A 72,089-nucleotide genomic window follows, 5' to 3' on the forward strand; every position below is an offset into this window, starting at 1 on the left:
TACAAAGTTGTATTCTGGTATCTTTATTGGTGCCTTATTTATATATTTTAAATAGAACGAAGCACGACGTGGTTGTGACCAGATTTTTAACTTTCGAGCAGTAGGATCAGAATGCAAAGAAAATAATATGGACAAAATTTGCGTAATTAGGTAGGAGACGGATATATCTTTAGACCATAGATGGTCATCGTTATTGTGATAGTCTGTGTAAATTCTAAAGAGCTCAATTTATGGATTAGTTATAGCATTTCATAGTTTTTCACTTAACGTAATTTTGTGAGCTGTCAATATCAAAATATCGTTTGCACTGACTGAAGGGTAGACGGATTTAAGCTCTACTCGTTATCCCTCTGCCTTTGCTTTACTATATGACATTTTATCAAACTACTCGTTTTGTTTAAGATGTTTAGGGGAGCAAGAAGTGTTGCGATAAGATGAATCTTCTACTTCCACATAGCTATAAATCGTTGACTGTGTCTGTTTATGTAAATCACTCAAAGATTGCGGAGTGAGTGCGAGCACCAAAGCGATTTTCAGGGACGTCAAGAGGGCAAAGCAACTAAGCAGGTTGTGCAGTGATTTCTCGCTTCAACTATCTTCGCTATTGTTAGTATCTTTTGTTTTCTTAGATCCTTTTTTGTATTTTTTGTAAATTTTTTTGTATTGATAGTTTGATTTCAAGAATGTCCTTGTTGAAATTTTATTATCTAGTTCCATTGATAATCACATACTTTTTTTGAGAATGTATTATCAAAATTTATAAGAATTCAAGTTTAAAAGGTGACTAGTTCGTAAACCTTAAAAGTGATTAGTATCTGTTCATAGATTTTCAGATATATAGGGTATAGGGTCTTCGTAGAAAATGCTCGAACAAAATATAACAGTTCAACTAATCAGGATACCTCCACATTATGGCCCACGCCTTTACTAACCCTAAGGATGTAGCATTTATAGAAAAGGATGCGGTGTTCACGAGGGCATATATTCATTGGAAAGAGATTTAAAATATTTTTTTTTTGTTTATAATAACTGCAATATTTAATGCAATAAATGCTTCTCTATGTGAGTATTTTTATACTCTCGCAACAAATGTTGCTAAAGAGAGTATTATAGTTCTGTTCACATAACGGTTGTTTGTAACACCCAAAACTACACAAATTAGATATAGGGTTATATATACCAAAGTGATTAGGGTGAAGAGTGGAGTTCAAATCCGAATGTCTGTCTGTCCGTCCGTCCGTCCGTCCGTCTGTGCAAGCTGTAACTTGAGTAAAAATTAAGATATCTTGATGAAACTTGGCATACTTATTTCTTGACACCATAGGAAGATTGCTTTCGAAAATGAGCAAAATCGGACCACTGCCACGCCCACAAAATGGCGAAAACCGAAAACACATAAAGTACCATAACTAAGCCATAAATAAAGCTATGGAAATAAAATTTAGTATGAAGGATCGTACTATGAAGGGGCATATTTGGATGTAATTTTTTTGGGGAAGTGGGCGTGGCCCCGCCCCTACTAAGTTTTTGGTACATATCTCGCAAACCAATGGAGCTATATAAACCAAGCTTTCTGCAGTCGTTTTTTTTAGCCACTTCCTAATACAGTCCAAAAATGAAAGAAATCGGATAATAACCACGCCCACCTCCCATACAAAAGTTAGGTTGAAAATTACTAAAAGTGGGTTAACTCATTAACGAAAAACGTCAGAAACACTAAATTTCACATAAGAAATGGCAGATAAAAGCTGCACTCAGATTTTTTTACAAAATGGAAAATGGGCGTGGCGTCGCCCACTTATGGGTCAAAAACCATATCTCAGGAACTACTCGACCGATTTCAATGAAACTTGGTTAGTAATAGTTTCCTTACATCTTAATCATATGTTGTGAAAAAAGGCCAAATCGGTTCACAACCACGCCTACTTCCAATATACCAGAACTTTGAAGTCGATCTGAATCGTTTATTTTACAATATATAAAGTAAGTATTAGTGAAGATATCGGTGCAGAACTTTGCACAAATGCTATGTTAATAGTGTGGCAGACCCATTCTAAAAATCGCCGAAATCGGACCATAGGTTTTTAAGGCCCCATATATCGAACACGAGGACCTCGGTGCTTCTAACCTAATATTATGGTTTCCAACTTTCAATGGACTTTATACAATATATATGGCGAATATGTGGATCAAACTGTGTATTATATAATATTTATAAAGTTAAATAAATAAATTGCGAGAGTATAAAATGTTCGGTTACACCCGAACTTAGCTCTTCCTTACTTGTTATATATGTTTTATCTTCCATATTCGTCCCTTACTGCTATGTACACTTCACTGTTGCTCGCCACTATACCTTAGAGAGCAAAGTATCCTTATGAATATTATTAAAATATTTCATATATTTAATATATGCACTAATATTCTTGTTTACATATTAAGACAAGCTGCAGTGTGTGATACATATTTGTGAAAAGTAGGCTATTTAATTCTAAAGAATCACCATAATTTTTTCCAGCTGTCAATTAGTTAAAAGGCACTTCGTAATGAAAGCGCCCTCACTGCTGGACTTACACTTCAGCACACTCTGAAGATCAAAAAGCTGACTATGTATTGTTTTTGTGCAGCCCTCTGACCTTCCTCTTATGAGGCTCACACCATTCGCGTAAATACTCTAAGAAATTCTATCATAAGACGCAGCAAACATTATTTGATTAGCTTAAGCAATTTCGTCGACTCAACACCAATCCCACCCCAAAATCAGTTTTAATCAAAATATATGCAGTAATATGAAAAGCAGAGCTAAAAAAATGCAAGCAACCCGTTTTCAGCATTTCGTTTTGCTGCCTGTTTGCACAGAATTTCATTTTTTTTCCTCCGCCTCGACCTCACACTTCAGCTTGCACTTGTCACATTGCTATGTACGCTGTGCCAAACTTGCCATTTCTCACTTTTCGACTTGAAAACTTTGGTGAGCAGTCGTCAAGTCATTCGCTCTCCGCCACCTCTGCCAGTGTTGCCGTATTTGCTGTCGAAAAATGATGGCTCGACTTGATTCGGCTGGGCCGGCGCGCTAGAGGGACAGCCACTAATGGATTCATGCAAAATTAAACACCACACCAAATGGCCGCGTCTTAAAGTGCCTCATCGTGCTGCGGCCGAGCATTATGGCGCGCTGTACGGTAAATTAATTATGTAATCCTTTCGCCAAGATGTAAGGCTGCCCTTTGATGAGTGAAAAAGTGTGCTTAGCATAATTAATTGTACATATTCGGTTAATTAAATAAATTAATGTTGGGCATATTCTGCCCTCTTTGGCATTTCATAAGACTTGTAATCTTTTTTATTATTATTTGCCTTTTCGGTTATGTTCAGACAGCTCCGTGGAGGACGCTATTTCTAGCTGGTATGTATTGTTTTAATATTTCCATCTCTGTGGGGTACATCGCTGACGTCTACGAAGTTTACACGTGCATCGCATTAGTAATTAGTACATGATCTGACATAGCTTATGAAGAAACGCCAAACGATTTGGTGAAAGGGTGCATTTTGAAGTTAGTGCAACTAGGTATTTCATTATTGTCTTATTTATATGAGCGTAAATCAACTTATAAATGTTGTACCTCTCGCGAGCTGGGAACTTAGGTTAATTTTATTTATGAATGTTTTTTTCGAATTTAATTTAAGGTAACAACAATAGAAGATACTGCGGATGGGCTTATGTACCGAAATATTAGTGATCGGTGATAGATCCTTCGGACACAGCTCGGTGGTTAATGGCAGGCAACGCCTATCTGATCCCTTTCTCCAAATGGGAAGAAATATGCACTGAATCAACACCAAAATGAAGGATGGAGTTGATGCAGGGATATACTGTTCGGAGTTAGGAATACAACAACTTTTCGAACTGCCTGCAGTAGATTTTAGGCAGAGTTGTTTACTATGAGTAAAGCCGCTGAGCTCCTCCAAAGCACTAACCGGATACTCTAAAGTTAACACCTACGTAGACATCCAAGCAGCGATCAATGCAATTACCTCGTTTCGCATATCGGCTAGAAGTGTTTTGAGTAGCAGGGTAGTAGGAATACGCGACTACACCTCTACTAGGTGCCAGATCATACAAGCACCGAGGGCAACGCCAGAATCACCACGATCGATGTAGAGCTGTCACCTGAAAATGTGATCGACATTGGTAAACCAATCCATTACACATACGATAAGTTGGATCAGATATCGTTAGTGAGGCCTCATAATCTCTTCTAATTCGCGTCAAGCGCTGGTATCCTAAACGAAGACTCCTACTTAGAGACTACGTGGCGATACTCTAACTGATATCACTAAAGACCATAACTGGTCTATGCGTGGCCTGCTGGCCTACCAGACTAACCTAATCTAAAGTAGGCTGCTTATTCAGCAGAAAAGCATCCAAGAAGCCCAAAAACACTTTAAGATCATGAGTTGAAGGTTTACACTTGAAATATTCAGTCCATTATTAGGAAAGTAATTGTTGGTGTACTCGATATTGCAAAGGCTAACATCATTTCTACACAAGAAGGGAGAATTTCCGGAAAAGGAAATAATATTAATGGTTTTGAGACGTTTATTATATTGGCTATAATAAGAACATAAATTTAGAGAATTTTTGAAAATATAGATACTATTATGACGATTTATGTCTATTAACCCATATACTAAATTAAAAAGTCCAGGTCTAATTGTTGACAGTACAGTTCTGAATTAACAGCGTAGCCGTGCGGGAGCAGCTCATAGTAGATGATTCTTTGCCAATACCACCAACACAAAGCAAAACCTTCATCACCATCAATCGTGGCTAAGTCCAGAAACAAATTGGAAAAATATTGTATTTCAACTTGTCTTTCGAACGTTTTAATACAAAAGTCCGTCGAATTAGATATTTGACCTCAGCTAACATAACACTAATGGTACCATGAGAGACCCTTCTCAGAAGTTTTTAAGCAAATGTAAGAATATAAAAATTAGATCTTGAGATCTTGTGATCTAGAACATAAAAATAATAATTACAGAGGTAAGACTATTCAAATTTTCTGACTTCAAATCATATGGCAACTTCTTGACAAAGTTATGAACTTGAAAGACAAATCACAGATACAAAATTTTCGATCCATTATGATACCACAGCTTAAGTGAGTCGTAACAAATGCCCCATTATAGCTTCAAGAATATTAGCGAAGCACTTAAGTTCTGTCGGAGAATGGCTAGCAAACTGGCGTATAAATGTAAATGAGCAAAAGTGCAAGCATGTTACATTTTCCCTAAGACCAAAAATGTGCCCGGCAGTAAAAATGAAGTTAGTTAACCCACTTTTAGTAATTTTCAACCAAACCTTTGTATGGGAGGTGGGCGTGGTTATTATCCGATTTCAACTATTTTCATGGTGTGTGGTGGGGTATGTAAGAGAACCGACTGCAGAAAGTTTGGTTTATATAGCTTTATTGGTTTGCGAGATATATACAAATAACCGATTTGTGGTCGGGGCCACGCCCACTTCCCCAAAAAAATTACATTCAAATATGCCCCCTCCTAGTGCGATCCTTTATTCCAAATTTACTTTTATATCTTCATGTATGGCTTGGTTATGACACTTTATGTGTTTTTGGTTTTCGCCATTTTGTGGGCGTGGCAATGGTCCGATTTTGCCCATGGTGCCAAGGAATATTTGTGCCTAGTTTCGTCAAGATATCTTAATTCTTACTCAAGTTACAGCTGGCACAGACGGACAGACGTCCGGATTTCAAATCTACTCGTCACCCTGATCACTTTGGTATATATGACTCTATATCTAACTCTTTTAGTTTTAGGTGTTACAAACAACCGTTATGTGAACAAAACTATAATACTCTCTTTAGCAACTTTTGTTGCGAGAGTATAAAAATTATGATACCAAGAGTAACTTTTAGTGTCAATTTAAAAGCGTTGTTGCTGAACATTGCTATAGGAAAGATTGCTGTAAATTTGAGGACATATCCAATATATAATTCCCAATGCGCCTAAGACTAGGAGGAAAGGGATTACCTCGTAAAATCGATTTACTGACTTTAATGTTGTTTTCGACTCTTTACTGGGTAATTTATTGACGTATTGTTGTATAATATAATTCGAGATGTTGAACTTAATTAAAATACAGGTACAATATCTTAACATACAACTTTCTCTTTCTAGCTTACGCGCTTTTCGTACCATGAGGGCAAGGACAACATCAGTATCTGAACTTGACTCTATCGTTATTGTTAACAATTAAAACATATGAATATTGAAAAACAAAGTTTACTATCGCAGAATATAGAATGATAACGATTGACGAAGTCATCAGATATGCCGAAACCACCTGGCGGTAACAGCGATAGAGAGAAACCTTTGCATTGGAGACATGAAGTCGGAAGAGTTTTAATACAAAATTGCGAACAATGGATAGATAATTTTGGAATAGTTATGTGGTGTAATTTTGTTTATGAGACTATTACTCCATGATCTACATATATTTCTCTCACAATATACTTGTAATCCGATTCATTTATTAATATTGAGGAACCAGCACATAGTTTTTTCAGACACATATTTACAATTTCCAAACCTAGTACAAATAAAACTTACTTGAATACCTTATTTGTTAATAATAAAAAGGCAAATATTTATTTTCAGTTTTTCGTTTATTTTCATTAATTAATATATTACATTCGGAAAAAATAATAACAAAATTAAAACTGAATACTCATTCAAAGAAAATAACATTTAACAATAATCTAGTATCTATAATTTGTTTTTTCTTTATTTGCTTAATAATATATGTCCGCATGTCTTTTTGGAGACAGACCGACAACCCTCCGCAGCTTTTATATATTTGTTGCCGACTTTGCCTTTCCTACCTTTTCATTAGTTCACTCGGTATGTCAGTGGCTCCAAACAGTGTGGATTTTTGTCTTATTTAATACATTTGGTTTGAATTTAATTCATTTTCACTTTATATACTTAGTTTTATTAGCCTAAAGATTATTTTACAGAATTTGTTTTTTCAGTTTCATACATTTTTAGTGTCTTAATTTTAGTTAGTAATCATTATATTTAATTCCTTATATTTTCTTTGCTATTTTTAAATATATATAATTGCACCAACTTATAATTTTTTTGCTTCTTTCAGTTTTAAGTTGCCTAAAATTCATTTTCACATTTCATCGCCATAAGTTAACATTGGTAGAGTGTGTCTTCGTTTTGTTAATTTTAACCATTTACTTATCAATTAATATATTTATAACTTTATCTTTTAAAATTTTGTATTTACAATAGTTCTTTGGTGAACTGCAAGTTTTAAATTTCTTAGTTAACTTTACATATATATTTCTTATTTTTTATAATTTTTGGGTTCGATTAGATAGAATACTGGGTGCTGTGAGAAACAAAATAAATAAAGGCAATACGATTTGTACAATTCAGCCAATAAACTGTAGATTGTATATGATTCTAATTGGAGTTAGAATTAAACTGATCGCCCCTGAAAGCATGCTATTTTTAAAGATTTTGAATTTCTGTGCATATATTCAGGAGCAATGCGGTTATAATAAACTATATATATTAATAAATTAATTTTATTATAATAAATAGCTCCAACAATTCATAGAATTTCTAAGACTTATCAGGAATTATCAGCGCCACAGTTTTCTATCTATCCGGCCTTTTTTATTTCACAAACTATTGAATTTTTGAATTTCTGGTGCAAAATGATTTTGTATATTTTTTGCTTATAAAATTTACATTAATACGGTGAATTTGTGTATGTGTGAGTGGGTACACATTTTTATTTAAGTATTATTTAATTTATTCGTTAGAAATTTATTTTGTGAATTTTTCGGTGCAGAATGAAACACGAATATAAAATTTAGTTGTAAGTATTAATATTTGGGTAACATTTTGTTAACATTTGGAAAAATGCATTATATGCTTTGATTTAAAATATTCAGTAAATTTTCTTCCCATACAAAATACAACAGAATGAGTGTGTGTATATACATATGCCAATGAAGTGATAACACAAATATAGAAATCTTATTTAAGATTAATTAACAAAAAGCTAAAACAATATTCAAAATAATTTTAAATAGCATAAGCAAACTTGGGATCAACCTTAATGAATAGAGAAGCTAACGTCAGGTAACCACAAACTGTTATATTTCATAAGATGTGAAATGAATGAATAAAAAATATACTAAACACAAATTAATTATTTGTAAGTTAATTAATCTCAGTAAGTTTTTTTTACATATATTTAGTTACTAACAATAATTATTGCTTTTAGAAAAATATATATGCATGTATGTATGTACGTATGTGTTCATTAATTTTCGTAAGTGAGTAATTACATCTAAAGGTATATCAGATGACTTAGTTCAATAGTCAATACATTAGTAGTGCTGCCTTACCTGAATGCATTCATGTTTCCAAAAGTGGGTGAAATTAGAATAAACCTAAAGCAACATTAAAGCATTGGCATTGCGCAGGCGCACTTTGAGTGCACACCCGCGTTGGGTAACTCAATGTACGAAACAGTTTACTCTTTCAACCTTTGAGAACATATACTTAAGTACTAGCATTAATTATGTTGTTCATTAAAACAATTATCAAATTTAGGTTGTAATTAAATGCACATCACATTCCCTCATCATTTCAGTTACATAGATAATCTATTACTTAGTTATATATGTATATTTCCGAGCGTCACTCCTTATTTGGTGATGTTTAATTTAAATTTATTTTATGTTTAGTAGTGTTTGTATTTTTTTAAGTTACCTTTCTTTTGTGATTTTTTTGTTGTATTTACATCATAATTGGTTACATCTAACTAACTAATGTGATATAGTGGACGCAGTCATGGCTACCCTCGTCGATGCTTGGCTCTGTTGCCACATTGCCGCAGTTGTTGTTTGCTTCGCCAATTCCATTTGCCGTCTCTTGGTGATTTTCTGTGGTTTGTTGCTTGGAAACATATCGCAGGCAGATCATAAAGTGGGCAACATGCTGCTGAACAGTAAACATATCACAAAGAAAATGGACAAATTTTTGCTGACCGAAATGTGTTGATGAATGACTGGAAAGAGTATAGTAAAAATTCAAATTTAATAGATTTAATTAAACTGGAGTTGATTGTGAAAAAATATTTGCAATTTATTTAATTTTGCTTAATGTCACAAGAGTAAATCATTTAATAGGAAACTATAGGAACAATACTTCAACACTTCAAGCGTGAAGTTGTATTTGGACATTGTCTATCTTTAGATAAGTTCAATCACTCTTTCTTGCTATCTACCAATGAAGCTCTTAGAGGCGTTTTTATGTATGTGGGGTACAAGAAATGGAACCATATGCTTTACGTGTACAACTTCATATCTATCGGACAATTGATACAAATTTTTTTGGGTCATACTAATACTTTTATTTTAAAAAAGAAAATTGATAAATAGGAATCTCAATAATTCCAACCCACCAATTCGCGGAAAACATTGCGCTGTAGAGCAAGTAAACAGAATTGCTAACGAACTTAGTACTGTTAAGCTATTTTTCTAGATTTGGCTCAGGCGTTCGATAAGGTCTGAGGTGAAGGCCTTTTATGGAAAATCAAAAACGTTTTATCTCACGTATTGCATAAAACTTTGGAGTCGGAGAAACAGGAAATTTAAAGTTAAAGTAGCAGATTTCATATCAGAACTCAGGGTAGTGTGCTAGGCCCAACTCTACATATACATAATATATACAGCAGACTTTTTAACAGCTAATAATACACTGGCATCCAGTTTTGCGGATGACACAGTTCTAGTAGGCATAACATATGCACCATCAGAGCATTATGAGTATTAAAGGAGCAGTTAACCTCGTCACGTTAAGAAACCTTAATAACGTTCCAGGACTTATGGATACGATACTATCTCTTTGGGGGTACAGAAACCCAATTATCTGATTCCTTTTCTTCGCCTGAGTAAGCGCTCAGGTGTCTCCGAAGATGCGACGAGTAGATTTCCAGTTTGTGCAGATGACACTAGGGTGTAGTGGTCAAAGTAGTTGTGTTAGCTTGTTTCTAGAAAGTGCAATTAATTGTTTGAATCTTTTCAGATTGTATCCTCCTTGAAAAAGATTGGAGTGACGAAGTCACTGTCTGTTGCACCCAGCAGCGGTTCCTATTTTCCCATTCCTCTTCTTGTAGACGGCTTCTAAGAATATACGGACCACCTGCTTATGAAGGACTCCGGCCCTACCGGCCTGATAGCCGTGGCGTTTTTTGCCAGTTGGTCCGCAAGTTCATTACCTTGTACCCAGATCATGTTCATGTTATACTGTTGTTGTTAGTAATCCTGTTAAGTTTACCAATGCAGTCCATAACCAGCCCCGAATCAGTTTCATAGGATGATATTGCCTGGAGAGCCGCTTGACTATCACTGAACTTGGAGTACTAGTTCCCCAAGTGAATGAAGTAACTTATCTTGGGATTCACCTGTAATATCCATAAAGATCTTGGTATCCGTATGATAAAGAAGGAGATAGAGGACAGTAGAATAAATATATATCTTAACTTCGTGAAAATTTGAACCTATTGGCTAAAATCTTGGCACACAAACACGCACTTTAGCTTATTTAGTCTTAAATAGATTTTAATTTATTTATTACGACCAGACGCAATTAATAAAGAAACATTTAAGAAAAAAATATTTGCTTGATATACCTTATATAATATCAATTCCAAAGTTCTTTGAAACAATGATACTCTGATATTGGGTAGATATTGGTATAGATTTTCTAAGCAGAGGGAAAACTTGAACCTGTGATTTCAAATTCTAATATTCATTTATCGTTGACTCTGTCATTATTTTGTTCAATATCTACATGTGAGTCCTAAAATTAAAGTTTTCTAAAATCACAAAAATAGCAGTTAACCTCTCCTCAATACTCATATACGTTAAGTGCATATATTCATTGTTCATTTATATACTCCACAATCAAATCATATCATTAAATCATGTCATATTTTTATATTGTCGCTTTCACAATTTATTTTCCTTCCGTTATAGCACTTTCACAATAGTCACTTTTATTTAAGATACTTACCGGGCGCAGCACCACTCCCCCCACTGCCGGCATGTATCAGCATCTGATTGTTCAAATTGTCGTAGTGTGTGATTGCAGCAGTCAATGAAGTTTCACGCTTCAGTTCCGGGAAATTTTCAATTTCCGCCACGCACTTCAGTTCCAGATTTTTTCCAGTATGATAGAAGCGTGGTCCGCTCAAATAAAAGCGCACCTGAAGCTTTTGGCGGCGCAGCACATAATCGTGTGCCGGAATGCTGGTGTCAATGCTGGGTTGTAGTTCGCCCAGCGACGCCTGTGTGGTGTGAAAGGGAGCGAGAACAAAGAGAAATAATAGAGAAACATCAATTTGTGACACCGCAATGATACAATTGGTTAATATGATGTGGAAATAGTACAATAATAGGGAAGTATTTCATAGCGTGCGGAATAAGAAAGAAAGCAAAAATCAAATCACCAATATACTTATAGTTCCGTTAAGTGTTAACATTTTACCAAGGAGACCTTTAAGTGCCCACTCACCTGTTCGCCATTGATGTACCATGTCAGTCGCGTCGGCAAACTCGAATAGTCCGAGGTGCAGGTGGCGCTGAGCAGTTCCTCCATGCGATACATTGAATTGAAGCTGTCGATCAGCGGGTCACTCTGAGGCAGCGCTGCGAATGCGTGCGAAAGAAATAAGCGAGAAGGTTACGAAAATTGAAAGTGGCATCGCATTGAATTGCAGTTCGTGCACAAGTGGAAATCGCACTAGTGCAACTGAAATTAAAAAAATAGAAAACGGTATCGCTAACAACGCGATGTTGCGTGATTTTTCGTGTTGATTTCGCTACTTATTTTCAATCGTTAGTTGTCGATACGATTTCTGTTTACTTTGGTGTGCGTTCCGTTTGTTACGATAGGTGCAAGGTATGGGTGTGGATTCTTACCTGCTACGGTCATATTGTCCCCCCTTGCCGCCAGCTTGAAGTGTGGCGCATCGCCGGATACCTCGCATTTGTATGTGCCCGTTGATTTGGCGCCGACTAAACTTAAATCCACCCGACACGTCGATTCGTTGCAGAAGTATTTTCCATCTTGCACCTGGATGCCAGCGACGGGGAATTTCATGTACACCGGATGCATCATTGGCGAGTATCTGCAAGTGCAAATGAAGAATTTTGTTCAGTGGAAAGAAATTTAAAGCGAAGTATGCAATGGGTGTGCATGGATACAGGTATTCAATTAAAGTGGACAGGTTCACATTAAAGAGGAATAGACTTGACGGGAGTATGCAACATATTGGCAGTCTGTATTAAATCAACATCGATAGCAATAGCAACTCTTCGTGTTGAACCACAATAAATCCCAAGTTCATTATAGACTGATTAGATCTACAATATTTGATAATTACGAATAATTCATGAAGCTGAAATATACAGAACTGGGTAAACTTTAGCCTTATTTTTTATACTCTCTTAACTAATTACCTTATAACTTAACTTCAAGAACAAAAATTTTATTAAATTTTAGTAATTTTTAGGACCAGATCACATTATCAATAGGAAAAGTTGTCCGCTTAAGATATTCACGCAATGAATTGTCAAAGACCCTGAGTTCTTATTCATATGTTTGGATAACGTATAGTCATATTTTTACAACTTTTAGATTACGGGTTTTACATTAGAATTCTTTATTTTTATTATACAAAATCTTTTTTCGATATATTCATTGATCGAATGTTGGTGGGAAATGGTAAATCACCTACTCTCTCAGCTCTGAGTTAAAATGTAATTGTAACTATGCAGTTTTCGACAAAAATATTTCAATATGAAATTATTGAATCGATTTTGTCGAATCAAATTGTTATTGGAAAACTCGTATTTAAATACATTTTCTTAAATACTCTGTAATGTAGAAATATGTGCTGAGAGAATAACCAAGCAGAATATTTATAAAGTGCATATTTACATTTGAGAATTTGCACATTTATTTGCGATGAAGTGCAAAAATCGGCACGTAATCAAAACCCTCAAATAAGGACGAAGTAAATAAATCGAATTCCCAGTTATTACTACGCCTTTCCAGTTCATTTCTAATATTTCACGAAATTCATAACTCGTATATGATACGATATGATAGGATATGTATATAATTATGTTTGCAGTAACTATATTTCAGAAATGTATGTATGTTTGCAGATGAATTTGTATGTACTAGTTCCCGCACATTGAAATATAACCGAGATGTCTTGTATCATTCACATGAAGTTACATGTGCGATATATGTTTGTAGTATAGATGATTGTGCATTCAAATTTAGTTTCTCAAATTGCTAATGAGAAATGTCTGATCCAATGGTTACTTCGGTCTGTTTTTGATGTGGCTGTGCCAAATTGCAAATATAAAGTGCTCCAACAGCAATTTATATCGTCCTGAATCTTGTGTAATAATCACGAATTAGATCACAGGCACACCGTAATGACTAACAAAGGTCAAAAGAATCGAGTTTGACAAAAGTACGATTAAATTAGAAGAACTTAAATAGTAGAAGAACTGGAGATTACGAAAGAAGAACAGGAGAGTAAGAGTAAATTGTGTTTGACTGTTACAAAAACTATGAAAGATATTTGATAATATACTAGGCATAAAATTTCATTGTGGATAGTGAAATATATGTATATATTTCCCCATAAATCCTAGATGTAACATTTTGTCTCATATAAAAATATGTGGAGCATGAGTAATCCGTTCATTATACGTGGTTATACGTTCAAATATAGTGGCTGATATTTCTTCACCGTAGGTATATCGGAACAAAGTTGCTCGATTTTAGCCATTTTAGGTAATAAGGTAAATTAAAAGAATAACAATTTATTTGTACATATTAAGATAACACACTTTACTTTAGATTATCTTAGAGATTTACCTACATTTGCGTAAAAGATGGGTCACAAGCCCAGAGGACCTCATGTTCGGTATCTTGAGCCTTAAAAACTTCTGGCGCATTTTAGACGGGCGATGTCACACTATAAATGCAGTATTTGTGCAACGTTTTTTTCCGATATCTTCACAAAAGATTTATAGAATGTCAAGTAAACGATTCAAACTTGCGGAATATTGGAAGTAGGCGTGGTTGTGAACCGATTTTAAACTGTTCCATTGGGATGTCAAAAAATATTATGAACCACATTTTGTTGAAATTGGTCGAGTGATTCTTGGGATATGGCTTTTGACCCATAAGTGGGTGGAGCCACGCCCATATTCCTTTATTTATAACAATATGAGTCCAGCCCTTCCGTACCATCTGTACAATAAAATGTTGGATGTCTGGTGTTTTCCCTTAAATTACCCTAAGGCACTGAATTCTTCATATTCGATATCCGGGCATCGAAAAGTTATAGTCCAATTTAAATTTTTTTGTTCACAAGTTATCATCTGATACTGATCACATACACTAGTTGTGTAAAGTTTTATTACACTCTCTTCATTGGTTCATTATGTATATATTATTAAGTTGCATGAAATGGAATTCAAAATTGACGCCACGTCTATTTTCCACTATGTAAAAAAATCTGAGTACAGGCTTTCTTCCGCAATTTCTTCTGCAAAATTTAGGGTTTCTATTGTTAATCTTTGGTGAGTTAATGCACTTTTAGTAATTTTTAACATAACTTTTGTATGGGAGGTGGGCGTGGTTATTACCCGATATCGACTATTTTCGTGGTGTATGATGGGGTACGTAAGGGAAACGACTGCAGAAAGTTTGGTTTGCGAGATATATATAAAAACCTATTTGGGGGCGTGGCCCCGCCCCCTTCCCCAAAAAACATGATCCAAATATGACCCTTCCTAGTGCGATCCTTTGCACCAAATTTTAATTTTTTAACTTTATTTATAGCTGTTTTCGATTTACGCCATTTTGTGGTCGTGGCAGTGGGCCGATATCACCCATCTTCGAAAGCAATTCTCTCACGGTCCCAAGAAATATTTGTACCAAGTTTCGTCAAGATATCTTAATTTTACTCAAGTTACAGCTTGCACAGGCGGACAGACAGACATCCGGATTTGAACTTTACTCGTCACCCTGATCACTTTGGTATATATGAGTCTATATCTAACTCTTCTAGTTTTAGGTGTTACAAACAACCGTTATCTGAACAAAACTATAATACTCTCTTAGCAACTTTTGTTACGAGAGTATAAAAATGTGGTGCAAATCACGACAGAAGCTGCCTGTTGGTGTGCTCGTATATGGGCGCTAACAAAGAAGGCTCGCAATTTAACAGATTACTGTCATTTTTGGTTACGTATACGACATGGTTGGCAGCAGCAAGAATAAAAATGCAGCAGTAAATCATTATTTTTTTGCAATGTATTGTTTATGCTTTAAATATTTTTATTTAAATTTTTTGCTTGCCAATGTGAGCAGATGTGTCACTCGCTTACCTGAAAAATTCCATTTTATCCTTATACCATTTTACGGAATTCAACGTATGTCCGCTCATATCATAACTGCAGGATAACGTGACATTATCGCGAAAATCAACAATTTCCGGAACATTGATGTCAGTAACAAAGAGACAGGAAATTCGATGAAAATCTGAAAGATAATATGTAAACAAAAATCCACAATGAAATAAAATAAAGAAATTTACATTTCAAGTATGACCACGTGTGTGTGCGTACAAATATACAGAATATACAGATGTGTTTGCAATAATATTTATGTATTATAAACAAGAAAAGTATAACTCTTAATACAACTAAAGGTTTGGGTAAAATTTAATAAATCAAAATATATTTTATATTCATTTTAGGTTGTACGAAAAAGAAATTGCCATACAAGTTGAGCATCACACTGACTTCCAACCTGTTTCTCGTTGAAATTCTTAAATTGCCGTTTTTATGTATGAGCAGTTCAATGCCCAATACCGTACACAATGAATTTATTCCCTCATAAAAGCTAAAAATAATAAAATATTCAAAATTTTGCAATTTCTTTAAAATATTTTAACAATGAAGCAAAAGACAGAATTTTTATTTTCAAATCAAAAAATTAAAAAGTACACAAAAAGCACAACAGCTGGATTGGATGCTGTAGCTGCTAGCTACATTTTGCATTCAGAGTTAAAAATAATTAAATATTAGCAACTGTACCATTCATTTTGTCATGTACTGTAAAATGAGTGTGTATGCAAAGGATTATTTTAAGTATTGAAACGCTTAAATTGATGCACAAACATATATGCATATGTGGGTGTGATATTTTCTCGAAAAGTTTTCAAGTAAAATGGCAAAACATCATGCAATTGCCTACGTGCTTATGTTAATAAATACGTGTACATATGTACACTCGTAGGTCCATTGTGTATTTGCAGAAGCACTTGTAGGTGTTGTAAAGTTGTGCAAAAGCAAATAACTGTCGTAAAATCAATTTGCATTTTTTACATGGAATAAATAAAGTGCACTTTATAGGCCAACGTGTGGGCCGCTCCGAATTTACGGCATACATTTCATTTTACTTTACTGGTTTCTGGTTATCAATAAATTGCGTGAGAAAAATACTTTAAAGCTGTTAAGTTAATACAGTCATTGGAACTGGCATTTTATATGAAAAATTATTTTACAGTGGTATGCTTTTACACAACTACATTTGAAATGAATTTTAAATAAATTTAAATAAAATTCAAGAGCAAAACTATTCAAAGTTTACTACCTTTTAACTAAACCACAGAAGCATTGTGTATCAATTAACAAAGTGTGAGTTAACTTTAAGAAATGGAAACAATAGCAAGGTTCTACTTTCAAAAACTATAGAACAAACAATGCTATGTAAAGCAGAGAAAATATATAGATGCAGAGAAAATAAGAAGAAGAGAAGACTCCACATTGAATGTTATCTGCACTAAATTAAATCTTTATACACTTCCTAAAAATTTTTTTTTTTGATAGAGCTATGCAGCTACCGTGCTTAATACTACCTATTTTTGAAGAAGGCTTATCGAAAAAACATCATATAGAAAAAACTGTATCATTATTTATTTTATTTTTTTTTTTTTTTTTTTATTACATTTACATTGTACTATATTTATTTTCATCTAGATAAGGTCATAAGTTGTCATGATTCTAAAACGATACGTCAAACCCTTTTTTTCACATGAACTTTGTAACCTTGAAACGATCTTCCTTCTCCATATCATCCATTGACATAGCTTGATCTGAGGGAGTAAAGATATGGACATGTTGATTCAAAAATGCAGAAGTGCTATAGAGTATCCCATGACAATCTAATATTCATAACAGGAACTGATTGGGATTAAACTGCCAAGAACTGTCAACTCGGCATGAGTCCTTAAATTTGTGAGATATTCGAGGAGAAAAAGAAAAGATTTCCTAGTGTGATGATTAAGGTTTGTTGCGTGGTGTGTTTGATGATGTATTGTGAATACAGTTGGTGGGTGGTATGGTGAGTAGTAGTGTATGTTGCGTGCGATGCGTAGTCAGTATTGTATGGATGTCGTGCGATCACTTATCATAGGTCATACGAACAGATATACAGTTGAACTTCCCTAACCCTAATCACCATAATCCACCAAAAACCTTCGAGTTAGGAAGGCTTCCGAGTTACGGAAGTTAATTTGTATGAAATTTCACTTCTATTGCCAATTCAATCGTTCGAGTTATGGAGAACTTCGAGTTATAGAAGTGCGAGTTATTGAAGTACAACTGTATATAGATGATGCTATATTTCTAAACGACGGGAAAGTAGTAACATTATCTCCAAGTAAATACTTTATAAATATACCTCTGAAAATACCTACAGCTAATCATGCAAAGTTGTTTATACTTTTTTCATATAGTTTGAATGCTAAACAGGGATATTTCGTATTAAACTCGAAAAACATTTTTGACTATAACTACCAGTGTTTTTATAATAACTAAAGGGTGATTTTTTAAGAGCTTGATAACTTTAAAAAAAAAAAAAACGCATAAAATTCATCGGTTCTTTATTTGAAACGTTAGATTGGTTCATGACATTTACTTTTTGAAGATAATTTCATTTAAATGTTGACCGCGGTTGCGTCTTAGGTGGTCCATTCGGAAAGTCCAATTTTGGGCAACTTTTTCGAGCATTTCGGCCGGAATAGCCCGAATTTCTTCGGAAATGTTGTCTTCCAAAGCTGGAATAGTTGCTGGCTTATTTCTGTAGACTTTAGACTTGACGTAGCCCCACAAAAAATAGTCTAAAGGCGTTAAATCGCATGATCTTGGTGGCCAACTTACGGGTCCATTTCTTGAGATGAATTGTTCTCCGAAGTTTTCCCTCAAAATGGCCATAGAATCGCGAGCTGTGTGGCATGTAGCGCCATCTTGTTGAAACCACATGTCAACCAAGTTCAGTTCTTCCATTTTTGGCAACAAAAAGTTTGTTAGCATCGAACGATAGCGATCGCCATTCACCGTAACGTTGCGTCCAACAGCATCTTTGAAAAAATACGGTCCAATGATTCCACCAGCGTACAAACCACACCAAACAGTGCATTTTTCGGGATGCATGGGCAGTTCTTGAACGGCTTCTGGTTGCTCTTCACCCCAAATGCGGCAATTTTGCTTATTTACGTAGCCATTCAACCAGAAATGAGCCTCATCGCTGAACAAAATTTGTCGATAAAAAAGCGGAACACCGAACACTGATTTTGGTAATAAAATTCAATGATTTGCAAGCGTTGCTCGTTAGTAAGTCTATTCATGATGAAATGTCAAAGCATACTGAGCATCTTTCTCTTTGACACCATGTCTGAAATCCCACGTGATCTGTCAAATACTAATGCATGAAAATCCTAACCTCAAAAAAATCACCCGTTATGTAAGTGTAACTCTGTGATTTATTCATACCAAGGTTTGACAGATTTGAAAGTGGATAGGTGTGGATAGAGAGAATTAGACTCGTTATTATAAGAGTACATATATCTGACACTAAAGGGAAAGTCAGTGAATTCAAAAGTTGTTTAACACTAGAATTACGGACTGAAATCCGACATTTTGACGGGTATGTTAAAATATGATTTTTTTGTAAATTATATACATATAAATAACTATGAATTTTTATTCACTATTATTGCAATACATTTTATATATGTAAACTCCGCATCGGCTGTAGGCTAATTATTAAAAACTACTGTTTCTATGTTAAGAATTTTTAAGCGGTAAATCGCAAACCCCTCAAATTGACGGGTTCCGTAAATCTAGTGTGTGATGTATAATAATTTGTTCAATAAAGGTAACATTTTACTTAAAGTAATAAAAACTTTAAAAACTTTTCATTAAAACTATTGTACAACATTTTTTGTTATTTTGTGTCTTTACCACAAGAAGATTTTCAAATTATTTTCATTCTAACTACATGTTATACATTTAAAAGTATTAGTGTGACCCAGGAAACGTGCTTCAAGTATCAAACATACTATAAATATTTCAAAATCTAATGTAAAATGCAAATAAGAAGTGATAAAGGAGAAAAATTTTGAACATTGCAAAACAAAAAAAAAAAAATTAAATAGAAAATACAAAATCAGAACTACATGAGCAGTTGTAAATAAAATAAGGAAAAATAAAGGAAATAATTTTTTTAAATTTTAAATATCAAATAGTGTATGCGCATACATATCATTCCAAAAAAACAACAAAATAAATGAACTTTCGGAATAATGTCTCTCTGTCCTCTCGGCAACGTACGCACGTTTCCAGCAAGTAACAAAACGCTGCACAGAAACGTGAGCGTGACACGAATGTCAGCAAGTGATGAAATGCTTCGGATAAGCAAAACTTCTATAGTAGAGCACACATGCACACCAGATAATACACTATGCATGCACTAACACGCTGGCACGCTGCCTGCTAAGGCAATAAATTGTTGTTATTTCGGATAGATAGAAGTGCATATACATACATATATTTTGGGTCACCGCATATTTATTTGCATAGATAAGGAAGATAATAAAGACGAAACGAGCAAGCCCTACCGCAAGCGCAGAACAAACACGAACACAAGCAAATAAACTGCATGTGCATGGGACAGCATAACGTTGCAGGTGTTTCTCTTACTAAACGAGTTTCTGTGTATGTGTGTGTGTGTGCGAAAGTTAAACATCAGTAGTTGTGCATAAATAATGAAATATATATTTTGCTCTAGCTCTGTCACATGCAGTTAACATTGTACCAGGTTGGACATTTTCTGACTTAAATGGAAAAAATTATGAAATGCCTTCTGCAGATCTTTTGAAAGCCCCAATTTAGAAAAAAAAATCAACCAAAAGTACTTAGATTTGCCTCAGCAATTTTTTGCAGTGTGTCAAAATCCATTTGATTTCCTACCGGTTGCTTCATACAATTTTTGACTGGCATACTTTAGCAATTTAAATAAAATATACACGAGGCAGGAAAATTTTAACTTTTTATATACACAAACCAAACATATTTTCCACTGACTCTTGCATGGTTCCTGCACTAAATAATTATTCTTTTTTGGTTAAATTGGATAAGGACATGCATATATATATTAATATGTGTACAAAAAATATGTGTATGTGTTGTTACTTGTTATGATTGGGTCATCGTTGACATTGCAACATTTAGTTTTTTGACATATGCTATGCTACATATGTATGTTTTATTCTTGCCATAGTCATCGTTGTTAGATTTTCTAAATTTTCCATTGATGGAAAATTGAGATTTTAATACTTGATGGAAAAATTGTGTCACATTTACACGTATATATATTGCGTACGGTATACCGAGTGTGGCATGCATCGGTTTCTTTGATAAATATAAAATGTGGAAATTCAATTTCATTTGCATGTGAAAGTTTTATGGCTAAATTTTGTCTTCTAAAACAAATATTAAATATTTACATTTAATATCGGTAATATTGTTTTTGTTAATTGAAGACATTTTAGCATTGAGGTTATGGTTTCTTTTGCGGAAGATATGTAAGATAATCTTTCTGAAGATATACGATAAGATATATATCAGATTTTGTTCTAATTCTTTTTTCTAAATTTCTTGCCATGATATGGTGAACTTTTCGATTTTGGAAGATAATTATCATTAAGATCTAAGTGTCTATATGTAAAAATATACATACATCGTACGTGTGTAAGAACAGACTTCTTGTCACATATTAGTAACTTTCTGAGTAGATAAATAAATTAAGCTTATTTCTTAATTGCTCTGTTAACTTTAATAAAGATGCGTCACTTTGGAGCCCTTCTGAGATTTTAAATTCAGACTACGTAGACGTGTGAATCGAATGGGTTCGAAATAGATGGCAAACTGGCTTCCGGTATTTTATACGTGGCACAATCCGATAGCATAAATTATACCGCTAGATTATTGCCACGATCTTAGCAGGTAATTATCTAAAATATATTTTGGTGGAAATAGTTCTATAATCTGTGTAAAAAAAACATCCGGCCAACCAATTTTTATAAAACAATGTAGTTTCTAACAAACCTTACCGCTGGTGGGGGGCAATGATAGACTTGCATTGAGTGAGAATTTAATTCATTCTCAAATGTTAAAACTAGCTTTATCAAATATTTCTTACCGCTGGTGGGGGAAAATAAGTGATAGTCTAGCCTTATTGAGAAATTCTTTCATTCTAGTTTTATTTTGGTTTTTTACTTACTTATATACAAATTTTAGAATTATCTTAAGAACTAATTATATGTGTATGTGTGTATGTCTATATGTATATTTTATATGTTGCACGATAAGGGGTTCTTTCAAATGCACACACGCAATTGACCCAATGTATTTTTATAACCAATAGGTTATCTTGTGCATACATATAAATATGTTTATTTATTAGTAGTTGAGTGCATGCGTGTTGCATATAGATGCATGCGTGCCTCATATAAATGTATGTGTGTTGCATGTATGCGTGCAACATATAATGTATGTTTGTTGCATATTAATGCATATATGTTTATGTGTTTATTTATGTATACAAATTTATGTTTTATATGTAGCTCCTCGGATTTGCTAAGGCATAAAAGAATGCATGTTCAATGATATTTGAACAATCTGTTCAAAGGAAAATAAAATGAAATATCTTGAAATGTTAATAAACACAAATTAAATCGATGGAACTGCATATCCATAACCCGATATGTCATGTTATTTTTGTTCCGCCTGAACAACTTTACAAATTGTTCAACAGCATTACGAAAATTCACTTTCTGTAAATAATGTGTTTCACTTTTGGTCAACATAATCGACCTACTGTTACTATTCGCAATACTATCACCCATCTCGAGACCCAGCATTCATCATTGGATAATATTCGACCGCAAAGACCACGTCTAGCACGCAATAAAGAAAATATAGCAACCGTACCTGAGAGTGTACGCGAAAAACGTGGAGACGACTCTCCTTCGTCGGCACCGTTCGCAATCGGACTGACGTATGGAACGACTTGGCGCATTTTATGTCAAGATCTTAAAGCGTAGAAATCGCAAAATTCAGCTTGCGCAAGAACAGTAGGCGCTCGACCCCCCCAAGCGACATCGCATCGCTCTATGGGCTATGGTTTCAACAAGATCCGACGTTTTGGACCAAATTCTGTTCAGCGATGATACCCATTTGTGGCTCAATGGGTATGTAAACAAGCAAATTGCTACATTTATGAAGAAGAGCGACCTGAAGAGTTTGTGGTTTGTGGGCCAGTGGAATATTTCATACTCCACGTTTCTTCAAAAATGATACCGTGATTTTCGTGACATGATAGCCGACTACTTGTTGTTTGAAAGTGAAGCTCGTGATCTCAGCCACGTGTGGATTCAACAAGACGGCACCACTTCCCACACCTCGCATCAATGAATGAATTTATTAAGCGAACGCTTCGGTGAGCAGATAATTTCACGTTTTGGGCCGGTCGATTGGTCACTAAGATTGTGTATTATCACACAGTTACACTTTTTCCCATGGGGATATATAAAGTCTAAAGTCTATGCGGACATCACGCGTGTCCTTCGTCAGTTACCAGTCGAAATGTTCGAACGAGTCATCGAAAATTGGACTCAAGAGATGGACCATCGCAGAGAGTTTTTTTAGTGGATTGATCGGAGCTCAGAGGGAAAATAGTGGCTCCCCTACAGCAGACCGCCAATAATGGTCTGGAGCTCGACGGAAGTACGCTTAAGGTTAGTCAAATAATATCTGAACTCTTTATCAAGCATATTCACGGAGGAATCATTGGAAATTGCAAAGCCAATAAGCTTGCAAAAGAGGACATCCCAAGCACAATTTCATCGGATTGGAAACGATATGCAGGCCTCGTGTGAGCTGGGCTGTAAGATCTTCCTGATGCGAAGTGGAGCGTTGCCAAAGCAGTTTGGAGAAAGCAGAGGCAGAATCATTGAGGTGGCAGAATCATTCGCCAGTCTAAGATTAAAACATCTAGCCCTTTGGCGAATTATCGGGCATTAATATTAGTCGTTTTAAGTCCTCCATGGCAAGCTCTACGCGCTTTGTAGATACGTGAGTGTCTTTTTGATCCATTTTTAGGGGTTTTTATGGCATTACTTTCATAGGTGTTCTAATGGATTCTTTCAAGATCTTGGGCGCAAGAATCTAACCTAGTATACATTTTATTTTCTTTGATTACTAACACACAGTTTAATGCTGCAATACTTATGTTGTTTGGCTAAGTCAGTGGATAATTTGATCGGGCAAAGTACTCGTACAAAGTACAAAATCGTCTCCCAAACCCGATGAGAATTTGAGATTCTCAAACTAAACGCTTTTGTGCACCCTTAGTATTTATTAACACTTTTGTCGGGTATTTACCTAAAAGACTTCTACGAATATAGTTATTAATATATAGCATGAGTAATGATATAATGAAAACCCATAAGTGAAATGTGAGTGTGTACGTGAGAAGTGTACACTATAGGCGTGTAAGTGACAGGTTCAAAAACTTTCGCTATAAATTCCGACTACGAATACATGGAATACATATGTGTATATACAATCAGAAGCACAAATACACAGGCAACTAGCTACAAGGTCACGTTTCGTTGCAAAGTAATGTTTCCATCTTTCTGTTACTCGTCTCTATGTGCTACACACATGTGCCTGTCTGCTTGTACAGTTGACATTTTTCATATAATTTAAATTACGAAATTTATGCTTTTCTTTTTAGTCGTTTTCCTTTGCGATGGATGAGTTTTCATTATAGTGGCGCTTTTTTTGTAGAAAACCTTGTTTTTGTACTAGGAAATGGGAGTTTTATTTGAGACACATCTACATATCTACATTTCCGACGCTGCAGCAAAATAGTTTAAAGTTTGCATTACTGCTCTTCATCTATGAAAAACGAAATAATTTAATTCGCTGCCGCTCCGCTATAACTTGTGTGCGCCTGTGTGCTTGTCGGCGCGCATGTGCTGGCGTTGGCAAACTTTCGCCAAAGTCATTATGGCATTTTGCATAGTTTTCGCTTGTTGTTGGCTGTTGCTCGGCTGCCGTACTGCCAGACCGGCTGAATGCCGGAGTTCTTCCGTTCGCAGCGCCAGCAGTGGCCAAGATGCATTACTTCGTGTGCGGCGGGGAAAAGTGGCAGCGGTGGTTGCGTACGAGTTGGTGGGGGAGTGCAGCGTTTAAATTCATTTCCATTGCTCCAACTTTAACAACTTTTCCTGCGCTAGCGTTTCATAAGATTTTTTACGCTGTGCTCTTCGCTTTCGTGCCCCAGTTTTTCTTCGGCGCTGCTGTTTTTCACTGCCAACTGCCAGTTAGTGTCCTCAACGCCGTTGGCAGCATTCCTAATTACGATCGTTTTAAACGCAATTTAACTTTAAACTCTACTTAGACATAATATCGAACCGGCGAAGTTGTACACTGTCGTCGCGGCAGCAGCAGCTGTATGCGCAGCTAAAGAGCTGCAAGAAATCGAGTTGCATTAAAGTTATAGCAACTGTAACTATATAAGTTTGCGAACAACAATTGACGAAGTACTAAATGATATTTCCATTGATTTTTCGCCATTTTGAAGATTTATTTCTGCGAAGTTGTCGCCGCCTGCATTTTCAGCACATCGATTTAAACTTTTTATTCACACAAGTTATTCACAACTCTGGTAATTCATTATTTATTGTGGTTACAAAGTGTCATTACAATAACAATAGCAGCAAATTATCACATTAGTTAGTGAGTTAAGTCCATTTGGAATTGTAAATTGCTAAAAGCAGACCCGCAGTAAATTTACGATTATTGAAGCGTTCGATAAGTTGTCTTTTGGCAAAATTTTATTTTAATATACCACTCTAAATCAGGCAGCGTTGTTTTGTCTATATCGTCTGCAGATAGTGCGGAAATGTCACTGAGCTTTATTGTGCGTCTTTAGTCATACATCTGAGTAAAGTGGTTCATAGCACTGCACTAATAGTACTGCCATATAGTACTTCCTTTTTGGCCGATTTACTGAAGTTCTTATCTTTGTCTCAAAAATTATAAAATTTCGAGATAGAAAAAGTTAATCCAATGAGTTATCTGCCAAATGATAATGTAGTATTTCAGTCAATCAGTTTATTGATGGATTATTAAAATATAGATACTGATTTCGAGAAAGGATGATATCATTTGTGGAGCTCTTCGAGATCATTTTTTGCTCAACGAGTGAATAGAGAATTTGGGAGACACTGAAACATATAGATAGGACCCTTCAATTTTTGCCTTTGCTGGCAGATTTACAGGCTGCTCATCGCTTAACCAAACGGCCTTTTTATACTCTCGCAACAAAGTTGCTAAGAAAATATTATAGTTTTGTTCACATAACGGTTGTTTGTAACACCCAAAACTAAACGAGTTAGATATAGGGTTATATATAAAAAGTGATCAGGGTGAAGAGTGGAGTTCAAATCCGAATGTCTGTCTGTCCGTCCGTCCATCTGTGCAAGCTGTAACTTGAGTAAAAATTAAGATAACGCTATGGTTTTTTGTACATATCTTGTAAACTACTTAACTACATCAACCAAACTTTTCCATACAAAGGCTATGTTGAAAACTACTAAAAAACTATATACCAGAACAGTAAGACAAAACGCTAGAAACCTTAAATTTCATTATAAGGGCTCCACCCAAATTGGTATACAAATTATTAAGTGGGTGTGGCTCCGCCCACTTATGAGTCAAAAACCATATCTCCGAAACTATTCCACCAATATCAATGAAACTTATTTCGTAATATTTTCCTTGCATCCAATAATATGTTATGAAAATAATCTAAATCGATTCACAACCACGCCAACTTCCTATATACCAGAACTTTGAAGTCGATCTAAATACCTCGGGGCTTCGAACCTAATATTAGGGTTTTCAATTTTCAATGGATTTTATACCATATACTTATATGACGAATCTGTGGGTCAAATTGTGTATTATATAATTTCAATAAAATTATAAAATGTTCGGTCACCATCGAACTTAGCCCTTCCTTACTTGTTAGTTCTGTTATCTATCGTCCAATATGATCATATGATATTGTGATTTTGCCTAAGTTTCAAGCTATTAGTTGATTCTTTGGTTACTGGATTTCTATGAAAACCTCATTAAGTCTATTTCTCACTCAGACCCACTAAATTACTGTTGCTCTTTCGATAAAACCAGCTGGACTAGCGCTCTTCCAATATTGTGGTAAAGGTATCAATACTGTTAACGCAAATTGGTATTGATTTGAATATTTTGAGTTAAATTTGTTTCTTCGTTCAAAGGCAGATATTTTAATTTAACCACAAACAGCTCATTTGACTTAAAAGGCGATTAACTTTAAGGTTCGCTAGGAATTCTATTAATTGGTAAATGCTCAATTTTGTCGATTTTCACAAAATACTCTGGCATAATTTGTTAGAATTATTGATGTGGAGTTTACAAAAGATAAAACGCTTTCCATTATAAAGTAAAACTTTCCAATGTTACAATTGACATATCGACAAATATTTTGCTTTTATTGCATCAACTATACGTGGATATGCATGTATCACTGTGATGTTTTCGTAGATTATGTTCATTGTAAGCGCAATAAATGAATATTGTTTTCTCTTAAACGTTGACAAATGACCATGTTGGTGAAGTTTTCTTTCTAGTTATATACATCTGTAACATGAGTATAAATTCATTGAAAGTATTCCGTTGCTATTCCTTATTTTGTGCACTAGATTTCATAATAGTATTCACAGTTACTACAGGCACAATGGCGTATACGTAACATTTTACAAACCTCCTTCTAGTACTATAAGTTTTACTAAAAGTTTCTATTTTGTACTAAGCTATTCGTTATGATTTAATATATAATATGTGCTCTAATTAATTGATATTCATTGATACTGATTTTGATCAACTAAACTTTTTTGCTAATCCTTAAAAACAATAATCCACTATATTGATTTTGTGACCCTTATAATGCATACTACATTCGCTAGATACTAATTTAACATTGAAAGCCCAAAAGTTTTAACTACCCTAATTAAAAGTACATTATGTCCTTTTTGGAAAATCGTAAGCTTTAAAATAGTGAATTTAGGGCACTAAAAGTGGCATAAATGGAAGAGTTCAAATGACTTTATATATATTAATAATTTGAATAGTATTTACTACTACTCCTACTCTTTACTATGAATCTACTTTAACAATCAAAAATAAAACAACAACGTCAAATGAGTAAAATTTGTGTAAAATGCTTGAAAAGGTATTAGCTTACAAATCAACGAGATTCAAAAAATTAATGAATACTTCAGAACAGAATAGAAAACCAAATTCTCCAGTTCGCTCTCATGGCCTATGAATTTTATTTTTCGTATACACTTTACCCTTATCTTGATTGCCATTCTTTATGTACTACAAGGTACATACATATGTGTGTGTGTAGCTTTGGAATTATAAAAAACAAAGAAGCTTGCATTGTTTTACTGATTATCCTCACTTTACTGCTTTTATTTCTTTTATTTATTTATACTTTTTGTTTACGACTAAGATTACACAAAGCAACAACAAAAAATACGCTTCGTTGAAGTGCTCGCGCGCACAATCTCACTAAAACCCCATAAAATATCCTCAGTAATCCCAAGGACATTGCTACATAAATCCGAATCATAAGAATTTCAACAGCACAACAGTGAATGAAATAGCAAAAAAGCAAAAAGAATCTGTACTAAATTGGTATTGAAAGAGGCAATAAAGTAAGAATGCCAAAAATTTCAAATGTTATTGCATTACATTTGTGTTTAATTAAAAATGACAGAGGCAACAAAAAAAATGAGACGGTATCAACAAAAAATACGGAGTGTAATTGTGTACAAAAGCAGCGACTTACCCGCGATTAGCAGAATGAAGCAGTACAGGAGCTGCTCGATATTCATGCTGAGGCCGTAACACTGCCAGCCGTTGTGGGGGCCAAGCACGGGAGAGTTGAGGGAATTTTAAATTATTCAGATGAAGTTTTTACCAGTTTGGTTTGCATCCACGATTAATATACAATTTTGCTTTAGGTGGGCACTCACTGGTGAGTTACAATTTGGTTGCAATTAAGTATGTCTTTACTTATTAGTTCTCATACATATTTATTAATTTATTTTGCATTAACACTTATTTATTTTTTATTATTTGTTTAGCGTTCTTTAGAGCTAGTTATCGAATTTATTCATTTGCTGTTTTTGGCTTCAGTTCAGATATTCTATATGTAAAAAACCATCGCTTTCCAATGACAAAACTTTTAAAAAATGTTTAATAATATTTATCCATGGTTTGAAAGCCGTTGCACATAGAAATCATAATAATATGCTAGAGAATATAATAGTAAATCTATCTAAATAGTATTCTTCTCAATAGCATTTATATAAGAAAAATAATCCACTACTCTATCCATAGCACTTGTCTCGGCATTCATTATTAATACAATTATAATCTTTAAAATTTTTAAATCATTTGTCCAAGTGTCTTTTATTTATTCGATCTCTTCAATTCTTACTATGCCCCAACGCTAAAAAGGAGAATTCAAAATGCTTCTATATAAACCAAATGTCATCCTTAGCTTTTATTTCTAAATGAGAGTTATTAGGTCTACAACTTTGCTTCCGCCGTTTTTTTTTTTTTTTTGGAAATTTAAGGCTTTTTTGGTATAAAAACGGTTACAAAAATGTGGTTCAAAATATTGGCCGTAGCTAGCTACTAATTTCGATCATCTTTCTGGCAGCATGTGTATTCCGTGCCAATGTCGAGAATTCGGCTCAAAAAGTGACATTTTGACAGTTGAGAATAAGTTTGGGATGCAAACAGAGCTCTACAAATATTTTGTTGGGTTAATGTTGACACAAATGTCCAAGATCGATATAAAACGATTTAATCGACCAGTGCTTGACCCTAGAGACATCTTCTTATTATCTTAACTACAGTTGAGACTTATTTGACGTTTCTTTGTGTGTGGAGCATAGAGCCCAAAGGCAAATATACAAGGTGTCATATATATATTATCGGTCTGTAAACATTAAGTATTGTTGAAAAAAAAGCAAGATATATCCATAAAAGCAAAGCGTTTAATAAATAATGTTTAATTTAATCCAAGTGTTGACGTTAAAAATTTTAGGTCAGTAAGTGCCACCTCTATTTAGCATCAGACGTTCGAGGGTTTGTTTTCTGAAACTGAATGGTTTGTTTCAAGGTATTAACCTCTTGCTGATAGGCATAATTATACAATATCCACTACTATTTGATTTTGAACTAAAACAGAGATCGAATGATGGGTTTGGTTCAAACAGCCACAAATTGGACATGTCAAGCCTTTTTGTGTATCTCGTATGGATTTTATGTTTCTCCAATGAAAAAAAAAATCTAATTAGTCCGCAAATAATGAAATTAATTTGACGATATGAGTGCCCCGCATTTATAAGGCAATATACGATAGCTTTTGATATAAGATATGAACTCGGGGTTACCAAACCAAACATTTTGTATAAACTTTTTCGAGCATTCGAGCAATCATTGGAAGTTTTATAACTGCATTACTTGAATCAATACATAATTCGCAGTATAATCCGAAAATGTTGACTGATCTTCATGATTGTTTTGAAAAATAATAATAATATCAAGTAATGAATTCTTACTTTCAAAACATTTAAACAAATTAATCATTATTACACATTGACCTGGTTTAAGGTCTAAAACTCGTTGCTGATTGATATAACTTTCAAATAAATATTTAAAACCTAAGGCCTAATAAGTAATCAAAGTATCCCCATATACTATAAATTGGAGGACCCGAGATATTTATCTGGCAAATGTTAATGCTCTAAATATATATTTACATAAATTCAGAGTGCTGCACTGCCTCCTTGTTTTTCCTAAGGAAATTTGGTATAAATACTGATATTTTATTACTTATGAAATCAAATGCTTCATTTGATAAAAATTACTTTATTGAAGTATTGTATGTACGATAGTTTTACCATGAAAAATAAGATCTAATATACACGCGTAATCTTAGATTATGCCATTAGTCTTTGTTAGACTATTTTGTACGATGGACTTTGTCATTGTTACCGGTAGTGTTTTCAGGCAAGAATCCACTGTTATTGTCAGAAATTATAAATAATTGTTCTAGCTTAAATGCAAATTAATGTGTGCGAACAATTATTTCAACGGAAATGATTACAATATGTTTGCATTTTGCGTATCTACAGTGAGATTTTTGCCATCAAGTATGCCACCTAGTAAGCTGTGCTACTCGTTTCCGTGTCTATTTGTAATCCTGCGAAATTTTCCACTTCCTGAAACGCACATACATACATTCTAGCTAATTTTCTCTCAAGCATAGCAGCTGTCGTTAGACGGCATCCGCTCGTTCGATGGCTTCGTATGTAAATAAACAATTTACATAAGATTACATGGCCTTGAGCGCAGATTAGTTATTGTTATTTTTATCTGGATCGTGTAAGTGTAAGGGGTTGTATATATTTGCATTTCAATATACACTCTCGTGTGTCTGGCTTGTATTATCATAACCATTCTACAAATAATTTTCATTAAACATTCCACTTTCTTTGCAGCCTACCTGAATTTTTTACATTCTGAATTTATTGCTATGCTAATATGGCAATAATACTTCGGCATAAAACTCCATATCTGCAAAACAACTGTGTTTCATAATTATTTTTTTATTCCTCAAAGTGTACAACTTTTATTAAGCACGTTTTTTATTAGGTAGATATTATTATAATATTTCATTTCAATAACCTTGCCCATTTCAAAAGGGCTATTGTTGTTTCGAAGACTTTCGTGTGCTTTTCCTGGGAGCATTCTACAAGTGGTAGTTCTACGAAAACATAATTTTTGGAATCGTTCACAGTTTCTGGGAGCCGGTTGAAAATATCTAAAAGTCAAATTGCATTGAATTTCAAGCAAAACTTGAAGCCTATGTATGTTAGGTTAAGTTAGGTTCTATGGCTGGTACCCGAGATACGGAAATCATTCATTGAAAGTAAAGCACATGTCATATGTTAAAACAGATAGGTGCTGAAGAATGATATCTTGTATTTAACTTATTTCTTTACTTTATATACCTTCAAACCATGATAAATTTACACTACAGTACCTGGCCATCGAATTACGAACAATTACGAATTACAAAAAAAACTACGGTTACAATAATTGTCAGCCGATAACTATAAAGTAGGCAAGCTTATTCGAATATTATACCGTTAATTATACAGTAAAAATATAGGCACAGGATGCCACCCACGTTGTAATTTTGTAACTTTCACCATGAATTAAAAACATTGTCAAAAAAATTCGTTCGTAATTCGATGGCCAGCAGCTGTATGTATATGTAACTAGTGATATAGAGCAATTTGGTCGACCACAAATAAATTTAATTAAATTGTCAATAACCACGCCCACTTCCGAATATTTAATATTTATATTTCTAATTGGTACCCAATGATGATTTGGAAGTTTATCGACTATCAGTTTAGGGTTGGTTTGAATCTTTGCTACACATCATTTCAACAAACATAAATAAAAACAAGTAAGGAAGGGCTAAGTTCAGGTGTAACCGAACATTTTATACTCTCGCAATTTATTTATTTAACTTTATTTGTATTATATAATACACAATTTGACCCACATATTCTTCATATATATGGTATAAAGTCCATTGAAAGTTGGAAACCATAATATTAGGTTAGAAGCACCGAGGTCCTCGTGTTCGATATATGGGGCCTTAAAAACCTATGGTCCGATTTCGGCGATTTTTAGAATGGGGCTGCCACACTATTAACATAGTATTTGTGCAAAGTTCTGCACCGATATCTTCACTAGTACTTACTTTATATATTGTAAAGTAAACGATTCAGATTGTCTTCAAAGTTCTGGTATATAGGAAGTAGCCATGGTTGTGAAGCGATTTGGCCTATTTTTACAACATATCATTGGGATGTAAGGAAACTATTAAATACCAAGTTTCATTGAAATCGGTCGAGTAGTTCCTGAGATATGGTTTTTGACCCATAAGTGGGCGACGCCACGCCCATTTTCCATTTTGTTAAAAAATCTGAGTATTGCTTCCATCTGCCATTTCTCATGTGAAATTTAGTGTTTCTGACGTTTTTGGTTAGTGAGTTAACCCACTTTTAGTAATTTTCAACCTAACCTTTATATGGGAAGGGGGCATGGTTATTATCCGATTTCTGTCATTTTTGGACTGTATTAGGAAGTGGCTAAAAAAACGACTGCAGAAAGTTTGGTTTATATAGCTCTATTGGTTTGCGAGATATGTATAAAAAAAACTTAGTGGGCTACGCCCACTTCCCCAAAAAAATTACATCCACATATGCCCCTTCATAGGGCGATTCTTCATACCAAATTTTATTTCCATAGCTTTATTTATGGCTTAGTTATGGCACTTTATGTGTTTTTGGTTTTTGCCATTTTGTGGGTGTGGCAGTGGTCCGATTTTGCTCATTTTCGAAAGCAACCTTCCTATGGTGCCTAGAAATAAGTGTGCCAAGTTTCATCAAGATATCTTAATTATTACTCAAGTTACAGCTTGCACAGACGGACGGACGGACTGACAGACAGACATTCGGATTTGAACTCCACTCTTCACCCTGATCACTTTAGTATATATAACCCTATATCTAACTCGTTTAGTTTTGGGTGTTACAAACAACCATTATGTGAACAAAACTATAATACTCTCTTTAGCAAGATTTGTTGCGAGAGTATAAAAATAAAATTTAGTATTTGTATTATGTGAACATTTTAATATGGCAAAGAACCTTTTTATTCGATATGTAAATTATTGATTGCTCCAAAACATCTCTTGTAAAATTTAATATCTACATACAGCGCAAAAACTCAGGATGTCAGTATGAGATACAAGAAAATTGTATTTGAGTTATCTTTTTCTATTAGGTTCCTCCAAGGCTCTTGTGTACGAATTTCTAAATTAAGCCAACTTGAATGATCTTGCTTTCGATATTTCCTATATTTGATGAATATTTGAACGTAACCACACAAGAAAATATTGATAAGGTCAATAAAATCAATTCATTATATACTAACATTTGAACATATTTATGTTGTGTGCATTCTTTACCTTACCCCTTTCTATTATATATGTTATAATAGTTTCCCATTTTAAAGAATTTAAATTCTCAGTTTTGCCAACTATCTCCTCTAAATTAAATTTCCTTATATCTATGCACTAAAGCTCGCTACGAACTTCTTAAAACTTTTTAATGGAAAAAAATTTGAAATAATTTTGCAATTTTAGTAAATATTACTGCCAACTTTTAACTATCTTACCATTGTCTTAATTATTAATATTTATTTAAATTCGTGGTTAGAACGCATAGTGCTTTTAGAACTTGAATTTTGTTTTCACTGCTTGCCAACTGTAATGTAAGCTCTCTGCTTTTCCCTTAACGCGCACACTTAGAATGCTTTTAAACTAATTATCCCTTTTTATACTGTCTACTTTACTAACTTTGCTCCGACTACTTTCCTCCCAACTCAACCTGCAGTGGGTACGGAAGGTTTGGCAACGAATTCTAACTATTTTCCTTACTGTGAGTACAAATAGTTTTTATGCCTTAACGTCGCCGAGTCTTGTAGAGCTGTTTGTTGTTTTTGTCTACCGTAAGTGTGTGCGAGCTTGTTGTCTGCTGCTAACTGCAGCACGACAAACGCAAATAGTCATACACATTACCAACTACAAAAACAACACTAACACAAATTACTTCAGCAGCAGTGCAAGAGCAGCACTCACTGGAAGTGGTCTGTGCGCTACACATAACATAGATGATGTGCTCTATGCTGTCTCGTTAATGGGAACGCAACACGCTCACAGCAAGAAAATAACGGCTTTTACATGCCTTTGTTTATACCATCAGCGGTCATGAGCATGCATTGATGATAGTACAACAATAACACGCTTAAAAAATAATAACTGTGATTTTCATTTACGTTTATCTCCAGGAGGATTGCGTGCTTTTAGGCGTCGAAGCACTTTGATAATAGTTTACTTTGTTTTACATTCGCCCTTGATTGCCGAAACGCACAGCATACCGATAAATTTTCCACATCCAATTGACCTTTGACACTTGGTGATTTATTGTCTGTTGTGAATATTTACGCACGCACTCGAACACACGCACACATACACAGCGCTAAAGCGATACGTTTACATGTGCTTACACATTGTTCACTACACTTTAATATTTTTGAATGGCGACGGCGAATACACAGTGGCCAGCGCAGCGATAACACTGCATTTTCACATTAGTCGTGTATTTTCATGAAATTTTCGATTTTTCGTCGTCGTGTATTTTTATGAAATTTTCGATTTTTTAACTACAAGTGGTAATATTATTTTATCCTTTTGCATTTTCACTTATATCTCGCCCTTTTTTTGGCATTCACACACAGTCTCCGTCTTCGTTTACTACACTGTTTCAAGTTTATAAACTGACTGAAGTGTCAAATGTGCTGAGTAGCTGCTCCAGCTGTCCTGATTGAGCAGCCTATTTGGATATTGGCCACCGCAGTTGGCCTTCGTTTCATCTCGTCGTGTATCTTGCACGTATTCGCCAACGTTCGTCAGTCTGGTGGCTGTCAGCCTTTGGTCTCAGCTGATGCTGCGTTCGGGTTTTCGTCCGGATGCTGAGCGTTGGCGCTCGTGAGTTTGTTCTGGCATAAATGCGTATGTGTGGGTGTGAGGGCGTTCTTCGAGCGCATTTTAGTTTGAGCTCTCTCGGAATAAAATATAAACAGAGCATTTGAACTCGCTACCACAAATTCAGCAGTCAAAAGCTCTCTTGTCGCGTTGTGATGCGTGTATAACAGCCCTGTGCTTAAGGTTACATAGAACTAAAGTTTGTGTTCTTCTGCTCACATTTGTATATGTGTCGTTTCATTAAGGTCATGGAATTATGTTACTGATATGTTATACCTGAGCATGTTTCATTAACATGCTCTCGTGGCACTGTTCAATTACAATAATGTTAGACTGTTCTCATAACATACAATTGTTATTAAATCTAAATACCGTTAATATTAACGGTAATATCCAAATTCTTAAAGAGAGTTGCCTTAATTAAAGCAATTAAATTTAAAATATTTAGAAATGAGCTTAATCTTATATTACAGATGGAAATAATGTAATCAAGACAGGCAAATAATACATGTTTTGAAGACAAAATAAGTACCGAAATTGATTCCAAACTAAATATTAGATTTCAGATGTGTAAAGAAGATTTCAAAATATTTAATTCAAGGATAGTGATGCTGGATAAAGGATTGTTACAAAATTAGGAGGTATTATTTATCTACCATATAATCCAATCTACAGCATATTAGGTTTGTAATAAATAATCTCAAAATGTTGATTGCTTTTTTTATTGAAAAGTGGTTAGCATTTAGTTTGAAAAAGAAAATATAGTAAATATTTATAGAAAATAAATAGGAGGAAAGTCGCTTAAACACATTCACAACCATATACAATATTTAAAAATTGGACGAGTATTTTTCGAAATACAGTGGAACTTCCTTAACTCGAACTTCCATAAGTCGAAGATCGCCGTAACTCGAACTTTTGAATAGGCAATAGCATTTAAAAATCAAATTTCATACAAATTTCCTTCCATAACTTAAATATTATACAAAATTTAAAATTTTGCTATCGAGACAGTATTTTAAAAGAGTCTCTCTATATCGTATGGAGGCTAACAAAAAATATGATATTATACTTATGGATTGCATAAATCATCTAACCAAGGCATGGAATACAAACGTCAAGAGCCAAACAATAGCAAACTGCAACGAACAAAATTACAGAATACGTGTTTTAACGTATGCATATGAAACTTTAGGAGAAGTAAATAAATAAAACTGTGTATAAATCTATATTTTACAGTTAAAAAAATGCATGTTTTAATGAAAATTCTGTAACTCGAAGTTTTTTTGTGGATTATGGTGAATCAAGTTAGAGAAGTTCCACTGTATATATATGTCATTTTTTTCGATGATCCAACTTTAAACCTTAATAACATCTATCATATAAACTTGACACATTTTATGCAGCATTGAATTAAGTAGAAAATTTCGATTGCATCCATATTTTGGATTTTTAATAACTATATACTCATGTAGAGACCAAGGTGGTAATCTGGTAACCGATGTTCAGGCCATACTGGGATTATGGAGGGAACACTTCTCCGACCTGCTGAATGGCAGTGAAAGTACAACACTAGGAGAAGGCGAACCCGATTCCCCAATCGATTACGATGGAACAGATGTTCTATTACCCGACCATGAAGAAATTCGAATAGCAATTACCCGCCTGAAGAACAACAAAGTGGCAGGGGCCGATAGATTACCGGCTGAGCTATTCAAATACGGCAGCGAAGAACTGACAAGATGCATGCATCAGCTTCTTTGCAAAATATGGTCGGAAGAATGCATGCCTGACGATTGGAATCTCAGTGTGCTCTGCCCAATCCATGAAAAGGGAGATCCCACAAACTGTGCCAATTACAGTGGGACAAGCCTCCTAAATATCGCCTATAAGGTTCTTTCGAGCGTACTGTGTGAAAGACTTAAGCCCACCGTCAACAAACTGATTGGACCTTATCAGTGTGGCTTTAGACCTGGAAAATCAACAACCGACCAGATATTCACCATGCGTGAAAAGAGGATCGACACACACCACCTTTTTGTCGATTTTAAAGCTGCTTTCGACAGCACGAAAAGGAGCTACCTTTATGCCGCGATGTTTGAATTTGCTTTCCCCGCAAAACTAATACGGCTATGTAAGTTGACGTTGAGCAACACGAAAAGCTCCTTCATGATTGGGAACGACCTCTCCGAGCCGTTCGATACCAAACGAGGTTTCAGACAAGGTGACTCACTATCGTGCGACTTCTTTAACTTGATGTTGGAAAAAATAATACGATCTGCAGAGCTAAATAGAGAAGGTACAATCTTCTACAAGAGTGTACAGCTGCTGGCGTACGCCGTTGATATCATCGGAAGCAACAACCGCGCCGTTTGTTCTGTTTTTTCCCGCATGGATAAGGAGGCCAAGCGAGTGGGTCTGGAGGTGAATGAGGACATGACGAAATATCTCCTGTCATCAAGCAAACAGGCAGCGCATTCGCGTTTTGGCTCCCACGTCACTCTTGACAGTCATATCTTCGAAGTCGTAGATAATTTCGTATACCTGGGAACCAGCATCAACAACTCCAACAACGTCAGCCACGAAATCCAGCGCAGAATCACTCTTGACAATAGGTGCTACTTTGGACTGAGTAGGCAATTGAACAGTAAAGTCCTCTCTCGACGAACCAAAATCAAACTCTACAAGTCGCTTATCATTCCCGTCCGTCAACATCAGATGAGACGATACTAGGAGTTTTCGAGAGGAAAATTTTGCGTAAGATTTATGGTCCTCAGAACATTGGCAACGGCGAATATCGCAGACGATGGAACGATGAGCTGTACGAGTTATACGACGACATTGACATAGTTCAGCGAATAAAAAGACAGCGGCTACTCTGCCTAGGTCATGTTGTCCGAATGGACGAAAACACTCCAGCCCTGAAAGTGTTCGATGCAGTACCCGCCGGAGGAAGCCGAGGAAGTGGAAGGCCTCCACTCCGTTGGAGGGACCAGGTGGAGAGCAACCTGGTTACACTTGGAATTTCCAATTGGCGCCGAACTGCGAAGGAAAGAGAGGAGTGGCGCGCTCTCATCGATTCGGCTATAACCGGCTAAACGGTTCAACGCCAATCACATACATACATACATATCCTGTAATTATTACAATACATTTTTATACTCTCGCAACATGTTGCACAGAGTATTATAGTTTTGTTCACATAACGGTTGTTTGTATCCCAGAAATAAAAGAATTAGATATGTGGTTATATATATAATATATAAATGATCAGAATGACGAGTGAAGTTGAAATCCGGATGTCTGTCCGTCCGTTCGTTCGTCCGTCCATGCAACGGATAACTTCAGTAAAAATTGAGATATCTTAATGAAACTTGGATAACATATTCCTTGGCACTCTGACGAGGTTGCTTTCGAAGATGGGCAAAATCGGTCCACTGCTACGCCAACCAAATTGCGAAAACCAAAAACACATAAAGTGGCATAACTAAGCCATAAATAAAGTTATGAAAGTAAAATTTGGTACAAAGGATCGCACTAGGGAGGGGCTTCTTATATACCAAAGGAATCGATGAAGAGAGCGGAATAAAACTTTACACAAATACTGTATATCAACTGTGGCTTCACTTATAGAAATAATTTTCGAAATCGGACTATAACTCCCCGGATATCTACTTGAAGAACTCAGTGCCTAAAGGTAATTTTTCACCGAAAATATCGGCAAATCTTTCAGATATTTTAATTTAATTCGGAGGAAATTTTTTTCCCCTAATTGTGTACCTAATCCTTACTAATCATCAGTTAATACGTGAGATATCTTAGCAAAATTAAGTGAGCATATAGTCTTGTATATAGTGTAGCTTGGTGGGGAAAATTAGTGAAATCGGTTTAGGAATTACATCAGCCCTCATGTACCATATATGATGATTTTCCTTATTTTATTGGACTTTATGCCGAATATATGGGTCAAATTGTGTGTTATATTAATCAAATTAAACAAATAAAGTGCGAGAGTATAAAATGTTCGGTCGCACCCGAGCTTAGCCTTTCCTTACTTGTTTAATAAGACATTTTTCGAACTTCGAAGGCAAATATTTCGATTTTGAAATCGATGAACACTTGCTTTCTACGTATGACACAATCTCTCGGAAAAACTAAGTCTGGTCCAATACCCAGCCGAATGTTGTACAGTGTGACCCTCATTGCATTTTTATGTATTGTAAAATGCGTGAAGCAATTGAATTTGGTTTAACTGGAGTAGCAGAGCTCACTACTATACAAAGTTTAACTTGTTGGGCGCTATCTGTGAAACCCAATAGTCGATTCTTCTTTTTGGTTTGTACATATGTATCAGATACTTAATTATAATTAAATGATGTACCTCTGCATATCATTTTATTATGATAGTTTTAGTGGTTTAAAAATTGGAATTGAGAATCGTCCCAAAATTTTGATTATTATGATATACCTACATAATATTACTTATAATTTTATAGATTTTGATATACATATGTATACAACGCTATACCTCCGTCGATTAGTTTGAAATATTACAAACTATTGTTGTGTGAATATAAACATTTTACTATGTGACCAGAAGAGATTATTTCCTAAATCAAGGAGCACTAGTAATGGACTCTCATAGACCTTTCTGATTAAAATTGCTTCATTTCACACTTATGGCAATTATTAAGTGCAATATTTCGACCAAACTTGATAAATTAAATTAAAATATATACTAGATAGTAGTTTTTATTGTAAAGAGAAAACAAATCATTCACTGTTCGTAATCAAACTTAACTACCATTCACATGTAACTACATACGAGTACTGATATTGTGAAAAAGGAGTAATATGAATGGAATAGAATACGAGTGTCAGCACTTGGGAGTGCATGTGCAAAATTTCTGCCAATTTTGCAAAAAAGTCCATAAACATAGAATTAAATTTTAATAACTCGTTGCTTGGTGACGCGAAATACAAATTGGCAACTCGTTTGTGAAGGGGCGCTCGTCAGCTATGTATGTAGTTGCTAAGTGCAACGACTCGAATTATAGCGTTGCATATGCAGCAAACGCATGCACGCGTGTGTGTGTGAGCACTTTATTACAACAGTTGGAGCATATATATGTGTGTGTGAATGTGAAAATTTGGAAACTCTAATGTGTGCATTTTCGTTTAAATATTACGGCGCATAAGTGCGTGTGTGTGCCGCAGGCACTTGTCTCTTCTGTGACCGCTAATGAAATTTTCATGCAACTATTTTTGGCAAACTGACAAAGTAAATATACATTTATAAAATAGAATTACAATAACAACAATTACATGACGCACAGTAAATATGCCAAAAGCACTGACTGTGACTGTTAGGTAAAATGTTAAAACGTTAAAATGGCAAATAACACTGGATGTGCCGTGACAGAGCGGTTGCGGTGGACGGTAAAAATACAAAATTGGTTGATTTTAACCAGTTAAGTTTGCCGTTGGCCAGCACCGTAGTTCTAATAACACACAAGTGGTAACTAGCTGTGGCATTAAACAATAAAAATCAACTGTGTGTGTGGGTGCGTGTGTGGTGTGTGGCAATACAAATTGAAAATAAAGACTGTAACAAGGGTTTATACGCAGCACTTGTGGTAAGTTACGTAAATAGGTGAAGCAAAGACAGCAAGCAACCGCAGCAAACAACAATGATAATATTGGTTATTCCGCATGAGAGCCGAACAATAACAAAAACAAAGCACCGCATTTGTGTGGACAAATAATTATAAATACATACATATGTGGGTACTATAGTACCCAGTAGTCAAGTCTGCTATTTGGCTATAGAAACGAGTTTACGACTAGTATGTACTAATTAGTTCGACGACTGTCCTTTTTGCATGCCAAATATGAGATTTTCCCAGTAACATACCACTTTCATACCAGTTAAAAACAGCTACTTAACTGTTTAACTAAATATATTCCGTTATTATTTACAATTTGAATTTTTATTGAGCAAAACATATAAATGCCAAAACATTTTCCCCAACTCTCTGACAATTTGTGGATTCCATACCAAAAAACTTTACCTCACTGTTGTGAGCCGTATTCCAGTGAGGGTATTCTACTTCGACCGGAACAAGTAGTAATCAGAAGAGGCAAGGTCTGAACTATAAGGCGGGTGAGTCAAAAACTTTCCTGTCTTCGTTCTCCAAATAGTTTTTAAACGGTTTACAACATAACGTCGAGTGTTGATATGATGAAAAATTATGGATCATTAATGGCCTTATCCGATTTTAGAAACTCATAAGGCGTTATGGATATTTGATCTTGCCGTTCAGTTGGTTAATAGTCCAAGTTTCACATATGAATTTTTGAGATTTGTTAACGGATCAATTTTTCATCACTATTCAAAATCCGATGCAACATTCTAATATGCCAAATCGGCTTTCAATGTTTCTTGGCTTCAAATAACATGATATATCCTTGCTTACGAATGTATCTGGCTGTTTTTAAATCTTTTGCTGCTTGAATGACTGGCAGCAATCTTCATCGAAAGATACTCTCACAATTCTTTGCTGGGATATACAGTCCTTTATCCAGATATGCAAATAGTAGCTTTGTATGTATGACTTTGATTATGCATTTGCATTCGGGTCCAGGTTAACGTTGCAAATAATTTTTTGGAAAACCCCAAAAATGATTATCGTTTTAAAGCCGCAACCGGAAATGCTCCAATAATTTTAAGTGCATACGTGTACGTATAGGAAAATTTGTGCTGACGTTCGCCTCAATTGTACCTGACTAAATTCAACCAGGCGACTCTTTCAAAAGCATAGACACATTTATGCTCATGTAGGTGTGTTGTTTTATTTATGACTATTTGGGGAGTATTTGGTAATTGTTTTTTGTTGCTGTCATTTGTTGTTGTTGTTGTTGCTGAAGTTTTGCTATGTGTGTAAATGAGTGCTTGTGTGGTTGTGTTTGTTGGCCACAAAATGTTGGAGCACGTAATGACGTGTTAAACAATTTAATTGATCAATAATGAAACCAATGGACCTCACCAAAGTGATACATGCATTTGATGAACTCTCCTCTCTACTAATACGTAAGCACATACATACATATGTACGATGTAATATTCGAAAATTACGATTAATGAATTTTAAGTGAACAAGTGGGAGTTGAGAGTTAATATATTGATTTATTATACATATATCTATTTATTTCTATCAAAATGGACAATTTCGACACGATTAAGGTCGAGTTGTGTCAAATTGCAGTTAACACTATTGCTGAAAATTTGACAATGGAAAACTATAGATTATCACATAGGCATAAGCAAGTACTGCCTTCAATCATATATAGGTTAGTAAAAACTGAACAAACTGTAGTATGTGATTGGTATGGATAATGTTCGAAAAAGATATTTTCCCATCATAGTAGTAAATCACATTATACGAAGCTAAGCACTTTGACTTTGGAGGTTAAGTACTTCATATTCAGTTTATAGATTTTTACCAATATGTTAGTATTTTTTAGGTGACAAGGATCACATACAATACACTATCTATATCCATATAGTTATTAATATAAGAGTTGTCTTCTGCAAGATCATAAGAGTTACGGAATTCAAGATGCGCGTTATCGGATATTAGTTAAAGTTGAACGAGTAGTCTGCGACATGTCACTTGCACGGATAGACGGACTCACTGAACGTTGCTCAAATGGACATCCAAAAAGCTCAGTATGACAATTTATATAATATATTGAAATGTTATGGTTGCAGAGTTTACTTTCAGCTCGAAAAATGTCTCCCAGAGAATAATAGAATATTTAATGGCCAAAACTAATTGTGATATTTATAGAGTTAAATATACAAAGTGATCAGGATGACCAGGATATTATGTGTCAAATGTATGCTTCTCAGTTCACCTGTGCGTTAACAAAACGTTGTAATAAAAAAAAGTTGTTTTAATCTCTATAACCTTGATGCCATTACATTACAAATTTTAAGTCGGATATAATAGTTGACTATGACATTACTCCTCCCAATTTATAATATTCCACAATACTCGACTGAGTATTGTACCAATCGCATTTTTTTCAAGCAATTACGCCATAAGCAAAATAGTTGTTTGTCGAAATTGGCCTCCAAAATCCAAGAGCCAAGAAATTCAAATATTTTTTTTTTATTTCAAGAATGTATATCATTTTATAGTTACGATACTAAAATATATGAGTCGAAGTCAGTTCTTCGAAATCTTGACCCTATCTTACATGTGTTTCGTCCGGAAAAAACTCCCTAGTTTTATTAAACAAATTTTCTTGAGGAATTAGTAAAATTTTGACGATAATATTAGATACTCAGCCTCAGAGGAAGGAAAAAAAAATTATAATTGGATTCATGGCCGACGTTTTTGGCTAAAATATCCTGGTTTTTTTAATACTCTCGCAACAAAGTTGGTGAAGAGAGTATTATAGCTTTGTTCCAATAACGGTGGTTTGTAAGTCATCTAAACGAGTTAGATATAGGGTTATACATATCAACATCAGGATGACGAGACGAGTTGAAATCCGGACGATCCCCATCCGTCAGTTCGTCCAACACTGCAACGGATAACTTGAGTAAAAATTGAGATATTTTCACTTAGTACACTTGTTCCTTGGGACCGTCAGGTTTCTATTGAAAATGGCTGAAAATGGCCGAAATCGGACCATTGAATGTAATATTTTTGGGAAATGGGCGTGGGCCAGTCCCCTAATAAGTTTCTTGGGCATATCTTGTAATCTACCTAAGCTATATAAGCCAAACTTTCTGCAATCACTTCCTTTACGTATCTTATACACACCCTAAAAATTGGTGAAATCGGGTAATAACCACGCCCACCTTCCATGAAAAGATTATGTTGAAAATTACTAAAAGTGCGTTAACTCACTAACTGAAACACGAAAATTTACAGATGAAAGATGAGCGTGTCGCTGCCCACTTATGGGTCAAAATCCATATCTCAGAAACTACTCACCTGATTTTTATGAAATTCGGTACTCAATATTCGCTTGATACTCTGATGACACAGACGAAAATGTACTAAACCGGTTCCCAACCACGCCTACTTCCCTTATAATTTAATTTTGCATTGAATTTGATTCGTTCATTTATTAGGAACCACTGAAGATAGCGGAATAAAACTTTACACAAATACTGTATTTGAGGTGCGGCATCACTTGTGGAAATTTGTTGAAATCGGACTATAACTTTTGAAGACCCCGGATATCGAACCTGAAGAACTCAGTGATTAAGGGTAATTTTAACTTAGCGTGGCGTGGCCCTCATATACTATATATGATGATTTTCATTATTCTACTGGTATTTATGCCGAATATATGTGTCAAATTGTGTTATCTTTAAAAAATTACATCAATAAATTGAGGGAGTGTAAAGTGTTTGGTTCCACCCGAACTTAGCCTTTCCTTACTTGTAATAGTTATTATTGGAAATTTTCATCAAGTCCATGTAAATTGTATTTCGAAAACCTGTCCTAGATCGTTCATCTAGATCGGTTCAACAGTTCTCGAGAAGTCTTCACAAGCGATTTGAGAAAACACCGATTGAAAAAACCGTTTAAAGTTTTGAAGCGCGCAATTTCTTCAGAATAGATCTCCAAAATATTTATTTCTGGTTGTAGGATTTAATAAAAAGACAATAAAAATATATGGTTCGGAGAAGTGAAACTCATATGATCCCTAAAATGTAACTGTACAAATCTTTAACTGTTAATTTTAGGTAGTCGTCATTCATTCTAATTTATTTTATTTGTTTGTTATATTTCTCCCGACCTATCCTTCTTATATTTTAAAGATCTCTGTATTATACTTGAGCTTTCAAAAAATGGAATCGTTCAAAATTGAGAAAAATAAAGCTAAAAACTGCTAGTTAAGCACAACGGAATATTTTAAAGAAAAATTGGCAAGAACGCACGAAGTTGAACAGTGAAAAAGCAAACTGCAACACCAGAGCACGAACCGGTAATAGAAATGCAAAAATATTTGCACCGCAAAATGCACAAACCACACACGCACCAATACAGCCAAGCGTGTGTGTACTCGCGGCGATGCAAGCGCTTAAAGTTGTACGTGCAGTACCACAAAGTCATCTTATCATTTCATGAATAATGCAGGGATTTGTTTTGGACACATGACTCGAATTTTTTCGAAAACACAATCACATGTGTGTGTATATATATAAATAAGCAGCTACATGTATATATACAAATAAATTTGTTATATATTTTCATGTGTGTAGAGTAACGTAGTGCAGTGACGCACGAAAAGTTCCAACCGAGCTGCTTGAGTTGAAGACGCAAGCTTGACAACAAACAATTGCCATCAGCTGACCAGTCAGCTGGACGGTCTGACGCCGGTGATTCGGACGCTGGGACGCATTGTTGGCCGAGCTGCTTACAAATGTGCAACTCCCAAAATGTAAAGTTGAAGTGACAATGTTGGCATTGCAACGTGCAACACGTACGGGCAATATGCAGCAGCAGCAGCAGCGCCAGCAGCAGTCAAGTCTAGAACTGACAAGTTGCAAGCTGTGAAATTTCCAACTGGCAAAGCTTGTTAGTGCACACAAGCGATGCAATCCCATTCTGCTGGCACAGTAAGCAGCTATGTCTGTGTACGATTTACTTACTGCCACTTCAGCTTTCGCAGCTTATCTCGACGGATAAGTGCAGAAGATGGGCGTAATAAAAATTGCAAAAATTAATAGCTGTACTACTGTGTACCGAGCCTGAGCGGCAGAAAAAGTGAAAGAGTATACGCAAGGTCGCACTCGAAAACAGTGAAAGTGATTTATGATTAATGCGTAGCGAGTTGCTGGCGCAATTGCGTTGCAAACACAAACATAACAACAACACAATTTGCTACAATTGCACGTGGCCGTAATATTGCACAACCGCCACCCACACTTAATCCGGCACCCCCACACAGCCGCCTTTGAGTTGTACAGTTTTCCATTGCCATGCGCTGCGCTTCTGTCACCGTTTGACACATCTTTTTTTGTCCTTTCACTCGTGATTCTACCGAAAAATGTACCAAAACTGAAATATAATAAATTTCCTGCATAAAATAGCAACAGAGCAAAGCGAGCAGAATTACAAAGCACAGTGCAAAAGCAAAAATAAAATGTTTTATTATTTTGTTGCTTCGTTGCAAGTACCCTTGCGTTGCAGCTGATATTAATATTGTTGTTTGTTGCATTTACATGCATGACCAAAGCAGCAATTCGAGCAAAAGTTATATACGAAATATGTTTAACCTTTCTGTCGCAATTTCTTGTGCATGTTGCTGCAAATAAAATTCTCTATTCTCGCATACACTTACATTAATACATATATATGTACATATATTATATAATATACGTACTATGTAACTACTGTGTAGTGGTATAGAATTTCAGCATTTTTGTTGTTAATTTTTAGTGTGTTTATTTTTTGTCTTCTTTAGTAAAACATTTGTTTGTTGCTTGACGTTTTTTTTTGCGCTACTGTGGCGTTGCTACTAAAATATCTTGTGCAACGGCATGAAAAATTCATAATTTCAACTTTTACCTCATGAGTAATGCTCCGGGTGCGGCATTGAAGGTTGCAAGTAGCATGTTGCATTGTACACTTAACGGCACACAGTTTAGTAATATTTGATGCAACATATTTTATAGTTTTTTATAGTAACTGCTTTTGATTTTTGCATTAGAAAAGCACAGTGTGTATATGGTAAGTTGTTGCTGGTGAAAAACCAACTTAAAAAGGATTGATGTAAATCATGTTTCGTAAACTTAGATAAGATGAGTTTATGAGGAGAGTCTGTATAAAGAAAAAGAAAAACTTTAAACTTTCGTGCGCTCTAAAGTTCAATTAAGATAGTTAATCGCATTGAAGGTGTGGCATTGGTTGTTGGTTGAAAAGGGAGGCGAAGAGAATCTGACCACAAGCGGCCGCACTTAGGCCATCATTAGGGCCATCGTGCTCCCTGAGGAGCATCACCTAAACAATGCAGCCGATTTGACGAAGCTTCCAAGTTTTTTCTATTCCAATTTCTCTTAGGTTTGTGTATTGGGAGCAATTGAAGGTGTCTCTTCTTAACCCACTGAAGGCTAGGCTAGACTCAACTGTCTCGATATCCTCTCTACACGCCCTGCATTCAGCCGATTCTACTATACCAAGTCTCTGCAGGTGGCCTCTTAGAGGTAAGGGCCAGGTGATAACCCCTGTTACAGCTTAGGTCTCTTTTGATCAAAATAAGAAGTTTTTTGGACTGTCCACTGTCAACAATACCCCCTAGTAGTTTTGTGGTCCGACCCGTGTTGCAACTGTTCCAATACCTGACCTGAACTGAAAGGTCTAGGGCAATTTAAGGGAACTGCGTCCCCAGCTGCCATTGAGCGGTCCAACTCATCCGCCTTTTCATTTTCTTCTATACCTATATGACCGGGTAGCCAGATGGTTTTAACTGAGTTTTCTCCCACTAGTCTATTAATTGCCTCATTGTATGATCTAACGCAGTGAGACTTCGTGTTGGGGCAGCGGATAGCCTTAATTGTTGCTTTGCCATATATTGCAAGAGTATATAGATATTACCATTGGTACTATCTACGATTGTATCGTTGGTTCATTCTTCTCTACTGGGGAAAGAGAACGTTGCCTTTATCTCTCCAATAGTCTCAGTTTCCCGGTCACCTTCCACGTCTATGAAAGCCACGAGGGTGAACTCTTTCTTATTCAAAGATCTCCGATAGTCCCGACTACTTCGTGTAGAGCGGTATCAACCGATTAACCTCTGACATACGCATGCTGCTTGAAGGCCTAACGATTGGGTGGAATTTGTTGTTTGATTACATCGTCACAGATTAATACCTTTTAGTAGGAAGGAGGTTAGGCTAATGTGCCATATAAGATTTTCGCTAGACGGACACAGACGATATAAATGTTAGCAATGCGGATTGATAGTAAGTCTGCCCCGTATTGCAATAGGGCAGGGAATGTACTATCGGTGCCTGCTGCTTTGAAAGGTTTGAAACTCCTAAAAGCCCTGATCACCATGTCCGGAATGAACACGAGGTCGTCAACCTGAGTAGATTGTACAAAAAGTTGCGGACTGCTCCCCGTATACTGTGGGGAGTCGAAGGGCAGGTAGAGTGCTACTAAAAGCAGTGGATAGCCAGTAATCTTAAGTTATAGTGTTTTTAAAACCCTACCATTAGCATAGAATATTTTAATATTTGCTAAGTGAGTCTTAATAATCAATTGAGCTGGAATGGAAACTAAAAACTAACAATTCATTTAAAGTGTGATAGAACTACATTTCATCCTGAACAACGTTTACAAACTTTATTACGAAAATTCACATTATGTAAAAAATGAGTTTCGCTTCGCGTGTACAAAATCGGCCTATTCGCACCGCCATTACCCATCTTGATTATTGGATAATACTGAACCGAATAGCAGTAGCTGAGAGTGAATGGAGAGTCGATTCGGTGCCCTACGCATGAAATTTTTTTCGTCTGTTAAAAGGATACTTTCATGCGTCTCACTGATGTTGAGTCTAATTTGTTTCACATACACGTATGTTGTTAGATGATGATAAGTTGACTGATAGTAGGCTTTCATGTGAAGATTATCTCGATTAAGTATAAGGGATATCTGCGAATGCGTTCGTGAACATTTTTTGTGGCTGAATTGGTTCGAACGATGTAAGGATGAGCACTTCTCATTCTCAAAATATTATGTCTTCTACTATATTCAGTATACTGGGCAGTGTACTTTGTGTTACGAGTATAGTGTTTTAGATATTTGTTTTTTTTTGTTTATTTGCCTATCTGTTTCAACGAAGAATAATCTCAGGGAACGAGAGTGGGATTATATTAGAAAAAGGTGTATATTTTGTCCGATGTAACTATTTTTCCATAATTGAAATGTCAAATTATTTGATAATTGGTTTATCGAAGAATTTGATTAACATGGCCAAAATAGTTGATAGAATATATACTTGTATAAACTTAGTTGTTACAATTCTCAAATATCATGTGCAATACCATCTTCCCAACGGAACAATGATCCAGTTTCATTAGAATAGGACAGAATACTACGTACGGACAGTTTAATATCCAGAAATTAACAGTTATATGTGTTCCATGCGTGTAATTAAATTATATATATATTTGGCGTAGGAACCTCTTCAAGCGATTATAGCCGAATCCACTAGAGCGCGCCACTCATTCCTCCTTTTTGCTTTTTGGCGCCAACTGGAAACACCAAGTGAAGCCAGGTCACTTTGCACTTGGTCTTTCCACCGGAGTGGAGGTCGTCCTCTTCCGCGGCTTCCTCCAGCGGGTACTGCATCGAATACTTTCAGAGCTGGAGTGTTTTCTTCCATCCGTACAACATGACCTAGCCAGCGTAGCCGCTGTCTTTTTATTCGCTGAACTATGTCAATGTCGTCGTATAACTCGTACAGCTCATCGTTCCATCGTCTGCGGTATTCGCCGTTGCCAATGTTTAGAGGACCATAAATCTTGCGCAAAACCTTTCTCTCGAAAACCCCAAGAGTCGTCTCATCGGATGTTGTCATCGTCCACGCTTCAGCGCCATACATCAGGACGGGAATAATGAGCGACTTATAGAGTTTGATTTTGGTTCGTCGAGAGAGGACTTTACTTTTCAATTGCCTACTCAGTCCAAAGTAGCACCTGTTGGCAAGAGTGATTCTGCGTTGGATTTCAAGGCTGACATTGTTGGTGTTGTTAATGCTGGTTCCCAGATAAACGAAATTATCTACAACTTCAAAGTTATGACTGTCAACAGTGACGTGGGAGCCAAGACGCGAGTGCGCTGACTGTTTGTTTCATAACAGGAGATATTTCGTCTTGTCCTCATTCACCACCAGACCCATACGCTTCGCTTCTTTATCTAGTCTGGAATACGCAGAACAAACGGCGCGGTTGTTGCTTCCGATGATATCAATATCATCGGCATACGCCAGGAGCTGTACACTCTTGTAGAAGATTGTACCCTCTCTATTTAGTTCCGCAGCTCGTATTATTTTTTCCAGCAATAGATTGAAGAAGTCGCACGACTGAAGCCTCGTTTGGTATCGAACGGCTCGGAGAGGTCCTTCCCGATCCTGACGGAGCTTTTGGTGTTGCTCAACGTCAGCTTACATAGCCGTATTAGTTTTGCAGGGATACCAAATTCAGACATCGCGGCATAAAGGCAGCTCCTTTTCGTGCTATCGAAGGCAGCTTTAAAATCGATAAAAAGATGGTGAGTATCGATTCTTCTCTCTCGGGTCTTTTCCAAGAATTGGCGCATTGTGAATATCTGGTCCATTGTAGATTTTTCAGGTCTAAAGCCACACTGATAAGGTCCAATCAGTTCGTTGACGGTGGGCTTTAGTCTTTCACACAATACGCTCGACAAAACCTTATATGCGATATTGAGGAGACTTATACCACGGTAGTTGGCGCAGATTGTGGGGTCTCCCTTCTTATGGATTGGGCAGAGCACACTAAGATTCCAATCGTCAGGCATGCTTTCCTCCGACCATATTTGAATGCCGTATTTGAATAGCTCGGCCGGTAATCCATCGGCCCCCGCCGCTTCGTTGTTCTTCAAGCGGGTAATTGCTATTCGAATTTCTTCATGGTCGGGTAATGGAACATCTATTCCATCGTCATCGATTGGGGAATCGGGTTCGCCATCTCCTGGTGTTGTACTTTCACTGCCATTGAGCAGGTCGGAGAAGTGTTCCCTCCATAATCCCAGTGTGCTCTGGACATCCGTTACCAGATTACCTCCTCGGTCCCTACGTGATAATGCTCCGGTCTTGAAACCTTCTGTAAATCGCCTCATCTTTTCATACAATTTTCGAGCTTTACCCATGTCGGCCAGCTTTTCAAGCTTTTCATACTCACGCATTTCGGCCTCTTTCTTTTTACGTCTGCAAATGCGTCTCGCTTCCCTCTTCAGTTCTCGATATCTATCCCACCCCGAACGTGTTGTGGTCGATCGCAACGTTGCGAGGTAGGCAGTCTGTTTTCTCTCCACTGCGGAGCGACAATTCTCATCGTACCAACTGGTTTTTTGGCGTTGCCGGAGACCAATTGTTTCGGCTGCAGCGGTATGCAATGAGTTTGAGATGCCGTTCCACAGCTCCCTTATATCGAGTTGCTGATGAGTGCTCTCAGAGAGCAGGAGTGCAAGTCGAGTAGAAAATCGTTCGGCTGTCGGTTGTGATTGCAGCTTTTCGACGTCGAACCTTCCTTGTGTTTGTTGACGGGCGTTCTTTGCTGCACAGAGGCGAGTGCGTATCTTTCCTTAGTACGCTTGCAGGGGTCGTCATCAAAAGGGGGGTTTCCCATCCGAGGCTCGGTGTATGTTTTCATTGGGGAGATTTTTTTTATGTGGTGGGTCCCAAGCCCTACGCACAACCGCACAAGCGGGCTTCGCCTTCTCACTTTAGCTCGCCTCCAAACGGATGTCTGTTAGCTACCCAGGGGATACTTGGTCTAAAACCGGAAGTCGTGAGCTGCTTGAGTCATATGCAAAAGAATCGTTCCTGGCCACTCCCAAGTGAATGGCAATCAGAAACTTTCCTCACTTGCGTGAACTTCTACATATGACCACATCCCCCAATAATTAAATTACTAAATTAAATTACTAAATACGCAGTAATCTTATATAATCAATATATGAGAAGAAAACTCCTTGTTGACGACGAACTATTATAATTCGATTGTGTTCAGCAACTACGCTTCTGGAAGTAAACACTTATATTAAGTAAACACTATAGCAATAAAAAGTTTTTACTAATCCTTAAAATTCTCATCTCCCAATCGTTGCACGAGTCATTCCCACGCAAATTACTTTTGTACAGCTTACTCATAAGATTTTATTGTAATGCTAACTAGCGTGATTTTCTGAAATACTAAAACAATTAACCTATTAATTTTAATTGCCGCAAATGCACACACACGCGTACACATTCGGTTATTTTGCATCACGTGTGTAAGCGCTTTTGCGCGTTCAATGACTCCGGCGCTCACCTAAATACGGTTCTTAAGCGGGTCTGTGCCGGGTAATTGCAACGGCAATTTTGTATTCATACAAGCATGTAATCGTAAGCAGCTTTAATGCGAAAGACCACCAAAAGGAGCGCATACACGCACACATATGCAAACGCCAACACTGGCTGTGGCGGAATAAAAAAAGCCAACCAATCGGCAATGTATTGATCAAGTGGCACGGGGCACTTGGCGAGTTCAATGCATGCAAATATGAGTATGAGCATATACGAGTATCTATAAGTACTGCAATTGCAACATGTCTGTCGCAAAAGCAACTCTACTCTCTGCATGTAAGTGCCCTTATATATGGATATAGATTTGTATGTATGCAGGATGTCTGCTCGCTTGCAACTATTAACGTATACAACTATGACTGGAAATTGAAAAAATTTATCTTTTCATTAAGTTAATTGCAAATTGGATGAAACTCCAATTTTACACTTCATTTCGTGCAATTCATGGCTGACTGACAATTTAGTTTGTTATTAAGGAATTTCTTGCTGCCATGCAGTGCTTCACAGCAGACAGCTAAGTGTATTCATTTAAGTGCACATAAGAATGTTGCCATTTCGAAATACATGCAAAAATACATACATATATTGTTTGTTCATTAATATTTTGTTATGTGTGTTAAGTGGAAAAGCGCAATACATTGTGGCTGCAATATCATGACTATACAAAGTGCATGCTACTTTTAAAATTATGTACATATATAGTATGCTTATAATATATACATACATATGTAAATAAATAGTTATACAATAGCTGAGATATCAATTGGTAGTTTTAAACGTTTAAAAAATTATAAGATGCATGGAACATTGCGTGTTACAAATACAACTAATTTAATGGCGAAAAAATCCACAATACATCTTGGTGTTAAAAAATAATCAAATATAACTAATTAATTACAACTGCGAAATTTTAAGGTCTAAAGAAATTTAATAATAATTTTCTTCACGTGATATGTGTATATTCTATTTATGTATTAATATCCATAGCTCTTTTCTTTCGATAATGAAAATGGCTATACATATGTATATAAGTTTGTAAATAAATTTGTATTTTTGTATCATTACTTTTTTATAGTTGCCAAATTTATCTCTCCGAATCTTCTTCCAATCCTCATAAGCCATCTAATGAAGTTTTTTTTGATATAAATTGAAGTCCAGCGGTACAGTTCGCATACTTCTATACCAGCAAATATAGTCCTTTAAAAGTTGTTTTCAAAAACGAAACCAATCATGAGCATACCAAGCAACTCTTGAGATAAGTAAGGCAGTTAACCATATACCAATATTATTTATTTTATTAAATTCTATAACATCTTAATAATATTCGTCGAAATATCCAATCTGATCCGGGTAATAGTATTAGAAATTCAGTCAGAAGAAATTGCAATTTCGGCATTTCCTCAATATAGTATTTTTGAAGCCGGTTGCCATGATTTCTTAAAAACAACTCAACCAGTTTTAGACAGGTCTGCAAGATACAATCTTTATGGAGGTGGAAGAAGGATATTTTCTTCAATTACAACTATTACAAATAACAATTTGCCGAGAAATTTGTTTTTCGTAAAAATTTCTGCCATAAATCCAATATAAATCTCTTCGCTCTCCCAAGTTCTAGTTTAAAGTGCTAACTGAACAGATATTTTTTATTTTCACTTTAGATCATCCTGCATAGCATAACTTCTAACAATGCGTATGTACTTTTTCCCGATGGCTTGGAGGAGATGCCCACACTAGAGTAGAGTACCTTGAAGACAGTAAAATGTTTAACTATATTATTATTATTAATATATTAAGTTAAGTAAGTTATAACGCCACGTCCAGCGTAGACACGGGCACGATTTTGTGGTGTGTGCGGACCCGCAAAATCATGTGTGGAATACAAGAAGCGTTCAATTACAACACGATTATGCGTTAATGCTGATTATTCTGTTTTCCGGTATCCTGATTATTCTGTTTTTTCTGTATTCTTGTTTTCCAGAATACGACCTTTTTTTGTATTAGAAAACTAGCAGACCGCTCCGGCTTCGCACCGGTTTAAACAAACATTTCAAAAGTTATAAGTTAAGTTAAGTTAAGTTGGCAAATATCCGCTTTTTTGCTCTTTATTCAATGCTTTATAAAAAGTGTTACAGTGATTTAATCATGCATAGCGTCGTTTTATAAGCTATGTCAAGGCCAGATATGAGCTCTGTAGCGCTTCATATATATCCGCGAAATTCAAAAACAAAAAGGCGGAGATATTTGACAAACTTTTATGTTTAGGCTTATGAACTGTCCGCATTTAACGCACCGCACTGCCTGCACCGTATTTGTCGTTTCTACGTGTCATTTTATACTCTTTATTGATTAATTTTATTAAGATAAGACATAATTGATCCATATATTTGACATAAAATCCACTAGAATACGAAACACGTTATATAGTAGCGGGGTAATTCCTGATTCGATTTCAACTATTCTTGCCACCAAGCCTCATTGTATCCAAGATTTTCTGTTCACCGTTTCAGGGTATAAAGTCCATTGGTAGTTTGAAATCGGCTAGAGAAAGTATTGACCTGATTTTGCCCAGATGCACCCTATTATAAGATACACATTTTATTTCAATTTCTTTAGAAGATCTGAAAGATTGAACTATATTTTCGGTAAAATTTTAGCAACAAACTCTGAAGTCCTCAAGTTCGATATCTGAGAAAAAAGGGGTCATTTTCTGTTTCATCTTTAACAAAAAAGTTATAGTATCTGGTGTGTTTTGTTACTGAATGAAATCACTTTTGGTGGAGATAATCTTGGTATGAGAGGTAGGCGTGGTTATAACCCGATTTCATCCATTTTTAAACCGCATAATCTGGTACCTGACGGAATTTAGTCAAATTGATTCGTATTCTCTCAAGTATATTAAAATACCTAGAAGAATATGTGAGACTTTAAGGTATTTAAGAGATCGCAGCGTACTTAGTGTAGTGCCATTAAGCCCATAATGTGGATTTGAAGTGATTTCTGCTATAAAACGAATTTTCGATTACACTATTTTCCCTTTGGTAGCATTTATTACGAAATATTTCACAATTTGATGAGTATTTAGTACCTCAAAGCATACTTCAAAGCCAGAAATATTAGTATTACCTCATATGCGAAATTAAGTGATGCTTGAGGAAATTGTTAACTAAGTAGTTTTTTGCAACGCACAGTGGACTGTGGACTGTGAGGGTGGTAAGTGGGAAAATACTTACCATAAATACTTTTACATTTCATTTACAAAACACAAACTTAGCATTTTCTAGTAGTTCATGGTTCAATCTTCAATTGCTTCTGTTTATCTCACCAAGCGAGAACGCTGAAAACGATTGGTATTGCGTATACGCCATGAATATTCCGGAAAGCAATATCAGTTTAGGCCACCCGAAAAGTTAATTGAGTTTTCAAGTTTCGATTTCAAAATCGCTGAAGTAAGCACTTTACTCTATGAAATGATAAATTAAGTGAAGTCTTATTTATGAGCAACGCAAAAATATATAGCTCAAAGTGGAACCGTTTTACGGCAAGCGTGAAGCAGTGGACCATTCTCCTTACTTAGACTTATATATGTAGTTGGGTTTAATAATCGAATGTTCGTATGTACAATATTTCAAACAGAAATGTGTATATTGTATACTGATGTATGATTGTATACGTTGCATATGCAATTTTATACCGTTACGCTGGTTTCTTGTTGTTTGTAGATTCGATTTGACTGTGGCTACTATTGCAATTTCACTTCATCATTCATCTATGCCACGCTCCAGTAACCTTCTGTACACATCATATACGAGTACTGCATTCATTCAGTGTATCACTTCGATGCCAGCAGCAGCAGCTCAAACATTTTTCATTAGGATTACATCTTTTGTAGCAGTGCAGCATGTGCATCCGCCTCGCACCAATGAAAGTCGCACTGGTGCCGCATGCAGTTTAACAGGGGACAATATGTCGATATGCCGAGTAAATACATATACATATATACAATACATTTTGTGCGTATATAGAATAAATATATGCATTTTGAACTGACTGAACAGATTACTATTATATATGTGTGTATGGATATATTCTTCTGCGTACGAAGTTTTGTGAAGTTTCATGGCGGAGTAATATTAAACGGAACTCCAATACGTACCAGTCGTATTATAGTATAAGTATGAGTATACATAAGAGTTTGAATATAGATATGAATATTGATATAGATATGAATATGAGTACTGGTTTGAATATTAATATGGATATGAGTACGAGTATGAGTATGAATACTATATATGGATATGGATATGAACATGAATATGGATATGTGTACGAGTACTAGTATGGAAATGAATATCAAAACGCATATGAACACATAAGTATAAGTATTAATATGAATTAGTATGAGTATACATTTTAATACTAAAAATAAGAGCCATAAATAAGAAGGAGGATATAAATTTTAACTCAAGGCAACCAAATTTCATTTAATCACTTTGCAACACATGAGGTCTGTTGAAATATATTTACCATTGCATACAATGCAGAAATATTTTAAAACCATATGTGCCATCCACTACAGTACCAGTTAATAATATGTGTTGCCACACAACTTCATCAAGTTAAACCATATTGCATGCCAGCTTACTTCAAGGCATGTCAAAAGTCTTAAAAATATTAACACTAATACCCGCAGGAAGTTTAAAAATAGAAAATAATGAGGTCTGCATAAGAGAAGCATTTAAAATTTGTGATGTGTGATGTTAAGAACCCCAAAGCTGACAGCACACACCTTTTTCTCAACACTCACTCATTGTGAATTTGATGCGGTCGTCATGTGTTTTTATTTCAGATTGCATATGACATTTATCACAAAACTTTTCGCACATTTTTACTTGCATTATAGTAAACGAGTATGTATGTAAGTGTAAATACGCCATTTTATGTAATTTGAGAAAATTTTCTGCAGACTTACGTTATAGATTGGTTGAGTATGTTCTTTTATAATTACTAAAGAGTGTGTGTCTATTTACAGTGTTTAATTGTAATGTTGGCGCGATTATCTTGAAACAGTTGCAACTTATTTTTTATCCGTTTAGGACAATATATAAAAGGCATCTCTGAATTGCTGGTGGCTGTCCTCTTAAAACATAGATGCAAATCTAATTCATCCAATACATTAAATGATCTGTTAATGGTGCACAAGATTTTTTTTTGGTGTATGAAAAACCTAAGCTCTAGATCGCTGCTTTAATTGTTAAGGGTGGGAAAGTACTATATTAAAAACACTCGCCTCTTCTTAGATACTGCTGAGTATGAGAAACTTATAACTATTAAATTTATTAAATGTATCAAAAAAAAATTTAAAACACCTGCTTCATATTTTACCCCATTAAATAGCATTGCACACGCACATGCCACCACAAATTTACATGGAAACTTTAAAACGTGTTCGCTTTTGATTTAAAATTAGATACAGCATATGGAAAAGTTTTCGTTGGGCTTTTCATGTAGAACACACAAAAGGTGGTAAAGTAAAGCCGAAGCCGAAGCCAAACCAAAAACACTACTAGTACTTACATCCAGGTATTAATGTATTCCAGGGCTTAAAATGCATATTATGCTCATATGCAAAACTGAGTATATGCACAGTATATACTGTATGAAACATGCAGCGAATATGCCGTTTTATGAATACCTAGAACCTTTTACAGAAACCGCAAGAACTTTCACATCAAATAATATCAAATAGGAAACATTTGCTACGCTGTAATTGAAAGCATATTTTATGCATAATATTTTATATTTAAATATGGGTGAATGTGCCCTTCCCCCTAGAAATTTTTTGCCACAACATTTTTTGGTGTCTATGTGTGTTTTCGTCGACAGTAAATATTGCGCATTAATATTTGACTGCTGCGGGATGATTTTAAATATTTAATTTTCAGTTTTCCCTTTGCATTTTTTTCTTTTTCGCTTTGCTTGTCTAATAAATTCCACGCGGCCTTTTGTCGCACGCATTTCCTTTTATTCTGCCTTGCCTTGACTTGTCTATATCCTAAAACAGCACTCAATATTATTGTAAAGCACACACACACAGCCACACGCATGCACTGACTTTGAGACAAATTACTAATGAAGACCCGAAATAAATAAATTGGCTGTTCGGTTTTCGTGTCCCTTTTTACTTTGATGCTGCCCACTTTATGTAGTGTTTTTGGCTTTTACTTTGGCGCTTTGCATCCATTTGAAATATTTCACTTTTCAATTGCTTTTTTATGTCCACCACTTCAACCGCCCATTCGCATTTGTTTTAACTTTTACTTTCAACGACCACTTATTTATTTGACGGCGTTTAAATTGTATGGCAAACTTTTCGGCGCTTGCTTTTTTCCTTCTTTCCAAGAAGCGACGGTTAAGAAACCAAAGCACAGCGTGTGTGGCAACAAAAGAGGGATGTGCGGAACGCAAGAGATCATTTTAAATTAGCATAAAGCTTCTGTTTTGTGCATTGACCTGCCTCATTATCACAGGCAAAACGCAAAAAAAGCACGAGAAAAGTAAATAATAACAATAATAAATCGAGTAGGAAGACGAGGAAGCAGCGCCACCATCGCTTCTTATCTATCTACGCCCATTGTTATCCCAAATTTTGCTTTACTCATTTTCAATTGAGTCACTGTGATTAATTGCCTTTCAATTTGGCAGCCACGCCAAGCACAACAAATGCGGCAAAAAAATAACGGTTAAAATAACAGACCTTTAAAAAGTCATCTAAGACATATAAGACATCTAAGTCAGAAAAAAAGGAGTAGCGTGATAAACAGAAATGTTAAGTAAGGCAAAATGGCAAATGATTTCGGTCACCGTCTGAGCACAACGGGTCTGTTTCATTTGTAAATTTTATAACTAAGCAGGCATGAATGACACAAAAACAATAAAAACAACAAAATAAGCGAAGACGATAAAACAAGAAATCATTAATACTGACTTTCCGATTGTAAATGGCCGGGCTTAAGGCCTGCAGCGTTGATAGAAAAAAAGATGCGCAGCAAATTTAATTAGGCGCGCAAAAGTTTAACATATTGCCGCTTCTTTAGGCTTTTTCTAATAAGCACCAAGTCGTTTTTAGATACACCGAAGACACTACTGGAGCGTATTTAGAAATGTTGGCTACTGAATTTCTTTGAGTAGGGTGTGAAGTGCGTAGGCAGGCGCAGATAACACGCAAAAGGAGGGACACTTGAAAAGAGGTCATAAATTATGAAGCTAATTAATGTTATGCCAGAGAGCAGTATACATAGTGAAAAACATGAAAAATACTATTGCAAATATTACCGTTATACAATAATGAAGGGAAGAGATCGACAGACGTTAAAATATAGAACATCGTGCTATTGTGATTTACCTCGTTGAACTTAATATTGTAGAAATATGTTAAGTCTATCTAAAATATATGCTAAAAAAAACAGTTGAGTCAACATATGGCGTGTTTTTAGAAAGATATAGCCGATTATGATAGAAAAAGTGGCACAGAATTAGACCCAGAAGATGATCTTCATAGGCATATCTAATAAAGTGAAACTATTTTTGTTGTATTATCCTATATTTAATTTGAACTAATACTACGTCTAATATATAGATCAATTGGCTTTGGCACAATATACCCTAGGCAGCCTTCCTTTTAATACACTCGCTTATGGCTCGACAGCTAAAAGATATGCAAAGATCTGTGGGCTTTTAGCTCTTAAATGATCGTAGATTGCTACTAGTTAGTCCTCTTGTTGGATATAAACTCATAGAATATCATCAACGGCAGTTGGTGCAGATAGCAGAATAGCAACTTGCAAAAATCGAACTTCTGACTAAACGACTATATAAGAGTTGATATACAACTTAACACTTTAATAACTACTTCCTTTGTATTATAGACATTAAATATTGGATTATTTTTCGTTTATTCCATGGACTAATTTTATATTCTTGACATATTTCACGAAATTCAACATGAAGTGATTATAGAGTCAGTCGGCATACTTAAAAGAAAGGTTCCGAGAATTTAGCTTAAACCTTGGATTAGCTTCTTTGCTTGCGCTTTCGATGTGTTCTAGCTTTTCTACTTTTATCTCGCAAATAATATCTCATTCCCCTTTCAATAAATTGCAGTGTATGATCCTTTCTTCAAATTCTATGAATGTGTAGCCAAACAATTTTGTATAGGAATTATACATATATATTTTTTGGCCGATAGATCTATAATGCATATAAATTATTTTTAACAGTAGCACATATAAGGATTCTCATGAAATATAAAAGCATATCAAATCAAAAATCGTGTGCACTTTCACACCATTCACATGCTTTGCTTGTTTATGGTCGTATCTTATTTCGCTCAATACTGGCCTAGGTATCTGAAAGCGAAAACCAGCCCCAATAATAATCATAATAAAAGTGTACGCGCTCATATTCCAAAAAGAATAGATAAACGGCCTCAGTGTGTGGAGACAATGAAATTGAAAGCACTGATAAGCAAAGTGAAAAAGTGTCGGAGTCCACCATCCAGTAGAGATGACAGATTTGATTACCTTTGTATGCTTAATGAGAATAAGTGCAATTTCACTTTATGGGCACAAACGCATCATACGCACAGACAGTTAGTCACAGTGCAACAACAACAATTCAGGATAAATGAAATAAACAGAGATGACAAATTTAATTGCTTCGGAGAGTTTGTCATTTGACAATGCTTATAACGAGCTATTTGACAGCTGTCCTCTGTGGCGGCACCACGTGTCGCATGGTATTTGTGTTACCGTTACGCACACGCACTTCCCTACCGTCTACAACAACTATCTCCACGCGAATACGAATTTTCTTTTTCCACCGCTTCTGTCTCTTCTTCCTTTTTTCTGTGGACAATTGTGGTTTTGCTCTTTTCCCCCAAACATATTTGGCTTTTCACTCGCACTCTGTCGATGCTGAGTATTGCGTCAATTGCTATTACCTTGCTTCCTTCGGCCGTTATGTAGCAACGCTGTGGCATGTGTGTTTGTTTTTGGTTTTTTTATAGCTGTAATTGCAGTTGTTATTGTTTGGTCTTGTGTTTGTGTTGATTATGTTTTGCTGCGAAAATGACATAAGCCATTAACCCTCCGCATGCACTTTAAGTTTACACTCGCATATAAAACGTCCACAAACACATTCGTGCACACGTGGTCGCTTGCAATCACAATCACAGTGTAAATGAAATATAAAACAGACAGAAAGTTCATTAGAATTGGGCTTGTGGGACTACAAAAACATTTTTATACTTATTGCTGTTACTTTGCTGCTAAGGTTACGTATACGCCTTGTTACACTTGTACAACCAAATAAACAAACTTGCATACAACAATTTGTAGGTATGTGTATGTCAGTGAAGAAGTACAAAAGTACGCCATTATAGTAACCAGCGCTTCATTTTATTTGAAAAACAGTGGTGTGGAGGAAAAGTGCATAGTTTGCAAAAGTTCTGTTTCTGGTTGTTTGTAAGTCATAAAACTAAACGAGTTAGATATAGGGTTATATATATCCAAATGATCAGGATGCCGAGAGTTAAATTCAGGATGTCTGTCTGTCCGCCCGTCCGTGCAACTGATAATTTGAATAAAAACAAGTAAGGAAAGGCTAAGTTCGGGTGCAACCGAACATTTTATACTCTCTCTTATATTTTCGGTGAAAAATTACCCTTAGGCACTGAGTTCTTCATGTTTGATATCAGGGGTCTTGAAAAGGCAGGGTTCGATTTTGACAATTTTTCCACAAGTGATGTCACAGCTCAAATATAGTATTTGTGTAAAGTTTTATGTCGCTATCTTTATCGGTTCCTTATGTATACATTATAAAGTGAACGAATCAGAAGGACTCAAAATTGAGTTATATGGGAAGCAGGCGTAGTTGGGAACCGATTTCGCCCATATTCCACCAGTGTCATCAGGGTGTGAAGAAAATATTATGTACCGAATTTCATTCAAATCTGTCGAGTAGTTATTGAGATATGGTTTTTGACCCATAAGTGGGCGATGCCACGCCCATTTTCCATTTTGTAAAAAAATATGAGTCCCGCTTCCTTCTGCCATTTTTTATGTAAAATTTGGTGTTTCTAACGTTTCTCGTTAGTGAGTTAACGCACTTTTAGTCATTTTCAACCTAACCTTTGTATGGGAGGTGGGCGTGGTTATTATCCGATTTCTTTAATTTTTGGACTGTATAAGGAACTAGCTGAAAGAAACGACTGCAGAAAGTTTGGTTTATATAGCTTTATTGGTTTGCAAGATATAGACAAAAAACCTATTTGGGGGCGGGATCACGCCCACTTTTCCAAAAAAATTACATTCAAATGTGCCCCTCCCTAATGCGATCCTATGTTCCAAATTTTATTTTCATACCTTTATTTATGGCTTAGTTATAGCTCTTTATGTGTTTTTGGTTATCGCCATTTTGTGGGCGTGCTAGTGGTCCGATTCCGCCCATCTTCGAACTAGACCTTCTTATGGTGCCAAGGAACACGTGTTCCAAGTTTCATTAAGATATCTCAATTTTGACTCAAGTTACAGCTTGCACGGACGGACAGACGGACAGACAGACATTAGGATTTGAACTTTACTCGTCCCCCTGATCACTTTGATATATATAACCCTATATCTAACTCGTTTAGTTTTAGGACTTACAAACAACCGTTATGTGGACAAACCTATAATACTCTCTCAGCAACTTTTGTTGCGAGAGTATAATTATTATCTTGACGAAACAGGGACACATTATCCTTAGGACCATAGGAGGGTTGCTATTGAAAATAGGCGAAATTGGACCACTGCTACACCCACAAAATGGCGAAAACCAAAACCTATAAAGTGTCATAACTAATCCTCAAATAAAGCAATAGGATTTCACTAGGAAGGAGAATATCTGGTTGTAGTTTTTTTGAAAAGTGGGCTTTTTTTGAAAGTTGTTTGTGAATATCTCGCAGGGCTATATAAACCAAACTTTCTGCAGTCGCTTCGTTAAGTACTCCATTACACACCATAAACATTGATATCATCGGATAGGCAGAAGGAAGCTGCACTCAGATTTAAAGAAATGGAAATGGTCGAGGCGTCGCCCACTTATAGGTCAAAAACCATATCTCCGGAACTACTCGTCCGATTTCAATGAAATTCGGCATGTAACCTTTTCTTGACTGCCATGATGACACGGATGGAATATACAGTATTTGCATCACTTTAGAAAAATTATTGAAATCGGATTATAAATTTTCTAATAATTTTGAAGCCTCAACCCACACCCGCCAAATTCTCCAGATTTGGCACCTGTTACCTGTTCCGGGCTTTAGATGAGAAAACCTTCACCTCCTATCAGGACATCAAAACTCATTTGAACCAGTATTTCGCCTGCAAGGATCAACAATTTTATAAGTATTTTTAATAAAAAATCGTGTTCACGAAATTACTTTGTTTTCATATTATATAAATATATGTATAATAATAATAGAATAATGCCCTTTAAAAGTAGTTAGGGAATCAAGACTGCTATAAAAAATGAAATATTTTGTTCGAGTTTTATATTGCCTTAAAGATACTCATTTTCTTAGCTCTTAAAAACCATAAACTAGGACTTTAAAAAGTTGTAAAAAACCTTTCCTCCAAGCCCTGTAAATTGAATTCAGAAGTCTCTATAATGTCATCAAAATCGTTTGAGTAGTTCTCGTGAGTACACACTTTTGAGATAAACATCCCTATAGTTTTGAATGACAATAAAGCTACTCCAAAACTATTACTCGGATAAGGAACGATTTTTTGAAGCCGTGAAACTCATGTAACTCCTTTAACACAATTGTAATTTTTTTCTCGATAAACTTCTAACTTCTTCTTCATCTAAAGGACATTGCCATACTAAGATAAGAAAGGCAAAGGCGGTAGAGTATGGCTAGAAAGACAGTAAAGCGAGGGACAATTGACATTGGATGAGAGGGCGATGGTGATTCTATGTACTCGTGGTTTGTAAAAATGGGAAACTAGAACTCAATCTACTATTCTTGTAAGTAATGAAGATATGTTCTTAGCTTAATATATTATTTTAGAATGGAAATCCTCTTAAAATGGTAAACTTTTTACTAAATAAATAAGCTATCATTATTTTGAAGTTACAATTTCATGTGAATGCGTATGATTGACTCCCAGTACCATCGTTCCTCAGTTAATTGACCCACACGCTTCGATATTAAGAAAGAAAAAAATTTCTTACCATTTTACCAGCTGAATAATACTTTTGGAACTCTAAAGTATATTTTAAGCCAAAACAAATCAACCTTTGAAAACCTAAACCTAAATTATATCTTGTTATGTCACGTGCACTATCTAGCCACCTCCAATTTCCATCATATGAGATAGAAGCGATTACCGAAACGTTTAGTTTGACGAATTGTCGATAAATCAGCTCTAATAAGTGACCAACAAGTTTATGCCAAAAAGGAAAAGGAAATATCCATTTTTCATTAAGTCAGTTCGATTACTTAGAGAAAGTAAATATCATTCTTACCATAAATTGTTACTGATCATTTCTGAAAACTTTTCGGAACCTTACTGTAAAAATCAAAATTTGCACAAGCATCCATATAAGAATTATCTGTATAAGCTGCACTGTTCAAATCATACACTTGATTTTTATACTCTCGCAACAAATGTTGCTAAAGAGAGTATTATAGTTTTGTTCACATAACGGTTGTTTGTAACACCCAAAACTAAACGAGTTAGATATAGGGTTATATATACCAAAGTGATCAGGGTGAAGAGTGGAGTTCAAATCCGAATGTCTGTCTGTCCGTCCGTCCGTCCGTCCGTCCGTCTGTGCAAGCTGTAACTTGAGTAAAAATTAAGATATATTGATGAAACTTGGCACACTTACTTAAATGAGCAAAATCGGACCACTGCCACGCCCACAAAACGGCGAAAACCGAAAACACATAAATTGCCATAACTAAGCCATAAATAAAGCTATGGAAATAAAATTTGATATGAAGGATCGCACTATGAAGGGGCATATTTGGATGTAATTTTTTTTGGGAAGTGGGCGTGGCCCCGCCCCCTACTAAGTTTTTTGTACATATCTCGCAAACCAATAGAGCTATATCTACCAAACTTTCTGCAGTCGCGTTTTCTAACCAATTCCTAATACAGTCCAAAAATGGAAGAAATCGGATCATAACCACGCCCACCTCCCATACAAAAGTTAGGTTGAAAATTACTAAAAGTGGGTTAACTCACTAACGAAAAACGTCAGAAACACACTGGCAGATGGAAGCTACACTCAGATTTTTTTACGAAATGGAAAATGAGCGTGGCGTCGCCCACTTATGGGTCAAAAACCATATCTCAGGAACTACTCGACCAATTTCAATGAAACTTGGTATGTAATAGTTTCCTTACATCCCTATGATATGTCGTGAAAATAGGCCAAATCACTTCACAATCACGCCTACTTCCTATATACCAGAACTTTGAAGACGATCTGAATCGTTTACTTTACAATATATAAAGTAAGTACTAGTGAAGATATCGGTGCAGAACTTTGCACAAATACTATGTTAATAGTGTGGCAGCCCCATTCTAAAAATCGCCGAAATCGGGCCATAGGTTTTTAAGGCCCCATATATCGAACACGAGGACCTCGGTGCTTCTAACCTAATATTATGATTTCCAACTTTCAATGGACTTTATACAATATATATGACGAATATGTGGGTCAAATTGTGTATTATATAATATAAATAAAGTTAAATAAATAAATTGCGAGAGTATAAAATGTTCGGTTACATCCGAACTTAGCCCTTCCTTACTTGTTTTATTTTTCATTTCTTAGCAAGCGGTTGAGGTAAAAGTGAAAGACGTGGAACGACAACAACAAACCACGCAGTGGAATAACAAAAATTACTAGAAATAATAACGACTACGGGATAAAGTAACCAAACCGAATTTCTGGGTGAAACAGATAAAAAGAGATGAAATCAGTCACACACACACACTGATACTCGCACAGAAACGTTGGTGCTATAAGGTCGGTATGAAGTAGTTGTTGCAAGACGTGTGGGAAACGGGAAAATTGCGCTACGTGCAGCATATCGGGCACGCCTTGGAGTGTGTGGAGAGCAAGTAAGTAACCGCATACACTTACAAACAAACAAGCACAACTTAGTGAGAGTGTGAGTTACTGAACTTTGCACTTTATGCATGTACATATAACAGTAGTCTGCATGTATGTATGTTTGTGTTGTGGCTGTGCGTAAATGGTTTGGTTACTCGCAAAAATGTAGTAGATTTCTTCATGTTTTATTACCTTTTCAGTTTATTTCCCCGGGGGCAGATAAAAAATGAACGAATCCTTATCATTGTGTGTCAAAGCCACACACACACACGTATACACATTTCCACAAGCGAGTGACAAGCGCCTGTACTTAGGCTGCAATGTAACTGAATATCCGGTTATGTGCGGAAAGTAAGTGTGTGAATCACGTGCAGCTATGTGCGTGTGTGTGTTTATGCAATCGCACAACTAAATTTACAGGACAGCAGTGGTAAAAATAAAATAGAAATCAACCAAATAGCAAATGAAAATGCCAAATATACCAAAGTTGGCAAAGAGTTGGTTCGTTCGGCATTGGTCAGTCGGGTATATTTGGTCATCCGACACACACACACACAGCTCGCATACAAACATACGAATATCAGCGATAAGTTTTCCCCAGTCCAATGACAATGGTGTTAAAATTCCTGATATAAATAAAATGTTTGCGCTCATCAACCCATATGCGCATATAAAAACGGGGAGGGGGGAGATGAACAAAAAACGCAGAGCAGTAAAATCTGGCGAAAAACCAAAAATAAAGCGTAAAAGTCCCAGAGTCAACAGTGAAAGACAAACAACAATGCACAGCGCTGGTAGTAAATGACAAAAGCAGACAAAATTTATCAACGCAAATGTTTAAACAAAGCAAACAGCCAGGCGCACAGACAAAATGAATTGTTAAAATATGCTTGCGTTCAGCAACAATGACGAAATAAAAGCACTCCACACATACACACACGTGCTTGCTGTTAAAAACGCAATAAATTTCATTATCGTACATGACTGACCGCCCTTTGAGCACTGCTTAGCATTTAGAACAATAGCAATTTGTGGAGTTATTATTGCCTTTATGCGTTGAATTTTCATATTATTACATTCTGCTCGCCTTTGTGTAGTTGTTTTGTATTTTTATGTTTTTTATCTTATTCATAAAAGTTCATAATTCATAAATTTAGAAATTAGCGTTACCAAATTGCATACAAACTCCACAACAAATGTTGCTCACGAATGCTGGTCGAAAGAGATTAAACCCATCAGTAGCAAAATTTAGTAGCATTAAGTGAAATTTTTTACGTTTCCGAATTGGTAATTTGTAGGCCACAAAGATTTTAAATGAACCGCTATTAAGAACCTAACCTAAGAAGTGTAAGAAAATAATGTCTCGCAGTGGCGAACGCAGGAAAAAAATTTGGGGGGGTTTTAGGTAAAGAGACAATGTTTCATTATTTTATTCACAAATGGAAGTCTAATCTTCTTTTATTTTGGGTCATAACATTTAAAATCTCTTCCTCCGTCACGTCTATATCTCTATGGATATTCAATAGAGCCATTCCGTTCAGGCGTGCTTCTCCAGTTTTATTTCTTAAATATGTTTTAAGCCTGCGAAGTGAGGAAAACGAGCGTTCATTTGAAGCGACAGATATAGGGATTGTTGCTCCAATCTTTAAAAAACGATGCACTGTTTTGAAAATTTTTGCATCGCAACAATTCAACGCGTCTAAAAAGTTTTGGATCTCTTTGTTTGATTTAACTAGTTCCTGAAAATATATTCAAAAATTTTAGTTAGAAAATTTACTCTGAAGAAAAGATTTTTAACCTTTTCCACATTCTAAATTCAGCAACGAAATCATCGGGATCTTCTACATCAGCGGACAACTGCTTTTCTAAAACACGAACAGTCTCCTGCATCTCAATAACGTCACGATTTATGCATTTATTTGGCAAAATGTTTTCAATTTTGCAAAGCAGCTCTCGATGTTTTAAAAATCGTTTATTGATTTGGACCAAAAAATGATCTAAAAACGGTATATAAATTGATCTGCGGTAATATTCTTCCGTTTCGCCTTCATAATTGTCGCGATTAGTTTGCCGTTTCGCCAAACGCGGAATTTTAATTTCTAAATCTAATTCTGCGGCTCTTGTTTTAACTGATTCAAAAATTAGTTTAAACGATTGTTCAATTTTGAAAAACAAATAATAAGTAAAGTTGTATATCTAATTCAGACCAGTTTTTTCTGGTTGTTTTTATTAAAAATATAGACATTTTAGTTAAGACACTCAAGACACTCATGGAACGAAAACTGAAAGTCATAATAAATGAGTTTTTATTTTTCCTGTATTATGATTAACAATAAACTGTAAAAAAAATAATAGAAACCTTATTGGTGACTTTTCAGTTCAGAACTAATTTTTAAAAGAAGTCCATTTTCGACTCACAATTCCCCTTAAATCTAAAAAAATCCAGTTCAGGAGCCACAGAGTTATAAGGCAAACTCATTACTTTGAAGCAAATTCAAAAAATGTCTCTGTCCAGTTTATATTTTTCTGGGTTTTTTAATTGGCCTACATTCCCACAACTTTTTAATATTATCCAGATACAATAGGTTTGTTTTTAGTTTAACATTCTCATAGTTTCAAAAAATTAAATTCTATCAGCAGAAAAGTATCAAAATAGGCCGTTTGTGAACAAAAAAGTATCAAATCACACAAAAGATACAATTGTATCAAAACGGCTACGCTGTTAGTGACTAATGTATTCATTTATTTTACATATTCATACATCGTCGGCAGAAATATTGCTTTGAAAACAACAAATTACAATTTTTCAAATGACTATGTAGAATTAAATTCTATTATTTAAAAATTCAATTACCCTATTTGGGGTGTTAATCCATGGTACTTAATCTCTATGTAATTTTTATTCCTTATTGAGAATGTCTTACAGCCGGTTTCACGAAATAAATTTAAGTGAAAAATTATTATTTTCACCATTTGACTTAATTTTTATTTAAATGGTCACGCTTTGCCATTTAAATATTATTTAAATACTGTCATATGTAACCATGGTTACGCTTTTCTATGAGCTGAATTCCCATTTGTTTACCATTTTGACAAAGAAATACAATTTATTTGTTTATATAAATCAGCTTTTATCCTTACTAACATCCCTGCCTTTTAATTTTTTGGATGCCAAATGTCAATAATGGTGAAACGCAGGAAACTTAAGTGCAAAGTTAAATAAAATAAAAATTAAAATTAAATGGAACTTAATTTTCATTTAAAAAATTTCGTGAAACCGGCTGTTAGTATTATCGACCAGCGGCTTAGATAATATAAAGTGGAAACAGAATGAGTATACTTCTTCGATTTCGCTGAAAGCACTTAATATTGAACAAGCATATAACTCAGGCTCAGGTAAAATTTAGATGAAATATGACGGCTAGTCATTCTTCGGTTGTGGGTGTATTTGTATTAATAAGACAGCTGCAGTAGCACATTGGCCAATAGATTGGTCTTGCTTCAATTCTCATGCACCACAGGCTGATGTGAGTAATTGCACATTCCACCATCCATGCCATGCAAAATACAAGCATTAACACATTTAACATGTGCTCGGCTGACAAGTAAGCCAACAATAGCTGTGAGCTAGCACCTGCTGAAATGCACGACGCAGCTATTGTTGATGATGTCAGTGTTGCAATGGCGCGTCTACAGCACATGACGGCTTGGAAACGCAACGTGAGTGACGTGCGGCAATGCGTAACTACCTAAGCGACCGTCCATGAAAATGTGACTTTTTACCGTTGTTTGTATTGCTGCAAGCGCACTGCTCCACTCACTCATGTCTCCGCTTTCCGCGCTCATCAACTCCAACCGCCGGTGGCTTCGTTAAACCAAACAATTGCGGATCCTTTGCATATATTTAGCTTGTGGTGACGGCAGCCATGTCCACCGAAAAAAAATCGAGTGAATAATGTTTGGACTTCATTAGTCAAAAGCGAGCCAGCAAGCACTGGTCATATTTCCCACAACCACTCTGCATATGCATACTATGTACCTACCATATATACTACTGCTATCATACCATTTTGAGAGAAATGTTGTATTCGTGTTTAAGTTTATATACATATACATTGTAGTTGTAGTCAATCGGTGTCCGTCACAATTTCATGGAAAACATTCGAGCAGCAGTCACAACACTCATGTGATTTTTATACCGAAGGGCTGATTTTCTAAGCTGCTATTTGTTTTAGTTACACACAATATTATTGTGACTGCAGTGCAGAGTTCTCATAAACATAATACGAGGTATCCGACCGATCAGTATGTTAGTTTACAAAATGCTGCGTGTCACATGTTAGAGAATGTGTATCCAGTGAAATATTTTGTGATTTCAGCCACATACAAATGTAGATAATAAACATAAACCCTTTTCTCGAGATTTTGCTGAAACTGGCATTCCCTTACATATAGTATCTGATATCAATATTCAACAGAAAAAATTTACTATCCATTGTACAGACCGCTCGTCAATTTCGTTCGGTTGAACAATCATCAATTTAGTTTACAAATTCCAAAAATATCAAAGAAAGCATGAGTCCTATTAAACTTAGTGGTAAACCTCATCGAAAAGACAATGGAGAGGCATACATTAAATACCTTACTTGTCACTTCCTCCCTATTATAAAAAATATTGTTCGAAATATACAAAACTATCGTCTATAAAGTAGTCTCTTTGTGAAAATCTAAAGTGTAATTATAACTCGGAACTTTTATTTATTTTAGTTTATGAAATACGATTCCAATTCAGTGCAAAATGAGAGTTGGTATGATTTCATTTCAGTGTTCTGTAATTCGTTCCTTTTTTATTAAATTCGATTTAATGTTTGAAAATTTGAAATTATATTTTATTTGTAATAAGCTAAAACTTGACTTTGACCTCTAGTCTTTGATGTCCGTTATATTTCTCTATGATTATGAAGGCGTTGGGAACGCTCAGGGTCCGACTCCCCAGTGCGAGCTATTTATTTTATAATATTTGTTCTTCAAGCCGCTGCACACGCTCCATAATCGACCCTCAAGGGCGTACTTGGAAGAAGAAGAAAACTTTGTTCAGCAAGCAACTGCGAGCGCTTGTTACTCGACTCTCTCTCGAGAATGATTTGCAAGACGATTTTCAGAATAAGATTCTCCATCACCGGGTCTTTTTGATACCCTCACCTAGGAACTATTTCCAAAAAGTTGAGATTGAAGCAATAAAAATATAGCCTATGTTATTCGGGGTGAATGTAGCTTTCAAATGTGAAATAATTTTTGAAATCGACACAGTAATTTTTGAGGTTATTCATTACAAACATACATACGAATCTTGACTCTTTATAATCTTAATATATAAAAATTCAGTGTCCGTGTGTATGTTCCGAATGAACTCAAAAACGAGTCAACTGATATTCATCAAAGTTGGCATATACATCTAATTTGGTCCAACTTAGATGATAGGA

General features: G+C 35.6%; 1 protein-coding gene across 4 annotated transcripts; it reads right to left on the minus strand.

Annotated features, from left to right (window-relative positions):
* Positions 1 to 8,721: 8,721 nt before the first annotated feature.
* LOC105215689 (uncharacterized) lies at positions 8,722 to 35,096 on the minus strand. 4 transcript variants are annotated; one of them, XM_054235997.1, is made up of 7 exons: positions 34,836 to 35,096; positions 28,459 to 28,854; positions 15,534 to 15,687; positions 12,036 to 12,244; positions 11,629 to 11,762; positions 11,128 to 11,401; positions 8,722 to 9,118 (listed from the first exon to the last, which is right to left on the minus strand). In XM_054235997.1, the coding sequence occupies exons 2-7, from the start codon at positions 28,502 to 28,504 to the stop codon at positions 9,030 to 9,032; spliced, it is 906 nt and encodes a 301-aa protein (XP_054091972.1). In that variant the 5' UTR covers positions 28,505 to 28,854; positions 34,836 to 35,096; the 3' UTR covers positions 8,722 to 9,029. The 4 variants fall into 4 exon arrangements, with proteins under 4 accessions (XP_054091972.1, XP_011188037.2, XP_054091971.1 ...); XM_011189735.3 differs by having other exon boundaries at positions 28,459 to 28,818; positions 34,605 to 35,096; XM_054235996.1 differs by having other exon boundaries at positions 28,459 to 28,838; positions 34,605 to 35,096.
* Between the last annotated feature and the right edge of the window lie 36,993 nt (positions 35,097 to 72,089).

The sequence above is a fragment of the Zeugodacus cucurbitae genome, chromosome 2 (genome assembly GCF_028554725.1).
Source record: "Zeugodacus cucurbitae isolate PBARC_wt_2022May chromosome 2, idZeuCucr1.2, whole genome shotgun sequence".
Taxonomy (NCBI): domain Eukaryota; kingdom Metazoa; phylum Arthropoda; class Insecta; order Diptera; family Tephritidae; genus Zeugodacus; species Zeugodacus cucurbitae.

What these genes read in the sequence shown, in the direction of transcription:
- LOC105215689 (XM_054235997.1), bottom strand. Translation starts at nt 28,504, where the DNA reads ATGAATATCGAGCAGCTCCTGTACTGCTTCATTCTGCTAATCGCGG. An exon ending in CTTCATTCTGCTAATCGCGG is followed by an intron (nt 15,688 to 28,458) that starts GTAAGTCGCTGC and finishes ATTATCTTTCAG; the next exon opens with ATTTTCATCGAATTTCCTGT. An exon ending in GGGGAGTGGTGCTGCGCCCG is followed by an intron (nt 9,119 to 11,127) that starts GTAAGTATCTTA and finishes TACTCTTTCCAG; the next exon opens with TCATTCATCAACACATTTCG.